Source organism: Alosa sapidissima, chromosome 17 (genome assembly GCF_018492685.1).
Source record: "Alosa sapidissima isolate fAloSap1 chromosome 17, fAloSap1.pri, whole genome shotgun sequence".
Taxonomy (NCBI): Eukaryota; Metazoa; Chordata; class Actinopteri; order Clupeiformes; family Clupeidae; genus Alosa; species Alosa sapidissima.
The window spans coordinates 17,406,683-17,476,823 of record NC_055973.1 but is presented as its reverse complement, the minus strand read 5'-3'; the positions used below and the strand labels follow the sequence as shown (position 1 = coordinate 17,476,823).

Below are 70,141 nucleotides of genomic sequence, written 5' to 3'. Positions count from 1 at the left end.
AAAAGAATATAAGGTACAAACAAACAGGCAAACCACGGATGGCCCTCTCACAGCCTGAACTAATACAAAAAACAAACTAGATGTACCGCATAGCGGTACAAAATATGACCGCCACTCAGTCCTGTACATCCGTTCCGCGAAAATAAATCACACTTCAATTTGTCTCCATATTTTACTCCATCCCCCACTCTTGAAACTTTTGTGTATGCTTGTTTGGCATGCCTGAGTGTGTGTGTGCGGCTGCACAGAAAGTAGCCTACTGGTGCTGAAAAGGTGAATAGATTGAAGAATAGTATTCTACAATTGTATTTGGGAAAAGCAAAAGGTATCAGCATAATGTTATTTATTTATTTATTTATTTTTATGTATTTATAAACAAAAACATCTCTGCCAGTTCCATGCCGTTTTCAACAGCTATCAAAAACAAAGGTCATTTTTGGATGGATGGATTTTTTGTGAATGTTTCTTCTTCTACATAAGATTTTAGTCATCTTTAGTTCATGTAATACTTTATTGTCAATGCACAAATTAATTTAAAAAATAAATAAATAAATAGCGGGCAGATCAGGCTGGGTTCACCCAGCCTAGTCCATAGGCACCCGATATTGTTTAATTTTCCGATTGAGATATACACGCTCTGGCTATTCTAAATGCAAAAATGCATCAGGGAGTTATGACAAAACGGTAACTAACAAACTAGATCCTAATAGAAAGCTGTTAGCTTCCCTACGCTACAGGTAGGATTATAAGGTAGGCCTATTTACAACATAAATTGTCAATAGGCTATGCTGGCGACACAAATAAAATCTCCTTTGGAAACCAATGGCTTACTCCTTACAGTATCAAGCGGACTTAAACTGCCATATCTTGGCGAAAAGTTGTAATAACATTCACGCAGCTCCATGAGTCAAGGAAAGCGCGAATGAAGTAGCCACTTCTAAATGGGACCCACTACACAGTAGCTTAAGATGTGTTGCTAAAGCAGCCATAATGAAATGAAGGTGTCATTGTTTGGATACGTCACACACACGTGCTTTTTAATTTCACAGACTACAACTACCAAGCTGGAATCAAAGCACATCGATTCCCCTCTCACACCCTCACGCACTTAAAACAAAATAAACAGGCGTCTCAGTCTCACACATGTATAGGCAAAACTGTATCAGACCGGTGTAACGTTGGTAAATCTTCCATTGCACAGAATGATTTTGTAGCACGTGCAATAAATGACAGTCGAAAGATACAAACAGTGCTGCTATCAATTTTCTTGGTATAACCGCATTTATAGTTTTCTACAAATGCAATCAGTCAAATGGGCCTCCATCACTCAACCAACGCTAATGGTAACATTACCTAGGTCCTTATTGATATTACAAGATTAACGTACCTGCAGTAAAAACCAAGCATGTCCGATAAACATCCTCAGATTTATTTCGGCTTCAAGAAGAAATGGGAATTACACTTCATGTGAACATCGTCCTATCCTTATTAGATGTTCGCTGCGGTAAATTACAGTCCTTGTAGGAAGCGTCCATTGTTTTTCCAACCCACGTTTAACTTCCAACAAAATTACGTCTCACTGCAACGATGCGCCATCTAGTGGACAAACAACTACTTATCGCCAATACTGAAAATGCAGCCATGATGATGATGATGATGAATATTTATTTTGGCTTTCTTTTAATCCTACTGAATTTGTAATTATGTATCGTCCGTTCTAATACCGATAGTATGTGGGTGCCTGTGTGTGTGCATGTGTATGTGTGCACCGCCATTTACAGGCCAATGAGTGTACAGTCACTAAATATACACATAACCTAATTTTTTTAGACCCCCCCATGGATGAAATTCTTCGAAACTTGGCATACCCCCAGAGAATGCCAGGTCAATCATACACATAAAATTTGGTGCAGTTCTGAACATCTTAACTGAAGATAGGGGCGATTAAAGCAGAATAATATTGCATTTTCATTTTTTACCGGGGGGGTGGGGGTGCAAATCACAAATGAGTGATTATGAGCCAGGTTGATGTGGGCCCTTGAGACCAACGAAATGAACATTTTCCGTAAAAGTCTAGTGGGGCTACATACCCACCAAATTTCATGTACCCCGGTGGTTCGGTGTCCCGGGTATCAATGACCAAAAATTCAGGAAGTAGATCAGTAGCAGTAACAGCAAAAAATGTCCTGTCCTGTTAGTACTGTCCTGAGTAGTGTCCCGAGACAGTTAGACACTGTCCCGAGACACCCAGACACTGTCCCGGGACAGTTAGCCACTGTCCTGTGACACCCATGACTGTCCTGCAACACTCAGACACTGTCCCGTGACACCCAGACACTGTCCTGTAACACCCAGACACTGTCCTGTGACACCTATGACTGTCCTGTGACACCCAGACACTGTCCCGGGACAGTTAGCCACTGTCCTGTAACACCCAGACACTGTCCCGAGACAGTTAGACACTGTCCCGTGACACCCATGACTGTCCTGTAACACCCAGACACTGTCCCGAGACACCTATGACTGTCCTGTGACACCTAGACACTGTCCCGTGACACCCATGACTGTCCTGTGACACCTAGACACTGTCCCGTGACACCTATGACTGTCCTGTGACACCTAGACACTGTCCCGTGACACCCATGACTGTCCTGTAACACTCAGACACTGTCCCGAGACACCCAGACACTGTCCCGAGACACCCAGACACTGTCCCGTGACACCCATGACTGTCCTGTAACACCCAGACACTGTCCTGTGACACCTATGACTGTCCTGTGACACCTAGACACTGTCCCGTGACACCCATGACTGTCCTGTAACACTCAGACACTGTCCCGAGACACCCAGACACTGTCCCGTGACACCCATGACTGTCCTGTAACACCCAGACACTGTCCCGTGACACCGATGACTGTCCTGTGACACCTAGACACTGTCCTGAGACAGTTTGCTACTGTCCTGTGACACCAAGCCACTGTCCCGTGACACCTATGACAAATGTTCCAAATGTGAATCACTTTGAGCTGCATTCTGTGAATGAAAGGTGCTATAATTAAGCATATCGTTATTGTTATTGTTATTATGATTATTATTATTATTATTATTATTATGTAGAATCATTTATGTCTTTGAATCATTGTACATGTATGTATGTATGTATCTTAGACCTTTTTATTTGTTTTGTTTTAGATAAAAGATGTAAATTGTTTTACATAAAATTGTACATGTAAAAATCCTTCTTTGCTTTATGATTTTTGAATTTTCAAAGTTGTTTGTTAGAATTTTTAATAAAGATGACTTGTGCTTTAAAGTAGTAGCTCTGGATTTGTGTTTTGTTATCAAGTAATGTTCAAGCACAGCTGACATTCAGCCAACACTCAGTCAGATCAGTTAGTGTGTGGGCCAGTGCATGCCCGGGGACCCAGGCAACCCCTTAGCCAACACTTTGATAAACAATAACACCCACACCTTGGGCCGACAGACAGATAGATAGATAGACAGATAGATAGATAGATAGATAGATAGATAGATAGATAGACACTTTATTTGTCATTTACACGACATGGGAGTATGAAGAGAACAGACCTTTTGATTGAAAGATACATCTTGCTGATGCGCTGGGACACATCATCAGTGATGTAACCTGGGGTCACTGGGTGTTTCGGGTCTTTCAACATCAGACACCCTCGCCCAGGCGACCCGACCAGAGTTGATCAGACTCCGGCCTGTGTCCCAGCAGCATTCTTCCACGGATCAGCCCTCTTGATCCAAAGCCATCTTGTGGCTCTTTCTGCGGCTTCAGTTGCAGATCTGATGGCCTTCCTCTTTGCCTCACCGGTGAGGCCCAGCATGGTGAGGACTTTGCAGAGGGACCGCCCTGCAAATCCTCGGCATCCCACCTCCAGGGGTTCACAGTAAGTCCTCCAGCCTTGGCTCCTACACTCCTCCACCAGCTCCTGGTACATGGCACGCTTCCGCTCATTAGCCTCCTCCATGCGTTCTTCCCAGGGCACTGTCAGTTCCAGAATGATCAATTGTTTGGTGGAATCAGAAACAATGATCATATCTGGTCGGAGCCGTGTTGTTGTTATTCTTGCTGGGATCTTCAGCTGTTTGCCCAGGTCCACTTCTAGCTGCCAGTCTGTGGCGGTAGTGAGGAGACCTGACCTGGCCCTCGCTTGGATAGTGGGCTTCTCTCCAGCTCTGTGGAATCTGATTGACTGAAGCTTGCTGTAGTTCTTGGTGGTAGTAATGGCCTTGGCTATACTCTCAGCAACCGCCTTCAGCACCTGGTCGTGGCGCCAGCGGTAGCGCCCCTCTCCAAGGGCTTTAGGGCAGCTACTGAGGAGGTGTTCCAGGGATCCCCCTCCTGGACACTGGAGGCAGGATGGTGTCTCTGCTTTGCCCCAGACATGGAGGTTGGATGGACTGGGCAGGACATCATAAACAGCTTGGACTAGTAACCTGATGTTAAGGGAGTCTGCTCTCCAGATGTTGGGCCAGGTGATCTTCCGTTGCAGAACATTCTCCCATTTAGTCCAAGCTCCCTGTTGTCCCATACCCACCATCCTGCTGGCTCGTTCTTCCTCCACGCCTGCCCGCACTTCCTGCTGGATGAGATGTTGCCGCTGTTTTCCCTGGGCCTTGTCCACCCTGGTTGATGGGAAATAGCCAATACCTGCGCGTCCTGAGGCTATGGACCCCACCAGTACCTTCTGCCTCAGTCGCGACTCTGCCACTTCCAGAGCCTCGACTGCCCTCCATTTCCGGCCTGTTCGCACCTGGATGCCAGCCGATGCCACCTTTTCATCCCTGGATTCCCTGTACTGCAGGGCTTCTCGAGTTCTAGTCACCATGAACTCTTCAGTGAGTCCACTGAATGGAAGCTTCAAGGTGTTGCTACTGCCGTACAGGGCAGCACTGCTCAGACTTCGGGGTAGGCCAAGCCATCTTCGCAAGTGGCTGCTGATCTTTCTCTCCATGGCCTCTACAGTTGTAATGGGTACTGCGTATACTAGCAGAGGCCACAGGATGCGGGGCAGGATGGAATGCTGGTAAATCCAGGCCTTGAACAGACCAAGTACTATAGTGAATAATAAATAAATACAATATAACATAACATAAGTGCTTGTTTATGGAAGTCCACAACAACCATCTCCTTGGTCTTGGTGAGTTTGTTTTCCTTGCATAACAAAACAATAAGTCATTTTACGGCGTATGGGCCACACTTGGGGCAGAGCAAATCTTTATGTCAGTTTCCACTGATTGGGCCATGGCTGGGCATGGGCAGGGATGGGCAGTATTTCTAATACATGTATTTAAAATATGTATTTAAAATACAAAATACTATTTTGTAATTTGTATTTTATTGAGATGATGAAAATGCCTTCGTATTTTGTATCAAAATACTTCAGTATTTTTGTATTTTCAAAATACTTTAAAAATACTTTCTGTGAAACACTGTGATGACATCTATCTAACTATCTATACTGTAAAGCACGAAATGTCTGTCTCTGTCTGTTTGTGGCACCCTTGCATGGTCAAGCTGGAATGATTAACAGGCCCCAAAACAACTATAAAATATAAAAAATATTTTATATATATATATATAAAAAATAGTCTGAATGCAACACTGTTTGAGAAGTTAGTTGTGCTCAAGGCATCAACTGAGGAGACACGACTAGCTAAGGTTACACACACTCCTTTGCTCACACAAGGACAGCACAAGGACTTAAATTCACAAGCTTATATTGCAACACTTGAGTTTGCTATTTTCCTTTCTTTTTTCTGTTTTACAGTTTAAATTTGTCTATGTTCTCTGACCTGTGAAATATTTCAGTGCTATGGTAACTTGATAAGATACCTCAAACAAGGACATTTCCAATTTTGCACATTTTAAATAACAAATGATTGATAATGTCATAATAATTGCCTTCTAATTGGCTCAACTGATTGGATGGTATTAATGTGACAACCTGATTTTTATTTTTACTTTTTCTTTGTATTTACATTGATAGAAGTTGTGCACACACACACACCCACACACATAAACATAAACTTGTACACGCACACATGCACACAATTCAAGATTTTTTTCCGTCATCTACTTGAGAGGCGGTTAGAGCCGAATCTGTACTGTACCGTACTTTTGTCCTGTCCTCTGTCTTGCGGATGTTGCGTAGTGTCTCGCGGCACCGTCTTGTGGAAGTTGCGTACTGTCTTGTGGCACTGTATTGCGGAAGTTGGCTAGTGGTATCAAAGATTCTAGACAGATCACGAACAAAGCTATTTTTGTCTTTATTTGTTTCGTTGGAAAATACTATATATACAGTCTATGGTAGCCTAGGCTACAAGTTAATAACAAACAGAACAATAAGAGGTAGAAGGTAGCCTATAGGCCTAGGTGGCATAACAAAACATTTCCAAAGCAACTGAGGTCGACAACGGATACTTGTGTTTTTATTTGCCGTTTTATCTAACTTTACACTTTCCACGAGACAACCATCATGACAGCGCTACACACCTAGCACACCTTTACACAAGACAGTTCTGCAAGGCACAACGTAACTTAAGCAAGACAATGCTGGATAAACAAAAACATGTTTTACAGCAGAATAATATTGACCAGACGTCGCAAGTTATGAACCCATTTTCTACAAGCCACATGTCTTCCTAACATCCCGACACTGAAATTGTATTTTGTATGTGCATGCATGCGTACATATGTCTACTGTGTGAGTATGTGTCATACGTATGATTACTGTAAATGTATGTGTGTGCGTGTGTATCTGTTTATGCACATGTGTGCACATGGAATGGGTTAACATGACCCCTGGAGGCAAACATACGGAAAAAATGTGTCATCCTAGGCCCTACAGTTCTCAAGATATTCACAGAGAACTGTGTCTGTCCTACCCACCTTTCGGGGGGTCCAGGGGCTACAGATCAAAACGAAAAATGACGGTTCCATGCTATCCATGTGGGGTTGCATGCCCACCAAGTTTCGTGTACCCCGGTCTTTCAGTGTCCCGGGAATCATTGACGGAAATTTGGGCATGCGAAAAAGAAATTTTTTTTTTTTTAAAAAAAACAAAGAAAAAAATAAAATAAAATCTGACTAAACCTATATGACCGCCGCTTCGCTGCGCGGCGGTCATAATAAAATCTGACTAAACCTATATGACCGCCGCTTCGCCGCCGCGCGGCGGTCATAATAACTCAAGGGAAAACATTGCTCAGACACTAAACCATGTGCATTTGCTCTCTTTAAAAGCAACGGGTTATCCACAGCCAACAGGCCGGGCGTGCGAGAGAAGCAATGAAGTCTTAGAATTAAGAATAAAGCCATGTTCTTCCAACAACCACAAGCACCCATGCGCCAAACAATTCAAATGACCGGCATTGTTCTCCCAGAGAGGAAGCTACGTATATGATCACCACCCACGTCCTGTCCTGTTAGTACTGTCCTGAGTAGTGTCCCGAGACAGTTAGACACTGTCCCGAGACACCCAGACACTGTCCCGGGACAGTTAGCCACTGTCCTGTGACACCCATGACTGTCCTGCAACACTCAGACACTGTCCCGTGACACCCAGACACTGTCCTGTAACACCCAGACACTGTCCTGTGACACCTATGACTGTCCTGTGACACCCAGACACTGTCCCGGGACAGTTAGCCACTGTCCTGTAACACCCAGACACTGTCCCGAGACAGTTAGACACTGTCCCGTGACACCCATGACTGTCCTGTAACACCCAGACACTGTCCCGAGACACCTATGACTGTCCTGTGACACCTAGACACTGTCCCGTGACACCCATGACTGTCCTGTGACACCTAGACACTGTCCCGTGACACCTATGACTGTCCTGTGACACCTAGACACTGTCCCGTGACACCCATGACTGTCCTGTAACACTCAGACACTGTCCCGAGACACCCAGACACTGTCCCGAGACACCCAGACACTGTCCCGTGACACCCATGACTGTCCTGTAACACCCAGACACTGTCCTGTGACACCTATGACTGTCCTGTGACACCTAGACACTGTCCCGTGACACCCATGACTGTCCTGTAACACTCAGACACTGTCCCGAGACACCCAGACACTGTCCCGTGACACCCATGACTGTCCTGTAACACCCAGACACTGTCCCGTGACACCGATGACTGTCCTGTGACACCTAGACACTGTCCTGAGACAGTTTGCTACTGTCCTGTGACACCAAGCCACTGTCCCGTGACACCTATGACAAATGTTCCAAATGTGAATCACTTTGAGCTGCATTCTGTGAATGAAAGGTGCTATAATTAAGCATATCGTTATTGTTATTGTTATTATGATTATTATTATTATTATTATTATTATGTAGAATCATTTATGTCTTTGAATCATTGTACATGTATGTATGTATGTATCTTAGACCTTTTTATTTGTTTTGTTTTAGATAAAAGATGTAAATTGTTTTACATAAAATTGTACATGTAAAAATCCTTCTTTGCTTTATGATTTTTGAATTTTCAAAGTTGTTTGTTAGGTCCCAAAAATGACGGTTCCATGCTATCCATGTGGGGTTGCATGCCCACCAAGTTTCGTGTACCCCGGTCTTTCAGTGTCCCGGGAATCATTGACGGAAATTTGGGCATGCGAAAAAGAATTTTTTTTTTTTTTAAAAAAAACAAAGAAAAAAATAAAATAAAATCTGACTAAACCTATATGACCGCCGCTTCGCTGCGCGGCGGTCATAATAAAATCTGACTAAACCTATATGACCGCCGCTTCGCCGCCGCGCGGCGGTCATAATAACTCAAGGGAAAACATTGCTCAGACACTAAACCATGTGCATTTGCTCTCTTTAAAAGCAACGGGTTATCCACAGCCAACAGGCCGGGCGTGCGAGAGAAGCAATGAAGTCTTAGAATTAAGAATAAAGCCATGTTCTTCCAACAACCACAAGCACCCATGCGCCAAACAATTCAAATGACCGGCATTGTTCTCCCAGAGAGGAAGCTACGTATATGATCACCACCCACGCTGCAGGTCAGCCTTTCCACATACACACCTGGCTTTAAAGTTCACCGTCCTGGTAGCATACAGTACCTATCTACTGCCAAGGCCTGAAGGGGACGGGGAGAATATTTACTTCTGCTACACTGGCAGAGAACTCATGTGAAACAGACTGGTGGAAGAGGTTTGAATGCTGTCCGGCAGTATTATGAGTGGAACGTCTTAAGGGGGCCCTCTTCCCCATACGGCCTGATCTTATAGTGTGTGCCAATTCCATTCCAGTGTGGACTGGTACATGGTGGTATTATAGGCGAACAGGAGCTGGGAGCAACTGGGGCCATATACACTTCTTTACAAGGGGTAAGGTCCTGAGCAAGTCATGAAGTGTCCTGTTGAAATGTTCACATTGACCGTTCCCCTCTGGATGATAAGTGGTGGTTCTAGTCTTTGTTATGCTGTAGGTGTCACACAGGTGCTTCAACAGCTCCCCCTCAAAGCTGCGCCCCTGATCAGAGTGGATTCTCCTTGGCACGCCATACACATAGAACCATCTCTCAGTTAGAATCTTAGCTACATTTGTGACTACCAGAACATTCTCTTGTCCTGTGCTAGCCCAATCCAAGAGAATAAAGTCAATGGAGATTATCTACAAAGGCTTAGTGGCTAACAGATTTCCCAAGAAGGTTCTGGCTTGGGTTGTCTTGCTTTAGCAAGTTAGCAACCACACAGTGCTCACACTCAGAACACCACTTTTACACCTCATGCCACATCTGGGGCCAGTAGCACCTCTGTATCAAATCTGTGGTACTGTCCACCCACAGATGGCCGCGGTTGTTGTGTAGGCTAGATAGCACTTCAACTCGCAACACCTTTGGCAGTAAAAGCTGCAGCACTGGATCCCTGGAAGGAGGAGCCTGGATCGCTCGGTACAAGGTCCCATCCACTTCCTGTATCTGGGACCACTGCTTTATCAACTGCGGACTTCCCTTGGTTCACTCCACTTGTCTTAACGGGTATATGGTCGTCCTGGTCACCAAAACCAGGTATCTGGAAATACAGGGATCAGTCCCTTGCATGACTTTCAGGATAAAGGGACGACAGAAATCGGCATAACCTAGGACTGGCGCTTGAACAAGCCTTTCTTTTAAGGCTCTGAATCCAGAAAAAGTTCTGAAGGCAAACCTGAACATGACTACATTCAATGTTAACTATCCAATATTCAGATGTTTTTAATTGAAATGTATGCAAATTAGTGCATAATTAATGAGATATTGTTAAATTACATCCATAAACATATATTTTCAAAAAACTTGTAATGTAAAAAAATATTGTCTCTACATAAATAATTAACTAGTAAAGTTTCATAAGAATATCAAGGAGTTACATTTTTTACCCTATTCACCCGTTCTGTGTTGCCTGCCAGTTTTAGGCCACAAATGCTAATTAGCAGGTTTAAAACAAAAAAAAACACAGCTAAATATGATATTCAGAATCAGCACCTAAACATTAGGCAAAATACCCTCTTTACCAACATTTTCTCACATCTGACCCCCAAGTGATGGTAGTCCCAGTCTTAATTATGCATTATATAAATGATGATGATGATATCAAGTGTGAAAATGGATAGTGAAAATTTGAAAATCCAGCAGGATTACACAGGACACCGTACTAAATGTAGATTACACTATCGCTCATAAATGTGGAAGTAATGTTTTTTTAATATAGGCGGTCTTGTGCGTCTCCACGTTTCACGATTGGCCAACGTCATCCCAACACCGAGAACGCGCACAGATCTGAGCTGAAAGCCTAGTTTGACAAATATCACATAACTGCTATCGTAGTATCACTTAACATATACCCCTGAGTCAAGGCTTTGTGAAGCCTCGATATGTCTACATAGCCTAGATATGTCTAACGTGCTTCATAGTATACCCCACAGGTGTCAACGGCTCTTTACACTGCTCAGATTTTTTAGTCGATGAAGGTTCTAATTTATGCCCATCATGTGTATAAATCCTGTGCATTTTAAATTGTTTGATATAGAGGGATTGAACGAAACTCACATCCCTGCTTGTGATAAATGTTTGTGTAATGAGAAGACCAAATCATAAACATTTCGCTGTACCAAGGCTGTTTTAATTGATTGAAATAGAGAACAACAAAAACTGTAGTCATGTTGGTATTGTAGTCAATGGTAATGCAAAAATCCCAGTTTAAACGAACAAAAATCAGTACATGGAGGGTTTCTCTTCTCCCTTTGGGTTGGTTACTTTCTCGAGGTTCTTGCTGATGATGTCATACAGTTCAGCCTAGGCAAAAATTTACAAATCATATCGTCAGGATGTTCATATTCATATTGTTATTTTCATTTAATAAACTCTTTAAAATGCAATACTAAGAAATAGCCTTACTTAGAAAGAAAAATAAATGTTACTTAAACATAATACATTGAAAGGGTTAGCAAAAAGCTACAGAAAAAAAATCTCATCGTATGAATAATGTAATGCCGGTCTTCAAAGTAATATGGCCTGCAAGATCTATGGTTTACTGTAACATTTCCAGTGTTCCTGTGCATTGTACTTCCATTTACTATATCATTCACTGTTGCTTCAGAATTACATAATGTCATCACTATATTTGACTGCCATACCAATCTGACTTTTGTCATTGTGGTCAAGCTGTAAATTGATGCCCTGTAGAGCTGGGTTTGAAGAGGTGCGATTGGTCCCTCTCTCTTTGCTCAATAGAATCACAGAAACAAACATATTTCAGCTTTGAACCCACCCAGCCTGATTACTTACATAGAAGCCACGAATGTCCAGGATAATCACTCGGATCTCAGAGTACACTGCTTCATCTTTCTCATGGACCAAAGCACGGTAGTCCATCTAGTGGTACATGTGTGAAGGGGAGAGATAGTCTAAGTAAAGCACATTATAATCATGCCGTATTCTACCCAGAACTACTTTTATTAGTAATGTGCAATTCCTTCACAGCAGCTGCACACCTAAAAGCTGCAGTACACATAAAATGTAACAAATGGTCATCTCACCACATGAGTATCTTTGGAGGCTTTGGCAACTGCATCCCCCCTTTCTGAAAAGTATCTAAAATCACCAGAAGAGATTAAAGGAATGTAGTTAGGCCAGTGGTTCTCAAACTTTTTCTGTCATTCCCCACTCAAGCCCCACCTGACCCCATCAACTCTGCAAAATGGTAATGTTAAAAAAATATTGCCATTCTTGCAAATGGTTCCACTTTGCATTTCCTGTCTGGGTCCGCTGGTTCAGATGCCATTTTAATTCATGTCGGTCTGTTTATGACTCATGTTTGTGTGTGGTTATTTTGTTTTGAATCTATAATCTTGTCAAAAATAAAGAAAGGCATAATTTAAAAAAAAAAAATTTTTATCCTGTTCATCACACCCCACCTGATATGTCTCTATTCTCCACTAGTGGGGCCCGCCCCACACTTTTCTTGCTAAAGCAATGTAAAAAGTAAAACATTTACACTTACTTGTTTATGTTAGTCTGAAATCCCTCCACTTTGGTCTTCACAGCAGCTATCCTTTCCACTATTTTTTCCTTGAGAAAGAGGAAAACAACAATATCAAAACAGGACATAAAATACAAGGACATGTAATGGATCGTTACAGCAATTAGTGATTAAAGTGGAAATATTCTTACTTGAATGGCAACCCCAAAGTCATTTCCATCTTCAATTTTGGGAATGAGATGCTGAATCCAACAGGATACCTAAGAGATATCAGGTCAGAGCATCTTTATGATGTACTTTTTATGTAGACAACACAATTTTGATTTGGATGTATTGAAATACAATTAAAATATTAAATAATCTGAAACAGTGTCTGTGTATGGCTGCTATATACTTTTAAAAGATTTGTTAAAACCAGAGATGCCAGCTCATGCTATTCATAACTGAGGAGAGACAGTTGTAGGTAGGTGAGCTCCAAAATGGAATGTGTTTGTTCTTACTGTGATACAGGTCTCCTTCAAAACCACAATCTCTGGTTTTACTATGTCCAGGAGCTTCACAATTTTCTCATTTCCCTTGATGAAGCCACACTTTGGAGCTGTAAGGTAATGTGTAATGAAATATAATGATTATGAAATATAACAAGAATGGCATTACCAAGTATCAAATGTAGATCATTTACCCTTTTTCTTCTTCTTTTCATCATCTTTATCAGTCTCCATCTCCTAAGAAAATAATTTGTGTTAATGAATTTAATCACCTTGGTAATATAATGTGAACCCTTATCTGATAACACCCCCTAACCCTAAATCCATAGGCCTACTCAAATAAATGTGTATAAAGTGCTGCTGACCTCCTCCTCTGGGACTGGGGGATCTGGGATGGGAATGTCCAAGGGGGCATGGATAGAGGAGAGGTCTGTGATGGAGAAGCGTTTGTCCTGAGAGTAAGCATGCGAAAAAGACATCGAAATAGGAGTTAGTGGAGGAAATTATTACATGGATTGAGTTATGGTCTTGCATGCATGCATACCTGGAGCAAGTCGTCCAGTTGTGCTATCTTCAGAGGGATGTGGTTTGAAAACAGATTCTCCGCCTGAACATAAACATGTAGATTCCAAGGTGTTATTTTAAAAATGTGTTATTAAAAAATGAACAGCACAGGCCTACAATTACAACGATTTCAGTAGTACAATTTAACCTGTCATGATCATAGCAACACAGCTGCTTGAAAACAGGTATGAATTCTGCTCCTACCTGTCGATAGAGTGACTGGCGAAAGTTCTCAACCTGGATGGTAGAAGGAAGAATCAGATAAAAGTTTCTGGATTAAATTGTGTCTGCTATCTTGCATTGGACAATGGCTACGTACAGCAGCCTACGTACAGCGACAATAGGGAAATACCAGCCCCATTTACACTTTCGATTTCAGTTGCTGCGCGATGACTAAGGAATTTATTGCAAAGAGCAAAACCATATATTGTGTATATAAGAAGTCTGTAAAAAAACATCACGTTATGGTCATGCATCATACGCTGGCCGATATTTTTCAAGTAATAATCAGTAGGCTATTTATTTTGTGCCCTCGGCATTCACTAGCATACAGCGTTGCCACACATTTGACGTTGATAGCACAAAGCCCAACGAAGTTTTTTTTAATCCAGCATTCATAAATAACTTTAATGAACAGTCAGCCCATTGACTGTACACAAACTGTTTTGTGAATAAACTGTGCTGCATAACTGCCCGTCATCTTACCTTAACTATATTCTCGCGACTTATCTTGAGTACAGAAGTTTTAGACATGTTGAGACTTAACTGTTAGTCTATTTAAAACTGAATCTACAACACTTATATCTAAAATAGGCTCAATATTTTTCACTTTTCAGAGACACAATCATAGACTATAAAAGAAGGTCGTAATCCGTGATGTCCTCAATTTCCTCTTGATACTTTCGATTTGGAGATAGTCTGCACCTGATGCCACCTCCTACTTAAGTATGCAGAGGCAGAATCATTTTTAAGGAAGTACAACTGAAATCTGAACTCCAGATTTGAATAGGCAATTCGCTTTAGTAAAGTATTTTTTTCTCAGCCAACGGGCTATAAGATTTTTATGTAATGAAAAATGTTTTCATGCTAACGTTCTAAAATTGAGATAATGTCGGTGTCTGTTCCCACAGAATGTATTTAATCATGACAATTATGTGCCCAGAAAGAGGTATGTCAGACAGACCACCTTAACTCTTCCTGTAACGCCGTAACATTTCGAAGTTCTAGAAATTATGCACTTCCGCATGTGTTCAGAGTTGTGTGAACATCCCGAATAGAGCTCACTGGAAGCGAGTAGACCTCCCAAGGTGACAAGACCATTGAAGAGAGTGGACATATTACCACGCTTTAAGTCTTCATGGTAATGCGTTACAATCTTTGAGTTTTAGAAAGAACGATAACGTTACCCAACATGAACATCTTGTAAACAAACTTTCGATATCAACACACTGTTAGCTAGCTAGGATAGCTAACCTATGCTTTGCAAGTTAACGCAGTTGTGGAATGTCGTAGCGATACGTTAATGTATGTTTTGTGTTTTAACGTACTGTTAGGATGCCATTGCCAACGTTGGCAATTGTTGTCAATTTGTTGCTGTACAAAGTCCGTGATGATAGTTGATGAGAGCATTAATATAAGAACTAGACGTCTTAGTACATGAATGTGCATCATGTTATCGTGTTATGTCGTTCGTTCGATTTTTGTGATTGGATTAGCCAGTGTTTTGACTTTTCCCATCCACAGACTTTGTGAGGTCCCCTCCCCTCTGTGCTTTTTGCTCAACCTTCTCTCACCTGTGTTTGTTTAGAAGCCCCATATGTAAGTCAGCGGTGTTATGGCACTTTCGAATCAGTTTGAAGAGCTCAGAAGGAGGGCAAAGTCTCAACTGGCTTTGTCAGGCTCCATCCCAGAAATAAGGGCAGATGTCACAGCAATGGCTGAGATGGCCCTACCCCTGTCTGAGCGGTACCAACACATCAACGCTGAAAAAATGGTTTCGGAGAATGCTGTTGGACAAAGTAAACATGAGGTGTGTGGATATATAAGAGCTGGCTTCTGATTTCTCTTTCACTTCCGTTTTTGCATTGTGTCCGTCTCCGTCTTTGTCTGCTCAATTCCCTTTCCTTTTGTGCTCTCTTCTTATCAATTATAGTATGTTCTCCCCTCTCCCTATAGGTGCTTGAGTGCTTTGCACGCTTACTCAAAGCAGTCAGTATTCTGGAGAAATATGGCTGTAATCTGACCAACCCCAACAGGCCCAAATACTGGCGCAGTGTCAAACACAATAACCCAGTCTTTAGGACCACTGTGGATGCTGTTAAGGTAGATGGGAACCCTCTGAGCCTACATACATATGTAATTGTCGAATTGTATATGTATGTGAGTCTAAGTGCTGACTTTATGACTGCAAGCAAGTCTTGTGCATTTGTGAAAGTCATAAAGATTGAGGTATTGTGCACAACACAAAATTGATCTTTGTTTTGTTTTGTTTTTCCACAGGGTGGTCGGGAAGTGCTTTCTCTCTATGGATATACTAGTCAGCTCCCAGATGGCCTTAGCTTTCCAGATGATGTCACAGAGCCTGATGTTAGAAGGGTGGCAGAGGTTACTGTGGAAGTCATGATGTTGCGCACAGAGTTGGACATGCTTGTCAAGGTCATCATTGTTTTTGTGATCTAGGGATCTCATACAAGCTTGTTAGGTGATGATACTGACCAAATATTTCCTTTTTTTCTGTAAGGAGGTGCATCCCCATCCTGAGTTCTTTGAGATTGTTATACCAGCTCTTCAGGGACAAAATAATCCTGAAGTATGTATGAGAACTATCCTTGTCTATACCATCTCTCTTGGTCTCTCGCTCTCTCAGCCCCCCCCCCCCACAAACACAAACACAAACACACACACACACACACTCACTCTCTTCTCTCTCAATCTCTCTCATTGTAGGAGGTCATGCCTGATGCCAGTGTTATTCTCGCTAAATCTCCACCACTTCAACCCAAGATCCCCACCCATACTCATGCCCCCATAGATATATCCTTGATTCCCACTCCACCAGCCCAGCTAGTAGTGCAGTCAGATCCTCCTCTAGAGCCCTCCTTCAGACCCCACCAAGTGTGTGACATGTGTGGCGGGGCATCCACACTCCTCTGTTCCTCTTGTAACTCAAGGCCCTTCTGTGATGCCTGTGATGCCTTATACCACCGCCACCCTGATAGGGCCAGTCACAGAAGAGATAGGGTTCAAGGTGAGCAAAACTGCACCAGTCAACTATGACTTGCATGAAATGCATGTTGTTTCGCTTTAGAGCAGACAATGACTGAACAGACAAACTACTAATTAGGGATGCACTGATACCAATTACAGACTGAATGCAAAAACGAAAATAATTGTACCGTATTTCTGTGGCACTAATTCGTGAGAAATTACTAAAAACTAATGTGTTCCTCTTTCAGAAAGCTGTTCCATTTGTGGAGTCTCCCCTGTGTCTGACCACTGTGCCTCCTGCAGCCAACATCTGTGCATTGAATGTGACCGGCTATACCATTCCCATCCAAGTCGCAGGGAACACAAGAGACAGAAAATCAATTACACACCACCGGTTAAAGCTTTGAGGTTAGAGACCGATAATGGTGAAAATATCTATTCAGAATGTACTTTCTTTTCCACTCATTGTAGTCATTGGTGTGTTGGGTTTGGAGCTGTACTAGTGAAGCAGAGTCACAGTTGGCTGCCTTTGATTCCGTGTTGTGACCAGTATACCACCATCTCCTATTGATTGAAAGCTTTGAAAATATAAACAGTTGCCCTTGTGTCCTTATACCTGAACGAATTATTAGCATCCAGGAGAGCCTGGGTGTTTCAGGGTATACAGCCTATTTTATCCAGTTGTAAAGTGCTTATAGTAGATGAGTTAAGCCACCAGCCACAGGAACAGCAAAGCTACCATTTCATATTATATTTAGTTATTTATTGCTCAATGTGACACCCTTACCCTGTATATTTGTATTTTAGAATCATCTTTTAATATAATCAGCATTCGGTATTGAGGAGGGTGTGTATGTTTGTTATTCCTGTACATTTCTTTACTAAACTGTTCTGTGTACACACAGTCATTCCTTGTCGACGTGGGAGTGTGTCCGGTGCACCACAGTGAATAATGTCCAGGCCGTGTTGTGTGCCAGCTGTGATTGCCCTCGCTTGGCCAGTGCTGTCCCAGTGGGCTCTGAAGAATCACTGCAGCCGTCCACCATCACAGGTTACCCAGGCACACCTGTCTGCTTGTGTTCATGCTCATACTTACCATGCATTTTCTTCACCTGTGCCATGATGTTTCCATCACATCTCCAATCTGCATTATTGTGTTTTCTTTATCTCCTGTCTTTGTTGTTTCTCTCTCTCTCGCTCTCTCTCTCTCTCTCTCTCTTTCTCTCTCTCTCTCTCTCTCTCTCTCTCTCTCTCTCTCTCTCTCAGAGTGGCAGTGCAGGAGTTGTACAGTGGTGAACCCTGGCAGCAGCGTGTTGTGTACGGTGTGTGAGCGTCCTCGTCTCGCCACGCGTCCATCTGTCAGCCCCAGCCGTCCTCTCCCAGCTCCACCCACACCACCCACACCACCAGTCCAGCTGGGCGAGAACCAGGTTAACTTCATGGCTCTGTTTGCTCATCTCTATACACTGGGAAATTAGTTTGCACAGGTACTCTTTGGTAACCTGACCCTAGCCAGATGAATTTCGCTCCGCCTAGCTCCACTCATCCATCTGGAACCGATCCATTGAAGTGTTGCTTCAGAAGGCTGGGCCTAATCAAAAAATGCTTGCATATGATTGAATAAGCCACTTGTCCGTCATCTATTGACGTGCTACTTCAACCACTCACATCGAAGCCAACCCGTGACGCTGATAACAGTCTCACAGTCGCTTCTACGCTATGTCACATCTATGAAACTCCCGCCCTGCGTCCTGATTGGCTGTACCATAAAATCGGTTGCAGAAATCACTCTCAATGGAAGAGGTCCCAGATGGATGTGACTGAAGCTAGGCGGAGCTAAGCGGAACGAAATTCATCTGGCTACGGTCAGGTTAACTCTTTGGTGTATGGGACAGAAATTTCTGACTGGTCGATATCCACACCAGACTTTATAATGGACTGACAGAAGCGTATGCTGATCCATCTTATCATTGTGTATGTTAAGTATCTACTGTAGTGTGCTAAGCATCTCAACAGTCAAGTTCTCCAGCTCCCTCCACATTCCTCTCTCTTAATTGGAATCTTTTTGTTTTTCTTTTCTCAGTGGATGTGTGAGCACTGCACGTTTGCCAACTCATCGCCCTCAGGGCTTTGTGAGATGTGCAACCTGCCACGCCAGGAGCCTCGAAAGAGCCATAAGCCCCTCCCTCTGTCGCCAACCAACACCAACACTACACCCTCAAAGCCTAAACCGAAGCCCAGGAACATGCAACTACAGGCGCAGAAGATGAAGGAGGAGGGCCAGAAACTTGTCAATCATATCAGGGTGGGTAGATCAATCGGCCAATAAACTACGGTTACACCTCGAGGACGGATGGGTGGATAGTTAGATTTCTTTTTTTCTTTAATACTCCTAAAGGGAAATTGAAATTTCCAGTCACTTTATACCACTACGATACAGCTATAACAGTAGGAAAGCACACCAGAACATAAATAGGTTAAAAAACCTGAAAATCTATAAAAAGATGGATAGCTATTGAATACATATGATGTATAAAGAGCCTATGTTGCCTCTTCTCTGTCGTTTAGCTCTGTAACACCTCCTTGTCTTTGTGATCCCTCTGGTGCCTTAGGAAGGGGAGAAGAGGGGAATGACCCCAGAGGAGGTGTACGCTGCCCTCTGCGTCTCCAGCAATAGCAACGTCAACCCGTGTGACTGGATCGCGTCTGAACTTCCCCACCTGTTGGACGAAATCTGCGCCATGGCCATGTCTGTGCAGCAAACGTACAGGAATGGGGACTCTGCAATGGAGCAGAGGGAGGGCGCATCAGACATGAGCACTGGCACGGCTCCAGGAGATCGGCGTGGGGAAGTGCAGCTGTCCAGAGCCGAGGCCAAACAGGCTTGGCTAACAGCAGGGGGCGACACTGAGAAGGCTGTGCGGCAGCTGTTGAGGAGTAGACAAGCCAAGGTAACTTGGACAAGCTCAACAGGATCTCTAAAGAGTCTGAACAATCCTCTTATCTCACTTTGGGTGGTGTGTTTTGTTTGTTACTGCATATTTACTTCTGTTACGTATGATTCTCAATTAGAAACAGATAGGTGTGTATGTACTTGTACAATGTACTTAGCCCTTTTCGTGTGTGTGTGTGTGTGTGTGTGTTAACATGTATGTATGTTGTAGATGCAGGAGCTGCATTCACTGGGCTTCCAGAACCGGGCCCAGTGTGAAGCAGCCCTGAGGCAGAGTGGCGGTGACATACGGGGGGCGCTCTCTGTTCTGCAGCGGCCCCTTCTCGAGCCCTTTCACCAGCGTGTGTGGAGCAGTCTGCCAGAGGCCCCCATTGATCTCGACAACCCAGACAAACAGGTCCTCACTTATGCTGACTGTGCTTTTTTGCAAATAACATTTTTAGCTATGTTTTTTTTTTTTTTTCAGTTCTAATGGCATTATTTATGGGCATTTATGTAAAGGTGTGATATGGCGACTCTGTCTCTCATTTCTCTATATTAGCATTAGCATTAGTACCGGTATGTTTCGTTTTTTAAAGAAAATGTTAAACTGCAAGTTAAAGCCAGTAAGCGTCTCTGTGGCTCTCTCCACTTCTCCCTGTAGAGGATGTGTCGCAGGCTGCTAGCGCTCTATGATCTGCCCAGCTGGGGGCGCTGTGAGCTGGTACTGTCTCTGCTGCAAGAGCCAGAGATGGACTACTCTCTGGAGGATGTGGTGCAGGCTGTCAAAGAGAGCCAAGATCGGGACTTTATCCGACGCATGCTGAACAACTCGTGCACTATGTGCTACAGCAATTTTCCTCTGAACAAGGTGTGTGTACATGTACGCACGCACACACACACACACACACACACACACACACACACACACACACACACACACACACACACATACATATATATATATATATATATATATATATATATATATATATATGAAGAGTTCAGATGCAAAACCCTCTAAATCCGTCTGACCACATTTCTTTTAAATGAGCATTTAAAATCCGGTTCCTATAGGTTTTTGCATAGAAATCGATATTTCAGACCAGGAAGAGAGTGTTATTTGGTGTGTTTTGAAGTTAAATTATTTGATTAACGTATACTATGTGAGGAGAGCATTCACTCACCATCTTTATCTCATTTTTGACGTAGGTGGCATTTAGAGGCTTTTGCATCTGAACCCTTCATATATATTACACATAAACACACACACAAACAAACACACCAGATGTGTAAATGGGTATGTCCTATGTGTTTGTGTGTGTGTGTGTGTGTGGGGTCTATCACTGTTGTCCTTCATCTTGCAGATGCAGTCCCTGACTTCATGTCAGTGTTTAATGTGCAGCGAGTGCTTTACCCGTCACTTCACTATTGCCATCAGAGACAAACATATCCGAGATATGGTGTGTCCAAACTGTGAGGAACCAGACATTAACGACCCAGAGCACCTTGACAACTACTTCTCCACTCTAGATATTCAGGTAGGAGGGAGCAGGGAGAAGGCACAGTGGTAAGGGGGTCAGTGGATAGGAAGAAAGGAGAATGGGATGGGATTGGGATGGGATTGGGATGGGAATGGGATGGGATTGGGATGGGAGTAACAACAAAAAATGACCAAACTTTGTTATATTGAGAATGCAAGAAAGGGACTTGTCCAGTTATTTGCTGTTTATGTACAGTATATATTAGTCAGATCTTTCATCCAAGTATGGAGTGTGAAGTGCACATTTGAGGAAGTTGGTACTATATGCATAGTGCTGTGGACTTGGTGGTGGGGTGGGCTCCAGGTGGGCTCAACTGAAATATGTGATTAGAGGGGGCCACAAAATTATGTTCTCTTTTAACTGAAGACATGTTCTTACTAAAAAGTCGAACACATTTAAAGATGTACTAATAATATTAGAAAGGATAATAAGTAGCCCTAGATGTAGGCAGTTGCAGTCAAAAAGTTTAAGAACCACTGGACTAGGCCACAGATTGCATGTTGCAACTCAACAGGTTCGGAGAGGATTGTAGTCTAGAAACACCAGTGACTGACTTTCTCATCCTCTAGCTGCGGGACTGCCTTGCGAGAGATGTTTTTGATCTCTTCCACAAGAAGCTGACGGAGCATGCCCTCATGCAGGACCCTAAGTTCCTGTGGTGCACTCATGTGAGTAACCGTTCACCTCTAGGTCCATGCATCTACAGAGTGCACTCAGATCAGCTAATTCAAGTTCAGGGCAGTGCCTGTTCATTGAAAGATGGCACCTCTCTAGTGATCACTGATGAAGCACAGAGACTTTCTCTATTATCTGCCATCACTAAAACATCTCTCCTTCTTCTCTTAGTGTACAAATGGCTTCATCTATGATGGTATCCAATTCAAGGTCACCTGTCAGAGCTGCAGAAAGAGCTTCTGTGCCCAGTGTAAGAAACCTGTGAGTATCTTTCAACAGCAAGATGCATTTTGGAAATAATAATAATTTACAAATCTCAAACCCTATATTTAGCTGAGAATAGTTCAAAGACAACATATCAACTGTTGAAGGAGAGAGATTTTTTTGAGGTTTTATTTAATGTCAGCAACTCATTTAAAAAAAGCTGTGTTGCTTCACCTCTTCTTTAACTACATTCTGTAAACCAGTTGCTAGAGTTTTGAGAATGAAATGTGGTCACATTGCCCGATATAGGACTTCAGCTGCTCAGCAGTCTGCAGTCTTCTTAATCTTGTTTTTCATTCAATGATGCTCTCAATTAGACAGGTCTGGACTGCAGACAGACCTTTTCAGCACCTAGACTCTTCGTCTTTGAAGAAATACTGTTTAAATATGTGCAGAATTAATTTAAGGATTTTCCCCCCCTGAAATATTCAAAAAGTTCCTTCCTGAATAGACATTGTCTGGATGGCCATTTGTGCTCTGTGCACTAGCTTACTTGAAGTCGGCAAACCAGTTTCCTGTTCATTGACATGGCTGTCAACAAGCACCTGAAGATGAGTGCTTTAGTTGTATCAAAATGTAAGATGCAATGTATGTAAGTCTTAATGTCTATGGGCGGCTCTAAAGAGCACTGATGTGTGCCACTGCTCGGCTTCAAGTCGTTATTAAAGCGATTATAGCTTCCACCTTTTTCCTAAAAACACAAGCCGTTCAGTGGCTGCACAAAATAAGGAGGGAAGGATTTTCGGTGAGCACACGTTTTCAGGTGCTTGTTGACAGCGATGTCAACGAACAGGAAACTGGCTTGCCGACTTCAAGCTAGTGCACAGAGCCCATACGGTCATCCAGACAATGTCTTTTCAATGTCTTACAATTAACTTACCAGAATCGCTACATGCATCCTTGTGGTGTCACTTATCAAATGAATGAGGGTAATCCTCTACACACTGTCACAGATTATTTTATATTTTTAAAAGGCACTAAACTTAAACTCTATGCACTTTGTACATTATTTCCATTCAGTTGTGACAGATACCGTGATGTATCATAGATAAATCTTTTGCAATGCATTGAGTTATCGTTATAGTGGCCAAACTGTTGTGACCATATCAATATGTGAGGTACTTTGCAATTCCCAATTGCCTTGTGTAAAAGTGACCAACTGATAATGCTTTTCAGTGGGAAGATCAGCATGAGGGTGTGTCCTGTGACGTGTTCCAAGCCTGGAAGCGAGAGAATGACCCAGAATACCAAAGACAAGGACTCGCCGGCTACCTGCGAGACAATGGAATCAGTGAGTCCCCAGGGGTCTATACCTGAAGTGCATGGTGTAATAGGGACATCATTTTGACACCACATTTAAAGCATGCACAGTACAATCATAACTAATAAACACACAATCCCTCCTTAGTCTGTCCCAACTGTAGGTACCAGTATGCTTTAACCAGAGGAGGATGCATGCATTTCACCTGCACCCAGTGTCGATATGAGTTCTGCAGTGGCTGTAACAATCCTTTCCACAAGGTAACTATGCTTGTGCTGTGTGAGTCTTCTTGAATTGCTTTCGATGGTAAGGGGTCATTTGTTCATACAGTTATTTACCCACATACATGAACAAAGTGTGTCTCCTTTGCAGACTGGCTGTACTGTGATACAGTGCTCTGTCACAGGGCTGCATGCCCACCACCCCAGGGACTGCTTGTTCTACCTGCGGGACTGGGAGCCAAAGAGACTGCAGGAGCTTCTCCAGGTAGGAAGAGGGAGAGCTGACGAAATGTTAAATGGCAGTAGTCCAGGGGGGCGCTAGGAGGCGCTATAGCCTGGCTCTGCTCACTTATTGCTTTTAGCTCAGTTCCCACTGAGATGGTAGTGTAGACACCCTCCTGCCCATATGAATCGCTCAGCCAATCAGCGAACAGCGGAGGTGGATAAGGGGGATGTTGAGCATTGAAACACTGTACTGAGAACATGCAAAGTGTTTGAGGATGGCTAAGCAATTACCGGTACATGTTTCCCCTTTTGAGGTTAGAGAATTGCACATTTGATTTTGAAACAGTATGTGACAAGCACCAACCTCAAACCTTTTAATGAGATTGTGTGATGTAGTCTATTGTAGGCTTTGAATGAAACCATGAATGTAATGGTTTCACTTTGATTTGCTTACGAGAGGTCATTTGAATTACTGAATCATGGGACCCTATTAAAGCTTAACCCTATTTCAACAGAGGAATGGAGTCGACTTCAACACAAACCCGCCGAATGGCACTCAGACTGGTATGGCAAGAATTGTTCTACAAACAATTGTACTCTTTTATTTTCACTTTTTCAGTCTTGCTTAATTCACACACTCTTTTTTTTCACTTGATAAGAGTGATCCCTCACACGCTTTCTTTCCCTTTTCTCAGGAACATGTGGAGTGATGGAACAGAAGGATGAGGGTGGGCAGCACATGGACTCTCCCTGTGGGATTCAGACCCAGCCTGGACAGGCAGGACTGTGCGAGTGAGTTGTAGTCTCCCCTCCCCACCAACACATTTCATATTCTCATAAATCAGTAGAGCCACTAATTGAAGTGATAAAGGCTGATTGAAGTTGTCAGATGGGACTTGTAAATATCCTAGATGGGACTTGTAAATGTCCTAAATGTAATTTATGTAAACAATGTAGAGTAAAAAGATGACTGATCATCAGTTTGAGCGGGGAGTTGTCTGTGTAAGTGGGAGGCTGGGAGCTCAACATTAGTAACATGACTATACCTTAGCTGTAACTGACTGTGTAGACATAACCCTGTTATGTTTTTAAAACAGTTTATAAACGCAGGGAACTGCAGCAATAGATCTGTTGATGATTAACCAAATGCCATGTAATGATGCTGTTTAACATGCTGTGTGTCCTCCTGAGAGACAGTGTCTTGAAGTTTCACTATAACCACCTCTCACATGTCAGAATTATTAGAGACATGACAATGTTTGGACTCTTTTATGTATTTTTTTTTATTTGTTTGTAGGAAACATTACCGTGAGTATCTGGTGAGTCTCATCAATAGTCACACCTTGGATCCAGCTCATCTGTTTGATGAGACAGAATTGAAGGCTGCCTGTAGGAGACACCAAATTGACCTAACGCAGGAGGCAGAGGACCAGAGAATGTACCATGCAAGGCTTTTGCAGGTGACTATTAAAGAGTCTTTGGGGGTTATTGTGTATTGCAGTATCCTGTGTGGGAATCTGATAGTTGAAATTATACTGATGTGAGTTTTGTGTGTGTTTCTTTTTCCATGTTAGAAAATATTGGAGATTCCACTTGGAGACAAGGTTCCTCGAAAGAAATAACTCCTGTTTATAAAGCAAATCTTTTTACTGTTTCTAAAAGATCCAGAACATGAATCCACAGACATGTGGGTTTTGATATTTTTAAACCACTAAAATATAATAATGTGATTAAATAAAAAAAAGGTGTCTTGTATAAAATATTAAAACAAAATATGTCTTCCACTTATTTTCTTTGGTTGAATAGTCTCATGATGCGACAAACTAGGCCTAATACAGAAATAAACATGTTTTCTCTTTTATAAATGTAACTCTTATAACCGTTAATATAATTAAAAATGTGAGAATGCAATCGCATAGCATAGTCACATTTATTTCGAAAGCATGGTCTCTTAGCGCAGGACACAATATAGCACACTTTTCTGCCGCAAACAGCTAAAGATGTGCAGTTGTTTGTTTATTTTGTTTACAACTGATCTCTCTCAAGAGAGGTCAAAACACCGCCATCTATCGATTTCAAAAGATACATGCCTGGGATTTCTTCGATGTCACGTGGTTTCTGGGAAACGGCTTAGTTGTTTTCTACACTAGCAGCTGAGATCTGGGAACCACAGGAACTTCCTCCACTGGCATAGTAGGATCGCCAGGTAGGCTACTAGCTTCTATCCGACGGAAGGCTTCACAGCTCTCTGGTAGGCTACGTTATGAAGTAAACTATACTGGCTATTTATATATTTAAGAAACATGTGTGCAGTAAATACCGTGAACTTTTAGAGTTTTAAGAGGTCTGAAATACGGGACGGTTGGTAATAGCTGACGTTCTTATACATGTTTTAGCCAGCATGGAATCTAACGTTAATTTTAACGTTTAAATTCAATTGAGTATGATGTTAAAATTGTTAAACAGATATTTAAAAACATTACGTGTCGTTCATCCAGCCACACTGGTCATCGGGGAGAACTGTGTTGACATGAAAACTGACGGCAACGGCAGTTACCAAAGGTTAACCAGAGAAATACGCCGTTTTTGTCATTACTGCAGATATGCCTTCGGGAATTCGGTCAACGCGCCGACTGCGCTCCTGGATGGTGGACCAGGTAAATTGTGTCTGTTGTTTCAAAGATGCGCTAGCTCAGTGGGTTTACCTCCGTGCGAGAGCTGAGGGCTGTAACGTCAAAAGTGAAAGTGGCTGGTAGCTGGGTGTAGCCTAATCCATTACATTACATTACATTACATTTGGCTGACGCTTTTTTAACCAAAGCGACTAACAACATGGTAAACAGTAAGTGTTAGAACAATTCTCACAATTTTAGGACAGTTTAAAAAAAACATTAGAGTACAGTAAGAATAAGTGCGTCGGTGAGTGCTGTTTTTAACAGTTACTTGTCAGTTTAAAACGGCTGGTGAGTGCTAGGATCAGTAAGACTTGTTGTAAGTGTTGCTATGAGAGTAGATGTTCTCTAAAGAGCTGGGTCTTCAGGAGTTTTTTGAAAGTGGAAAAGGATGTCCCTGCCCTTGTAGGAACTGGCAGTGTGTTCCACCAACGAGGAACAACAGATGAGAAAAGTTTGGATTGGCTTGAGCGTACCGGTGGTAGAGCTAGACGTCGTTCGTCAGAGGAGCGCAGCGGTCTGGAGGTAGTGTAAGTCTGTATGAGGGCATTCAAGTAGGTGGGAGCAGAACCGGAGACTACTTTGTAGGCAAGCGTTAGAGACTTGAATTTGATGCGGGCCGCCATAGGTAGCCAGTGTAGCTGGATGAGCAGCGGGGTAACATGTGCCCTTTTGGGTTGGTTGTAGACCAGGCGCGCCGCCGCGTTCTGGATCATCTGAAGTGGTTTCACTGCGCAGGCTGGGAGACCTGTCAGGAGGGCATTGCAGTAGTCGAGTCGTGAGGTGACTATTGCCTGAACCAGAAGTTGGGTAGCATCTTGAGTCAAGTAAGTCCTGATTTTCCGTATGTTGTAGAGTGCGAAACGGCATGACCGGGCGACTGAGGCAACATGATCTGAGAAGTTTAGTTGGTTGTCGAGAACAACTCCTAGATTTCTTGCAGTCCTGGTCGGTGAAACAGACAGGGAGTCAAATTTGATGTCGTGGTGTATGGTAGGTTTAGCTGGGATGACCAGCAGTTCAGTCTTTGAGAGGTTCAGCTGGAGGTGGTGTGCCTTCATCCATGCAGCTATGTCTGAGAGGCAATCCGAGATCCGTGCTGAAACCAGGGGGTCGTCAGGTGGAAAGGACAGATAGAGCTGTGTGTCGTCTGCATAGCAGTGGTATGAGAAGCCGTGCGAACGGATAATCTGTCCCAAGGAGGTGGTGTAGATAGCAAAGAGGAGGGGGCCCAGCACTGAGCCCTGGGGGACCCCTGTGGAGAGATGGTGAGGTGCAGATAGCTGACCAAGCCATGATGCGTTAAACGAGCGTCCTGTGAGGTAGGATTCAAACCAGGAGAGAGCAGAACCGGAGATTCCCATGTCAGCGAGTATAGAGAGAAGGATTACGGTGATTAACCGTGTCAAAGGCAGCCGATAAGTCAAGCAGAATGAGTACTGATGACCGAGCGGTCGCCCTGGCTTCTTTTAAGGCTTCTGTTACAGACAGCAGAGCCGTTTCGGTAGAGTGGCCGCTTTTGAACCCAGACTGATTTGGATCCAGAAGGTTGTTCTGTGAAAGGAAGTCAGAGACCTGTTTGGAGACTGCTCGTTCAATGCCTTTGGATAGGAAAGGCAGTAGTGAGACAGGGCGGTAGTTCTCGACTTGAGCAGGGTTGAGAGAAGCTTTCTTAAGTAACGGTGTTACCCGGGCCATTTTGAACGCTGTTGGAAATGTGCCGGAGGTTAGCGAGGCATTGATCACATGTGTGATAGCTGGAGCGATGGTCGGGCTGATGGACTGAAGTAGGCTCGTAGGTATAGGGTCCAGCGAGCATGTGGTAGGACGGCTGCATGTCAGGAGTCTGGACACTTCACTCTCGGAGAGAGGCGTGAATGCTGAAAAAGATGTTCCAGCAGTCCCTAGAGGTTGTAGGAGTGCGGTATCTGAGTCAGATGCGTTGAGTGGGCATGTAGAGAATAATCCAGTGGTTTTCAAAGTGGGGGCCGGGGCCCCGTGGCGCTAGCCAGGCTAGGGGCCCCAGCAAGTTGGAAGGAAAAATAAAAGCAGCAAATACATTTGAAGAATTTAAAATATACCTATTACTATGAGGGTTGTTATACAATGCCATTATAATAATTTGTCAAATATCTGTACATTATATTTTCCATGATAATGACTGGGAATAATAGTAGAGTGATAACTCTCATATAGCAGAAAGCTCCAAATGCAATTTTGTACACACTGTATGCTCCATCGCGAAGTGCTTGTGGCTAAAATAATTATTAGGATTAGCTTAATGTATTTTACATTTGCCGTAGTATTGTCGATGGGTTTAATAACACATCAAGGGGGTCCTTGGCCAGAACCTAGTGGTATTTGGGGGGCCTTGTTGTGGAAAAGTTTGGGAACCCCTGGCCTAATCCCTGATCACTAAAAGATCACTGCTGTTTTTTTTTTTTGTTTTAATGGCATGCCAGCGGTTACTCCTGAAGTTACCTGGGTAGGCCATGCCTTGTTTCTAGTATATCCTTCTGGGGGGACAGAGACCTACAACCCCATGTGTTTGTGAACTCAACAGGTGAGCAGTGGAAAGTATCCAGGACTGGTTTGGGATGACCAGAACAAGACTATGTTCCGCATCCCATGGAAACATGCAGGCAAACAAGATTTCCGCAGCGAAGAGGATGCTGCCATTTTTAAGGTAATTCCAACATAGCCACAGTGTGCACTCAGCTGGCCAAGGCAGTTTGAGAAGATTTTAGAAACGTATGCATTTCTGAAGAATAGGCAAAGTGATGTCTTCTTATGAAATTACAGCATTGTGGCCACAGATGCAGACACACCCATTGTTGAAACAAACTTCCCAATTTTGTTTTCTTGTTATTCGCTGGTGTGCTAAAACTGGTGTACGCTCCCTGCAGGCTTGGGCTGAGTTTAAGGGGAAGCTGACAGAGGCTGGGCGCACAGACCCTGCTTCCTGGAAGACTCGTCTTCGCTGTGCCCTCAACAAGAGCCCCGAATTCAGTGAGGTTACAGAAAGGTCACAGCTGGATATATCCGAGCCGTATAAAGTGTACCGTCTGGTTCCAATCTCTGAGCAAGGTAGTAACATATCTAACTACCTCTCTTTGCACACTATCCACACATTTAGGCTACAAGTTGTAGCACATCGAGTTTGGGATGCAATAGCTAGCGCTTTCCCTGTCATTCTCAGTGTCCACCAACAACCATTTATTTGGACTGAGAAGCTCCTGGTTTATGATACAAAAACATATGGTGTTTTCATGAAAACAACCATAGCTGCCTTCTGTGCTTCTTTAAGTAGAGTAAATCTACAGCGAACTTTATGGCACCTATATTTTTATATTGCTTAGGCTGAGGTGGCATGTTAACACTCCCAAAAAACAAAAGACTATTCATTATTCAGTGTAACAGACCTCATGAAACAGTATTGTATACAAAATAATGGATTTGATGTGGTCACATTATGTCTGTTTGAATGGATACAATTGTGTGGTAGATGTTACCATCAAACCATCAAACAGACAGTCAAGCAGACATTGTACTGCTAGGACATGTACTGTGAGCAGCAGTAGACTTCATGCTAACCACAAGAGGAAGTTTCGGAAAATGCAGTAGAGTAGATTAACTTTTTCATTACCACAGTCTTCTCTCTACTGCTTTTCTTAGTAGGTCGATGACAAAGAAACATTTTCTTTTTATTAAGTGTACAAATTAAACACATCCCTATGTTTGCTTTACTGAGAACTGATTTTGGGGACACCATCTCTTAAAAAAAAAAAAAAAAAAAAATACTTTCCCTTTGTTCTTCTGAATTTCTGTACAGAGAATAGTTAGGTGGTAAATATTACATTCTTCCCTGCACTGATTTCAACAGGTGTCTCATAGCATGTCACTTGTAGACATATTGTGTTTACATTAAGGGAAAAGTTTGGATGCTGGTAGAGGAAGCATGTTCAGCACAGCTGCTCTAAAAGGGGTTTATCAGCGTAGGCCAGTGAGTGCGGACATTGCCTGCACTTTAGATTGGAATGGAGACGTGCTATCAGACCAGTTACACAACTGTAATTTGTTCCCTGGAGACCAATGCCATCGTAAGCAACTCCCTTTTGCCCATGCAGGATGTGTGAATGTCAAACCAGACCCGTCGAAGGCACGCACTGATAGAAGGAGGAAGAGGAGGAGTCCATCAGAGAGCGAGGAGGAGCTCTCAGCCAAGATGATAAAGGAAGAACAGTCAGCAGTGCAGAAAATCAACATGGTGGGTTTTCTCACAGCAAAATTGTCATTATTCTCATAGCAATTGTCCTCATTAGAGCTGTTGCTTACAAGTTATAAATGTTTCAAAAGTGACCAAGGATTATATCACAATATAATACTATATCACAATATAATACATTACAACAATAACAACTTAACGGATAACACCAGTTGGTGTAAAAGTTGTGTGTTTATGCTGGTTTTATCACATTAGTTTTGGTTTCACTTTTTTGCTAAATAATACAGTATTTCCCAGGTTCAGTATATGTTCAGAACCAATTATTTCAGCATTTGTGGACATAATATTGAATTGAATTAAAAAGAATGTGGAAGCACAGTTCTTTATCTTGGATTAACTTGTTAGCGTAGGTAATTCCATGTGTGATTATGCAAATGTAATGCAGGAAATGGAAGCTGTCTCGGAGGTGAACACCCAGGTTGTAGAGGTCACTGAGCCCACAGTTACCTTGAAGAATGATGGCCGTAAGTTTTAGTTCTTCATATAACAACGCATTATCTTAACCTCATATTCTAGCATAGTACTGACCTGATGTAGAAAGGAGATGTGATTTAGTTGAGGCTCATGAAAATTCTATTTCTTGCAGCCAGAGAAATCCAGTTGAATGTTACATTCGAGACTTCACCGCTTCCCTCCACAGGTAACATATCATGTGTCAATCTTTAGACAGTTTTGCAGTTGTTTGCTTCTGTTAATCTTGATTAAAAACCCTGTAACATCAGGTCAGTCCAGGCTCACTGCTTTTCTTCTTTCCCAGCACCCCATTCCTTCCTGGTCTCTGTGCAGTTCCTGGGCAAGGAGGTGCTCAAACGCGAGGTTCGGGGAAGTGATGTCAAAATCACCTACATGCCTGTGGCTCCAGTCCCTCCCTCATCTCAGACCACTTTCCCCCGGATCCCCCTGCCAGATCCTCCCATCTCAATGGCCTCTGAACCAGCCATGCAGGCCATTTCCACCCTGCTGCCCTTCATGGAGAGGGGTGTGGTGCTGATGTCTACGGGAGCTGGGGTGTACGCAAAGCGCTACTGCCAAGGACGGGTCTTCTGGAGGGGGCCTCATACTGACACCCCCGATTTTGTCAACAAGATGGAACGTACTGCCGAGCCAGTGATGGTATTCAGCAGGGAGGCATTTAGAGAACGTGAGTGATTTCTGTCACTGATCTCAAGGTGCTGCCTACAGTACACAATAATCCCCATTTTTGTTTGCCTTGTTATTGTCGTTCACAATTGCATGTTGTGATTTGGACATAGAACTGCAAGACTATCAAACTAATGGGGGACCAGCTCCACAGACCAGCATCACCATGTGCTTTGGGGAGGAGCTCTTCAGTTCAGATGACCCTGCCACTAAACTCATCATTGTAAAGGTATGTAAACTAGACTTTAGCCAGAATCAGTTCCAGACTCTTCTGCAGTGATCAATGTATTGAACAGTAATTACAGACTCCTTGATCCAGTAATTACATTGGAATAATATGTTTGATAGTAATAAGTTTACAACTTTGGCTTTGGATTAAGCCAATGTTACTTCCTCCTCAATTTCACTCAACCATCCTTCCTCTGGATTCTTACTTTCTTTTTTTTATCAGATCTCCTTTCCCTGGGCAGAACAACAGATCATGGAGGTTGACACCCTCAAGGAGTCTGTGTCCATCCTCGAAAACCTTGGAGAAGTCACTCTCAATCTCATCCAGATACCCCAGTCTTAAAGGTATCCTGAGTGATAGCCCCTACCCTGGTGTACCCGTGGAAGCATTACCAATGGCAGAAGCACTACTTGCTCTACATGGAAAAATCCAAGTCTATCAATGCACTTTACACTGAAGGATTTGGTCCACAGGTGGTATTTTGACACTCTTCTGGGACAAAAAGTCGATGGAAATAACACTTAACTAGAAACTCCAACCTTCTTCCAACCCAAAACAGTTCAATTTACTGTTTTCATACTTGTGGTGTCCAACTCCCCAGAAGTATCAAACCTTGTTGAGTGAGGAATGAGAGAAAAAAATAGACATGATTTGACATGATGAAGTTAAATGACCGCCGTTATCCCTAGCCACACTTTCTTGATAAGCATTAAATTCAGAGCACTGACTATCTAGAATTGAGTTCATCAGTGTGTGTATTACTACTTGCCTCAAACACAGGAAGGGAGTAGGAATGCGAACCTTTGTTGTCTAACTATAATGTGCCACCTGAAATGTGTATTTCAGATCTAATACATCACTTAGTAACTGGACTACCTTCCTAAATGCATAATTCTTTGTGAAACTAGCTGTGGGTATGCCTGTTTATCATTAGGATTACTGTTGTTGATTGTAATGGGTCTATAGTGGCTTATAGTAAGGGTTTTGCACTCCCCATAGACATTAGTATTAATTGGACAAAATGATGATACAAGAGTTACACATGACACTGCATTGTAAATGAAAATCATGTTCGCCATTAGGTTTTCTAAATTGTGTCCATAAACTGTTGCTTCGTAATGAACCTGTCAGTAATGAGTTAAAAAGCAGATTACAGGCCAAAGTGTTGAATTCCTTGTGCTCTTAAATGTGTTTTACTGTACATATTCTACTGTTTGTGTCACTCACAGTGAGCTGAATACCTAAGTGCTCAGTCACATCCTCTAAAATAGTGAAAAATAATGTAATCCGAAAATTCCAGTATGTTTCAAAGAAGACAATGACACGCTATTAGTTGGTCAAAATGTAGATTAAAAGCATACTTTAACAGGTGTATGAATACAGCAACACAGACCACAAGAAGTAAATATTTGTTTTGTACTTTCTAATGTCCACTACAACAATTTCTTTTAGTAAAAGGCACAGAACTAGTAGTTTTTTTTTGTTTGTTGTATTTATCGAAAACATAATTGTTTGTCAAGGGTTCTGAAGTGTGTATGTTAAAAAATAAATACATATTTAACCTATTTCAGCGTCTGGTATAGTATGACACAATGTATAGTACATTACAACAAATCTAATCAATGCAAATCATTTTAAAAGTTGCCATTTTTTGGAACATTTCACATCAGTTTTTCATAAAGTTTATTTAATGTCCATTCCTACACCCATACATAAAATCACACATTCCCGTTGACAGGAGATGCCAATTCTGCTATTTTAGCATTCAGTTTTTGATTGGTCCAGTCCTTTGTTATGTCATCCAAATGGCTATCAAAATCCACCAAAAGTGTGTGATCTCCTGAGTCCAGTAGCTGGTTGGCTATTGAACGTGTCTCTTCCCACTGTCTTAGCATTACCCTGAAAGAAGAAACAATGTTAGCATGATCTGGGTTTTCATGTAATGAGTTAATGAATTACTCATACAATGCATGGACACTTGGGAAAATTAGCAAATAAATCTCTAGTCCCACAGAAAATTAAATTCAACTTTAAATTTCAATTCAACTTTAAAGCTGATAAAGTAATTTTTGAATATCAAGAATAACAAGTATCAAGTCTTTGGTTGTTTTACTTTTGGCATAATGTTTGTGCAAATTTTAGCAAATTACATTGGGGAACGAACATGATCTTGCCATGCTAGAGCTCACAGTAATGTTATCGTCTGTGCTTAACCGGTTGGCTTTTATTTGCACACCGGTCCAGGCTGATGCTGCTTGCACAGAAATCATAACGGAAGGGAAATGTAACAAAACTGACGGATGTACAGCATGTAGGTCAAGGGATGGGGCTATTTCTTCCGCATTTCCATTGTGAGGTTAGGGGTGGGACTGTCATTACCATTTTCAAAAAAACGCAAGGGTGGCATCTTGAAAAGTCTGGTAGCGTCAAATTAGTTGGCGCGTTCGACTTCATCTCGCTGCACAGATCTCACGGAATCTTACAATACAAACATGCATCATGTTCAGTCATATCTGCACATCGCTGGAAGAAGTTAAACGTGCCCACCATTTTGTTGCTAATGCAAACAACGCTTTAGCTCAAAACTCCTCAGATTAACAGAATTTTGCTCCCGAACGAAAGTTTGAACTCGTCATCCATAAATAGACCCCAGGTTGTTTTAACTCTGAATCTTTCCTTTAAAGACCTGAACCCATCAGGGTTGTTCATTCCACCACAATAAATGCATAGGAAGACATCCTGTATATTTCGTTCTTCCAAAAAGTGTGCAACCCCCCCCCCCCCCTTCATACATGTGCATGTGTATGTCTTACGTGTGTTTGTCTTTCAGTATCCAGCGGGAGTCTTTGCGCTCATACATCACTATTGGAGGCACCCTGTATCCTGGAGACATTTTGGCACCATCAATCTAAAAAAAAAAAAAAAAAAAAAAAACACCTCATGTCCCCGATAAAAATTCACATTTCAGCAAAACTTAACCATCTCTACTTAGTTATGATTGTTCAACACTGCATTTGATTAATTAATTATTGAACCCAATAAATAACAGTAGCTTGTACTACCAGTGTATTCAAATAAGACAGTCTTACCATAAGCAGCACCGCTCCATTACACTGTTCAGCAATCTTATCCGCAATCTTCAAGGCACAAGGTGTTGGACTGCAAGAGATGAAAACTAAAAGCTCAGACATTTGTACAATATTTTAGGGATAGAGATATATTCAATATTCAACATACTAATGCTGTAAGGGGAAACAAAATGTATTGATGGGAAACATGATGAAACACCTGCTATCTGATATGCACGCATTGGCTTGATAGTATCCCACAATCCTCTGCTGTGTCTGTGCACACCATACATCCACCTGAAGATAATGCATTGCATTGAAGAAGACATTGCAAGTGTCAATGTGACCATTTATTTATTCACATCCAAAGTCAACAGATTCCTATAAGCTCTTTCTGCAGCAATTGCATTCAAAATATATTCTATTCACAATATGGCCATCAGAATCAGATTTATTTGGCCAAGTGTCCACATAAGGACATTGTTTCTGGCCGATGGTGTGCTCCAGTAGTACAGACAATATACAATACAATTTATTGACAATATACAACACATACACATCAAAACACATAGCCTACATGATCGACAATAAACATGTTATTTTATGAGAAAGGATTAAACTGACATTTCTGTAGACAGCCTACTTAATCAAAGCATTGGCCTACCTGTGTGAGGGCAACCTGGGTGATGGGTGCTAGGGGCAGGTGAGAGTGGAGCAGAGGTACACAGTCTGTAACACACACGCCGCCCCCTGCTGGATTGGAAGATAACAGCAGGCCGTTCACGCTGCACCGTGGAAACAAGCAAGCGTGTAGATACATCTTCACATAGGCCAGGCAGGATAACTCCACCTCCCCCATCTCTGTCTCAATGCCAAGAGAGTTATCATTATGAGTTAGATGAAAGAAATAGTCAAAAAGATTGTAACAAATATTTATTAGAGCTCCAGAACAACCAGAGACCAAGACGCAAAAATGAATGGGCGGACTAGTCTCGAAACGAGCTAGTAAGCGAACCCTATTGTAGTTTGCACCAACACAACCATGACACATAATGTTTACTCTATGCAGTGAAGATTTTGTGGAGGAACTACCGCGCACAAACTGATAACATTTGTACCTTTACTGGCGAAATCTAACGATGATGAAGCAAACAAAAAACGGCTAACTAGCACACATCTCGTTCGATGGCATTATAGGCTATGCGCCCCGTCCTTACCGTCAGTGGTTATAGTCCTGTCGAACACAAAATGCGCAAAGGAAGTAATTAATCACTTGATGTTTAAAACTATATTTCGTAACACATGTCGATTACAGAAGCTGAAATGAATGCGACATAATAACCCGTTCAGAAAACTGATCAATTTCTGACTTCCTGTACAGACACCAGCTTGCACGCCCGTAAATGCAATGTGATTCGTTACAAACATCACAATCAGCCTGCCTACTGGAGCCTGACTGGAGCACATAGTTGACCACTTCCGGCATTGAATTCATCTGCAACCAATAGGCGACAGGCAGGTCTGTTTTCCATAATACATGAAATGAAAGCAGGGGTCTCAAACTCAAATGCGCTGGGGGCCACTTCTGCCAATGTCATCTGATTGGAGGGCCATGTCAGTGTTAAAGAATAATACAAAAAAAGAACGTCTATTTCCTAAAATGCAATGTTTTTTTGTTTTTTTTCAAATACTGTATTTTCAAACACAAGACTACAAACAGAACATGCAAGTCTTTTTATCTATTTTTAGACACCTGTGCTAGCAACCTTAGCTTATAAATAAAATAATGATAAAATAAATATCAATACAAATTATAAAAACAAACAAAAAAGCATAAAAACAGGTAGGCCTATGTGTGTGTTTCACACCAAATACAAATATTTTCCTCGCATAACTTTTTTAAACCTGGCAAACTAGGCCGTTTTTTTTGCCAGGTTTAAAAAAGTTTTTTTCGTCCGTCTGGTTCGAAGTAATTTCACCCTAGGGTCGTTTGCACCATAACCCCGAGCCAAACACCCTCCCAGAACCTTTTTTCCCTTGGTCGAACCCTGGTCGAGTAGCGCTGTCAGAAACTAATGACGTTCTGCAGTCGTAACGGAACCAACTTTTATCTTGTAAATTACCCCACTAATAATGCCCTGAATGGTACGAAACTTCTACAGTAGTACAACGCTGACTTTAGTCCAATAATGAGGCATTAGAAAGTTTGTAAGTGCACCAGGAGTTTTAAGGAGTTTATTTAAATAACACTTGCCTCTGCATCTGCTACTATACCACTGTGTCGACGTTTCTTCCGTGATTTGTGAAAAGCCCGTAAAAGTCCTGGCAGGAAACGATTACATCAACGTCGGCCCAAAATAGCCTACCATCAAGCCATATAATTCAGACGAATGGTCACCCAGACAAACAATGGCATTAGCTAATGCTATAATTGTGGCTAACTAAGTAGCTACAGCAGGGTTGCCAACTTTGGGTGTTTGGCTGGAGTGAGATTTTGTGAAGTCATAGTGCGTGTGCGTTACATTTTTCCCTAAAGCTAATTTAAAAAATGTCTGTTCCCTGACTCTTTTGCTATGTATAATCCCTGATTTAGGGATTTAGACAACCAGTGTTTTTACCCTGTGGCATGGGAGGATTATGAGCCTCTGCGCCCCTGGGCACAGACATGAAAAGGGCCGCCCTACCCACCTGAAAAAGGTAGTAGCTCAGTAATTCTAGGGGGTCCGGGGGCATGCCCCCCCGGTAGAAAAAAAATAAAAATAACCCCTGATGACCTCTGGCGAGTTTTGTGGAAAGAAATGGACAGATTGAGACTTACAAATATGAATGTGTGTATGAGTGTACGTATGTATCAGGGATGGAAATAAAATATTTTTTCCACCTACCATTGTGGCTGGAGGATTCCAAAATCTACCAGCCACTCAACTTTTTTACCAGCCACTAGAGATGTATGAACATTTGATGAAAAAACATGACCAAAATGATCACGGTTATTGGTATTATTGCGATATGATTAAAATGTGCTGACTTTTTTTTCTAAACCTACCATCAATGTTGGACAGAACTCATAATTCGCCTGTCCTTTTTTAAGACACTTAAATACAGTACATTTTGTGCATTTTGTGAAAATGAAAATTATGGCTACATAGACAAACTCTTAGCCATGAGCTGTATATCCTCTGATTTTAATATTTACAGATATATAGGTATTTAAGCACAGCTCAGTTTTAAGACACTTAAAGCCTAAAGTTGGAGACAATATAGAAATTTGCTAACATTTCATTAGGATTAGGCCTACTCTGCAATGTCTTATTGTAGGCCTACAGGGGATTGCATTACACCTTTGTGTTCGGTAAGCTCTGCTGTTTATTCTGGTTTACGGTTTGTAGTTGAATGGGCTTCTGAGCCTATATGGATGACACGACCATGCTGACAACAACCTGTCGTGGTAAGAGACAAGTTTTAATGATGGTGTGTGATTTATTCTATTATAGCCTAAGTATACACAAAACAGGCTCTGAATTAACCTAGGTTTGGGAATATTTAACATCATTGTTTCACTGTTTCATTTCAAATCACTTCCTGAAACACAATTAATGTATTTCACTGGAAGCATCTATTTTGTAGTGAGAAGGTAGGGCTGAGACCATTTGAGCCTTGAGAACTTTTGCTGTGACGAACCTTTGCTGCGAGTGACCTTTCAGCACTGATGCATTGGCAGAAAAAAAAAAGAAGGCAGTGTCAATGTGTGAAGGTTCATCTGCAGTGAAAGTATGGTGTTGAGGAACAGGGCACATTTACCCATGCATTAACCCAAAACACCATTAGCTCATTTTTAACACTGTAGATAATATTGGCCTGTTGTTGAAAATATGTCAAATATGCAGATCAATTGTTTGCATGCCCCTTTCACCATTTCATCACTATCAGCAGATAGGTTTATTTTAGGCTACTGGCACTATGTCTTTCAGGGGCAGTTGTTCACTGAGGAAGTGAGAGCGTCTTCCTGTCTCTGCTTCTCAACCAATCGAGTATGTCTAAAGAATTATGTTGTTTCCAGTCAGCATTGATATGCTTGTGCTGTTAAGTTTATTTTTGTCAGAATTTGTTTGACTGTACAGCTGTCAACAGATCAGGTAAGGAGACAATAGTCATGACTATAGTTTGATGCTGTAACTGGGTATTCAGGAAGTATACAAAAATGAACTCAACATACAATATAATTTGCTTTTCAAGGTGTTTCTATTGCAAACAATATCACTGAGATATGATTCTGGTCAGAGAACTTATTTTGTGTGGATGTTTTCTTTCATGTGAGTATGTCTTATGTTCACTATATAATTCTCAATTTGTTTCTTCATTGACATCACAATATTTTCATTGACCATTGACCATGAAAAATAAAAAGTATCAAGTAAATGCTGGTCTTACATCTTTTGGCTACAGCTGTTATATATTCAGAGTACTCTGTCAAAATGCCTCCAAACTTGGAAACAATCCATGGCTCCTGCATTTTGATCCCATGTTCCTTCACCACCAAGGAATCAGATGTGACAAGTCCCGCCACAGGGGTGTGGAGAAAAAGGTCCCAGTGGTTTCAAGGCGGTGTTGATGTGTTCAACTCTTCTAAAAGCCAAAACAAACTTCAGGGAGAGATACTCGGTGACCTTAACCAGCGGAACTGCACCTCAGTTTTATATGGTTTCACAAAAGATTATGAGGACAAATATTTCTTTCGACTGGAGAGCAATGTGAAAGTAACCTTTACTGAGTATGTTTCGATCAAAGTCAATGGTATGAAAAATTTAGTTTCCAGGAAGACTTTATTCTCTCTTTATTGTCTTTATTTGTGATGTGTACTTAAATGAAATGGACAAGCTTTATCAAATGTTTCTGAATATGTTTATAATACCTGTGTACTGTCTGTAATCTAATTTGCGATTCTGCAAATCTTGAGACTTTTCCCATAGCCTAATATTCTAAAAGGCAATATACTGTTCATGGAAAAATCTACCTGTACCAACAACAGAAATGCACGTAAGGTATAACTTCCACCTTTTCTTCCAGATGTGCTCCCTAAACCACACCTGACCTTGCCGCAGTCCATTCAGGAGTGCGTCCTGGTTAGTATGACCTGTACGATCTCTTCCCAGGCCCTGTGCCCCCAGGATCCCCCAACTCTGACATGGAGCCCACAGCTCAACCACAGCAGGGAAATCCTGCGGACAAAAGAAGATGGCACTCTGGAAGTCATCTCTGTGCTGAGTTTCATGCCCTCATGCTCGGACGATGGCCTGAATGTGAGCTGTGTGGTGACACACCATAAAGGCGTCACCCCCGTCCGGGAGACCGCGCTGCTTACTGTGTATTGTGAGGTTTTTCAGCTTCACACATGTGAAACCAATGTATGCTATTTCCATTATTTTCTGCAACCCTCTCAACTTCCATTTCCTCTTTCAGTCTTTCATATTGCCTTCTTTCAGATGGACCAAAGAATCTTTCTGTGTCACTGAACACCTCACAATTTGAAATCGGGAGTCCCGTCACATTATCCTGCCTTGGTGTATCCAAGCCCCCTATAGACAATTATAGATGGTTCCGGAACACAAGTGGTTATCTGGAGGAAATGGACTGGACATCCCAGAATTTCACTTTCAATGTAACTCACAGTGGCACTGTTGTGTACTACTGTGAGGGAAGAAATTCAGTTGGAGCAACCAACTCTTCAGGGCTGGAACTAGAGAGTGAGTATTAGACCAGTTAGGTTAATAGCCACTGTCATATCTGAATTTATTGGAGGAGTGTTGTTGATTAGTGTGTAATTTATCATTTTGTAGTGCCAGCCAGTGCACATTCGAAACCAGGATGGTGGCTGCTAATAGCTGGTGCTGGATTTATCCTATGTTTGCTTGTTGTTGTCTTATGCCACAGGTAAGATTCTATGTATTCATGAGTCTCATTATCGCTGCTGTCGGGTGGAAACCTTGTATCTCCAAATACATTAGTGTTCAGGAAATTGAAAAAAAAAAAACTGTGAAAATATTTCAACATTGTGTTGTCAAAAAAAACCCCAACAACAAATATGAAGTTACAAGGTTTCCATCCGACAGCAGCGACATGTTTTATTAGAGTTATTTTTAACATTGTCACTCGGACTCATTGCCAGATGTTTTAGTTTTTGCAATCCTATCAGAGTTTTGTTCCTACCATGGTTAGATTTAAAACATTAATTCATGTTCACTGAACACCCTATAGACATAAGAATCCACAGTCACAGCAGCCATGCAGAAGGGAGCTTGATCTTAAGGGGGTATGTACAGTGTCTCTTCATCTACAGCCTGTCAGATAAATATAAAATCTAATCTAGCCTGATTTTGTACAAAATGTTAACAATTCACAGACAATCATCACTTTGCCACTAAAGTTTTGCTTTGCTGTAAGGGTCATTAGTAGCTTTTCATAAATCTGGTCAATGTTCTATCTGTCAGAGAGTGGTGGACCCAGATATTTACATCAACGTGACAGAGGAGACCCTCCACAAAGCTGCAGGCCTCTCAGAGCCACATGACAGTGTGTATTGCAACCAGTTCCAAGCAAACAACAGTGATTTTTTGTCACAAACGGATAATGCCATTTATGCCAACCACTGATCATTGACACAAAATTGTTTGATGCATAGCATGCCTTTTTAGTGGTCTGCATAGCCTATAATGTAAGCTAAACCCACGGTAGTGTAAGTTGAGTATGTTGATCCAGCACCTGTATCTCAGAAACTATTCACAATTTTTCTCATGACCCTAAATTTAATTTGCATGTACTGAATCTTAATATTACTATAGCTAGGGTAGCTCTAGGCTGCTAGACTGAGCACTTTTCCCAATATGATGCATGGTTGTGGGGAAAGTTGAACCAGAGCCTTGGGGGTAAGTTGACATGGAGGTTTCAAATTTGTAGACACATCAGTTGTAGTATTTATTTTATGAATACCAATACAATCTCATGGTGAGACTTAATTACTAAATACTGACTAATAACATGGAAATAATGTTGGTAAAAATGTATTATTTATATTCACAATTTTTAATCGTAATTTAAATTTACTTAATTGTTTTCTCAGATGGGTCAACTTACCCCTTATGTGATGTAAGTTCAGCCACAAGACCCCCTAATATTGTTGTGTAGTTGAGTCAGACACACAAAGTTTCAAATTATGGCACATATACACAAACACATATATAAGGCACACACACACACACAAACTCAAGCACAAACACACACCACACACCACACACACACTCACCCATTTACTACTGTTTTGCATGTATCCACGCTGGGCTTGTCAACCAGATAGCCGTATATCGGGCTAATAAATATCTGGCCACTTGGTAACGTTTACGTCTTTCCCATTTTGCTTTCAGCTCAGGATCAGGCAGACAATCGCTAAGATTCGCGGTTTGCGGCCCTTGACAGTGACAGTGCATGCCTTGACAGCTCAACATGCTGGTTTATTAGCTGCACAATTTTTCTGACCCCATGCTGCGCGTACACCCAACCTAGGCTCTAGATGATTACAAACATTGAAGGGGTCTATACTTGCAATGCAAATACAGATGTATTGAGGTGTCACCAAAGAATGCTTTGTTCATTGTTGCAGGCTTGTCTTAGTGAGGTAGTGCACAAACGTTTGTGACTTTGTAGAGCAGGGGTGTCAAAGATACGGCACAGGGGCCAAATTCGGCCCGCCCGCAGATTTCATAGCCCCCCCTCAGATGTTTTGGGCAGGAAGGAAAATGATAATAGATATTCACATCCAGTTGTTATTGTGTAATATGCATTATCTCTATGATAAATAATAATAATAATAATATTAATATAGCACAAAGAAAAACATGGAGAAAAAGGAACAAATTTGCTGCACCAACAATGTTGGTAGCCATGTATATATGCTGGTAAAAAAGAAAGAGACAGAGACAAATCTGGCCAACATTTTTTGTTTAGAGGCTAGGTGGCATTTCTTTTAAGTTTATTTTCGGAGCCTTTGTCTTTAAATTAGGTGGCATATATTTATGTACATATATGGGGGAAGAGAGGGTGGGAAAAAATTAAATGTGTAAAATGCCTGTAGTAGCCATGACAGACCACGGGAGGGCAGTATCTTGAAATATAAAATCAATTTATTTGTCTTCAATGCAATGCAATTTTGGCCCATGGTTAATTAGGTTTACATATTTTATTAAGCTAGTAAGAGTTGACATTCATTTAGTTCAGTGGCAATGAGCACACAAATTCTAGACAATGTCAAAAGTTACAAGTATCCCGTTGCCCTTATGTTCTATCAAGTGCTCACTGTAAAAATAATGGCTCGTAAACATTTTCATCATTATTGTTTACAATCAATAAAAATATGACCATTCCACACCCACACCCAAAATGTGCTTCTTCTGAGAGCAATCCATTTGCCAGTGAATTCGCTTGCAGGGCTATTTGAAAACACATGAATGTGAAAACATACTGAAGTAGTGAAGTACAGTTAGCTAGTGATGCCACTAGTGGATCAAACAATTGTACATAGACATACCTGTCATTTCTGAAAGGCTGAATATCTACTTTGAAGTATGTTATCTGTGGTGATGAGATGAGAAGTTGCTTTCTTTTGTTTTTGGTTAGTTTTGAAATATTTTATTCTCTCAACTTCTATCAGTGGTTCATTTTAATATATGTTTAATTATCTTAAACCTTGGAAAGCACTTTGGTATATATCACAAGTTGTTCTTAAATGTGGTATAGAAATAAAGTGACTTGACTTGAATTAACCAACAGTATTCACCCACATTTTGTAAAGACATAAAGTAAAGATATGATATCTCCTGAGTAGTTCTTGAAATATGTTTATTTCATTTGCTGAATTAATGTAATTAAGTGAGTAACAGCGAGGAGACATCACTATAAATCAACTGAGCATTAGTGCACAAGCTCAGGTGATAAGTCAGAAGCCACACCATGACTGCTGTCTCCATACACCTTCACATCAAAGGTCCTCTCATTAATAACCCAGCAACTTTATACTGTTACATGTTAAGGTCATGAATGTCCCAGCAGGGATGTAGGAATCCAGGACACCTGAAATGGTCCCTATAGTGTAGAAGGATGGGTGTTTGTAAATTCATGTTTTGGATGACTTCACACAGTTACAATTGATCACTTGAACTATCCTTTCTAGTTTTAAGACACATCACTGGTTGAATACACCTCCACCTCACACAATGTGAGGAACTCTGACCATCCACGAATGACCACAACCCACAGTGACCATCCATCCTGTTACAGCTGCAGGTCTTAGAAAGCCCAGCAGGGATATAAGTGTGCCATGCACTTCCTTCTCTTCTATCACTTTCTCCTCCTATCACACTTTGACATGTCGGCACTCTTATCCAGTAATAGTATTATATAATAATTCTAAGGTCTCCTCTGCACTGTAGCTTGAATGTTATTCTCCTTCTGTAAGTCGCTTTGGATAAAAGCATCTGCTAAATGAATAAAGGTAAATGTATCATGCACACCTGAAAAGAGTTGCTTTCTGCTGAGCAGTATGTTGTTCTTATCAGAAGTAAAAACATGTGATGTGGTACACCACTCACACTGGATCTCCATAATTTCCATGGAAGTTACCAATATTAGTTCAGCTCCATTCAGTCTCTCTGAGCAGCAGTCTCCTCTGTCGGTAATGATCACAGAGGCTTTGTATTTCTTAAGCAAATCGACTTTCCACTATGGGTTAGGATGATGAACAGTGTGCGCAAGGGTCTTGGTCATTGGAGTTTTTCAGTTACCATCAATGGCATTGAGGCGTGTCCCTGAACCTCTACTTGGGTCACCAACCAGCTCCAACAGGGTTGCTTTTCCACAAAGAGCAACATTATTAACTATTCAAATTAAAAGAGTGACATGTTTACCACACATTGTCTTTTTATGGTTGTGGTGTGTTTTGTGATACAGAGAGAGTGTGTTTTGAAATTATAACCTATTCAATCCAAAGCCAAGCTAATTACACACAACATAACACACAACATAAATAAACACAACATAGTACACATTACTTTACCCAATATTACCTGTAATGACCATGGCAGTTGTAAAAAACAATGGAACCAAGTCTTTGTCATTTGTCCTATAAACCTATTCTGAGTAAGTAATTTCCTGAAATCATTTCCTTTCCTCAATTCCATTAAGAATGACAAATTCCATGCGATTTGTGATTTATAATCTGAGGCTTATGTGCAATTACTTTGCACATATAGATGATATAGATTCAAGCTATGTGTAATTCCTTTTAGTAGATCCTAGGGTTAACCAATGAAGAAATGTAAAAAGCACCGATAATGTGGAACATTTTAAAAATAATAAATGGTCAATTTTCTGTTCAATTTTCTTTTTTACCTTTCTTTGATGGTGCCGCCAAGTAGTGCCAAAAGCCAGATTAAACTGAATTAATTAGATATAATGGCGACAAAACAATTTAACCATATATAGATATATAATGTTTCTTATATTCATATTTCACCAAATAAGATGTATTGCACAGGTATATCACCCCTTTTATTCCGCACCTTTTTGGACCGTTCTACTGCTCTGTTTTATTATGGATGTCTGTGCACATAAATAGACACTCTTATCTCTCTTGCTAACATTTGTGAGTCCAGTACTTATGACAGAAGGCTATGACCGCTCAAGTATACCAACACCTGACATCAAATCACCAATTGAACAAGATTGCATTGTTCAAAACAATTGTCAATTAGATAAGATAGTACATCCTCTGATCAGATCAATCTAAAATATCTGCAGTCTTTCAACATATATTTTTGTGAAACCTACTGTCTGTGATAAAAAAAAATGCAGTCAGAATCTAGAAAATAATAAGCGCGTCTGGTGACAAGCTTTTCTACATTTACTTACAGGACAGAGTGAAATTGCTGACACCACCAGTAATGAAACGTTCCATTTCTCATTGTATACCTACATAGCATACATTACTATAAGCAAACACACAAGAAAACATTTTCATCTGGGAATCATTTTGTATCACTCAACACCACTGGGGGTGTGGTTAGGACGAGTAACAACCACCCCCCCCCCCCCGCCCCCGCCCCCAAGAGCATTATAGTACTATATATTCGACCTATATTAAAACTATTGCCTGTCATAGGGCCCAAATTTTAGCAGCGCCCCTGCTCGGCACTCAGGACGAAAAACTAAACATGTGCCAACCCAACCACAAATGGTCTACTCTAGTGCCCTCTGGTGGCCATTGCTGTCCTGGGCCAACTGTGTTGTGAACATTTCACATCATTATTTCTTGATGAGCCTATTACAGATCCATACATAGCCCCTATAAGGGGACATGAGCAAAAAAAAATCTAAAGTTTAGTTTCATGTGCTCGTGAAACTTTCATGTGCTCACCTGAAAGTTTCACGTGCGCACATGAAACTAAACTTTAGATTTTGTTTTGCTCATGTCCCCTTAGGGGCTCCGTAGCTTCACCCGTTGTTGTAAGGGAGATTTTTTGTGATTTATTACGGAATAATACTCTTGATGTTTATATGATACTCTTAGTCTTGTTTATGTGATACATTTGAGCATTATTAATGAATAATATTCTCAACTGATGTGAACACAATGACAAACACTAGAAGTAATTTCAATACTGACATACCCAGTATGTGGAGAATGAACAGAGGAGACAGTGACTAATAGATGAGTGTGAATGGCTTTCTTAAGAGTGTGTGTCAGTCCATTCACAAGCAGCACACAACACCCATCACAATGCTTTCATAAAGAATAAAGCATGCTATCTTTGCAAGATATATGATTAAATGGCTAATGGTAATGGGGGTCATTTGTGTCCTGTACACATTTAAAATAGTCTACGTCTGTGTCTAGTTGAAGTCTCTGCTGTGTGTCTGTATTAAATATATTTATTCATATGCATCACATAGTATATAATGCAATGTGTGCCTGAAAGAGTTAATTTCCCCAGAAATGCGTGACACATTATCCATATTTCTTTGTATCCTTTCCATTTTTTCTCTTTAAAAGGTGTGAAACCGTATTTCTCATCATAAGCAATACTATCTGAATATGTTTGTGGTGATAAATAGGAGATCTTTCACTCTTGCTATTAACTGGTAAGAACATCCTTTCTTTAAAAGCATGGACGATATGTTTGAGAAAGTTAGTCAAAACGTGAAATATTTTCAATTGTTTCGCAATAGGATATGATGATGTGTACTTTGATCAAAAGTGGTAATTTGAAGATATGAAATGATTGATGACGATTAGATGATTATTTGTCATACTATTTATAGGATATGTGGATGTTTGAGATTAAATCTCACTTCATATGCAGGACTACCCCATAACCTCAAAAAAACAAGTAGACACCAATTTCTCTGTCATATGTTGGATTAAGTATGAAATTGTTTTCATACCAATGCAATTGTATTGTTAACAATTTAACAAGTTGTTTAGCAAGCTAAAGTCCTTTGCAGATTGATGGTTTAAACAGTGAGAAAACATAAAAACAAAAAACCTAGATATTAAAAAAGCATTGCACAATCAGATCATAAAAGGTAATAAAATATATATATATATATATATTTGAAGTAAATTATTGGATCAGTGTTTGACCTGAAAAGACACACACACACACACACACACACACACACACTCAAAAAACATTAAACAAAAAAATGTGAAACTTCTATGTCAGACAAGCCTAAAGTGGTGAAGACCATACCACACCTTACTACCTAGTAGCCTAGTCTGAACAGTAGTGTTAACAAGTCATCTGACCTTGGGGATAGGTTCTGGTCCATGAAAGGGAATTTTGATAGCCCTATAGGCTGTATACATCAGCAGTTAGGATATGCCCCATAATTCTAATTGAATGTTAATTTCTGGAGGACTGTCTGGGGAGAAACAACTCACATCTCTTCTACATAATACAAACGTCATGTTCTGAAAGTGTTTGGAATAATGGATACTGCCACTGAACACTTTGGTGTACTTACCACTAGGGTGCACTGTTTACATATTTTTGAAATGATGGTCCGGCCGAGACAAAGTCCAATACCTGAGACATCCAACGGGACCATTTTGGGATGAAGATGGCCTCTCCTCAGTTGCAGGTCAGGTACAATGTATGTTCGACCAGTTGCAGTGACATAGTATGTATTGATATGCGTTATGCAATAAATAACAGCTTTGCTTCGGCAAAACAGTTTGCAAATGCGTTTATGGGTCTAAAAATAGTCTGTTTTGACGAACATAAATGTTTAAGACACAAGATTGTCAAATTTATCAAAGCAAGTAAGGGATCATGGTAGACTGCAAAAACAAGGATTCAAAACCATGCAAGTCCACTCACAACATGGTATGATTATACCTTTTCGGACTCAGAAATACTTTTGGCACTTCAGTGTTTTCAACACGTTCTTTTCGCAATCCGCAAAAGTCCAAAGCCATTTTGACCTGGCACCCTGTAGGCAGTGTGCCATGTTATGGAGATTAATGTTACATAAGACGGCCAGTTCACGCTGATAATTACAAAATTGAGCAGATTATTCACTGTCAATTTTCTATCGAAGTTGATCCTTTTAACTATTTTGGGATTATATAGCCCTATAGTGTTCGTGTTTCCCTTGTGTCTTAGTCCAATTGAGTTCTAGACAGTTGTGTACTAATGTTGACAAGGCCTATGTGAAGTAAACAAAACTAAATTTGGAATGCACAGGGACAGATGTAGGCTAACGAGTAGGCCCTACATGTGATTGGCATTTTCCATGACAATGTAACTTAAATAAATAATACACTTTGTTGTTTTTTACCTGGCTGTGCAAAAAAAAAAAGAAAAAAAAAAGTTAATTGTTGACCGTGATGAGAGTATAGGTTATATTGATGAACTTCTACAGATAAAACGAATGCATTGATGTAGCCAAAATGTTAGGAGAAAGTTTTCTAATTAATGTGTTCACCACAGCAGTTCTGCAGGGATAATTAAGTAGACCACCTGTGGACAGCCATTCAATTTAGTCTTAACCTGTAGGTCTATCATTCATATAAGACAACTGCTGCTGAAAAGACATTGATGCAATGCTCCCAAAATTCTTCTCGTGCTTGTAACAGTAAGTGAGGCCCCCCAAGACCTAAAATTCAGCAACGTCCATCAAAGCACAACGGTTGAGAATTGGACACTAGGAAAAAAAAAAAAACGAAAAACGTTTTTATCTTCATGTCACCTTTATTCTTGGCTCGAAAAGAAAGATCAAAGTTTCCGCAGATGAAAAGAGCCCGTTCTCTGCATTTAAACCCCATTCATTTGGCCCTCTTTTAGTAAATTAAGTAGCAAGCCACTAGGCAAGCACGTTAAGAGTTCAACAATTATGGAGATTCTCCAACGCAAGCTCGCTGCCTTTAATTACGCGTCGGATAGTTAAAAAGGGTTCCTTTTTAGAGAGCATCACAAAAGCATCCTTTGCAAGCATCCTCAACACGGTGACCGCAAGGAACCACAGAGTACTCATTATTAGCCTACTACTGAATAGCCTATGGTTGTGAGGGGGGGGGGGGGGGGGGTGTTGAGGTGTCGGCAGACTTAAGAAGAATTCAGATATACAATATTTTTTGGAATAGTTTTATTGACAAAATAAAGGTCATATTGGCTTTCAAAGTGACATCTACATTTGTACAAATTTACAATATTTTATAAATCTCCTTTTGTACAGAATTTACACATTTGTACATTACATAAATACACTTTATCCTTTAAAAACATTAATAACCCGTATTATATTTGGGCGCTATGACATTAAGGCTTATTTTGAAACCATCTTTGATATTCGAAGTTGTTGTGAAAGGTACTCTGAACTACCTGACACCGTGGTACAACTTTAACATTACAAAAGTTTCACTTTGCAGTATGCACTTTTGGAGAGCAAACCATTCTGAATGATTTGCAGCGAGGCGGTTAGCCTACTCTCAGTTCAGTTGACCAGAAACTGATTGTAGCCTGTCAGGGATGTTAGTGGATTGGAATTAAGTAGTGGTCATGCCAGGTAGCATCCATCTGTAAAACCAGTCCCCCAAACGCGTTCTTATGGAAAACCAGCAATAGTTAATTTGTATGCAAATGTCAGAGACAGGCGAATGGGCTATCTCCACAACAATTAGCAGCCCGTTATGTTAAACCTGCGACAATGGCATCTGCTTGGGGCAAGACACTGAGCTTGCAGTGCCCGACCTCCAAGTTAATCCTGTGCTTACGTCGCTGTACATTGAGCCACTGGTTCCTTTGCTCCCCCAGCAGCAGCGCGTACAAAAAGTCCGCCAGGACTCCAGCGTCTTTCCAGACCAAATCCATACGCCAGACGTGATACCCACTAAAAGGCACATAAAGTACTTCAGCATAAAGACGGCATAGTCCGGCTTTTTAAGGTCCTGCTCCATTAAGCAACAATTGTGGCTGATTTCCCAACTCTGTCGGTTGTGCTGCTCATAAAAATAGCACGCAACTATAATGGTGGCAGGTACAGTGTAGAGCACTGTAAAGATGCCTATTCGGATCATCAGCTTCTCCAGTTTGTCCGTTTTTGTGCCACCTTGTTTGATGACACTGCGGATTCTGAACAGTGACACAAACCCTGCCAAAAGGAACATTGTGCCAATAAATAAATAAATGACCAAGGGTGCCAAAACAAAGCCCCTGAGATTGTCTAAATTCTGATTGCCCACATAGCATATCCCTGCTACTGGGTCACCGTCCACTGAACTAAGAGCCAAAACTGCAATGGATTTCATGCTGGGGATTAACCAAGCAGCCAGGTGAAAATACTGTGAGTAACTTGCAATGGCCTCATTCCCCCACTTCATGCCGGCCGCCAGGAACCATGTGAGCGACAATATCACCCACCAGATTGAACTGGCCATCCCGAAAAAGTATATCAAAAGAAACACAACAGTGCAAAGCGCAGGGCCAGTTGTCTCGTAATGTATGTGTTCCACGTCATACTCCCGGTTGCACGCCACCTTTTCATGTCCTGCGATTAGTCGAACAATGTAACCGATGGAGACAAACATGTAGCAGGCAGAGAGAAATATGATTGGCCTCTCCGGATACTTAAATCTTTCCATGTCGATTAAAAAAGTGGCTACTGTTGCAAACGTGGATATGAAACACAACACAGACCACAGTCCAATCCAGAACGCCGTGAACGTTCTCTCGTCTTGGGTGAAATAGGGGTTGTGGCAGGGCATTGCGCAGTTCAGTGTCTGTCCAGTCTTGACACGATTGTAAAGCGGATGTCGATCGCTAATAACCGGCACCATGGGTGTACGGCACTGGCAGCCCGGTTCGCAGGGTGATCCCGGGGGTTTGGGCTTGCTGGGTCGGCGACTATTGTTTTTGTTAGGATTATACGTCTTACCTGGATAATTGGTAGGCTTTGAAAGAACTGGAGAAACAGTGGTGGAGTCAGTTCTGTTATAGTCCATACAAAGAGTGTCTGGAGTCCCTTGCACCGGTAGCAGGTCGCATCTCATGCGGTCTGGCCACGGGAAGCCGTACTGCCTCATCAGCGGCGCGCAGCCTGCCCTTGCCCTCTCGCAGACACTCCGGCAAGGCGGTAGCGGTTTCTTGTAGTCCTCTAGGCAAATAGGAGTGTACATGCTGCAGAGGAAGAATTTGAGATCCGGTGAACACTGTATTTCTACGAGAGGCCAAAACTGGTGGACCTCCAAGCCCGCTTCGTCTTGAGTGTCATGGTTGAACTGGTTTGGCATATACGTGTAGTTATATCCTATTCCTTTACACAAAGGTACAGATATTTCTTGACACGTAATCTCCTTTGCAGTGGTACCACTCGAGCTTTGCAAAATACCGAAAGCAAGTAGCAGGTAAATTCCCAACAGGTAGCACGCCATCCTTATTCAGATAATAAGGTCTCTCCTCTGTTGACAAAACAACTGCGTTCAAGTCCTCCACGTCTGGCCGCTTGTCTCGGTATAACGCTGTCCAATTAAATATTGAAAAGCGAATCCATCTCACCGCACTTATTTGGCACGGAGTTGCAACCAATTTGCAAACCGTGTACACGTACAGAGGAGGAGCGGAGAAGAAAAATAGCCCTTAGGCGTGCAGTCAAAATGGCTGAGGATATGAGAATGAATCCGAGCACCGGCTATTCTCCTTGTTCGCGGCGTAATCCACAGCACCCAGGAAACAGCTGCCTTGCCTCACGCTTTAAGGGGATTCACTCGTTTGCTGTCTTTGAAAACGGGTGGAAGTTTTGAAGTTAACTGCCTCTCCCGCTAAAATACGCAATCTACATTTGTTGCGTGTATTAACTACGCGTCTTCCCATACAAATCCGTGCGGCTGATGGGGCGCTTTGCATATTTATACGGCAGGCTGCAGAGTCACACCCCCGCGCTGGATGGTCTAATCAGTGAACAGCAGGGGCGGAACATTGGGACAAGTCAATCAAGTTTCCTTATGGTACTCTATTTCGGTCTTTGTCAGCGTTGCTCAGGGACTTGTTAAACTAAATAACAATCGTTTATCAGTAATTATCCTGTGCAAATATGTGTTTTTAAACTCAGTCGGCATATAGGCCTACAACAATTGCCTACCCCAATCTTGAATTTTCTCAGATTTGTAAAATAGGTATCTTGTTTTGGAATCAGTTTTATGAAATTAAGTTAACCAATTGCACGAATAAGGCTATATCAGTTCGCTTGACATGTGGTGTTAAAATGGCTACATTCTACTTTTCCTACATAATTTGTTACGAGCGCTTCCTATTTTGCCGGTTAATTTGCGTTTGATAGGACTTCCAGGGGGTTGTCTTCCACGCCGAATGGAGTGTTTATTTTTTTAATTGAGGTGCTGATGTTTCGTTTAGCACCTCTGCATAGGTCTCACGCAGGGGGCGTAATTACTTGAGTACTCAGAACAAGCCCAGCAGTTTGTAAAACAGGGCCACTGTGACAACCTACCTCCACCCCCAACAGTGTCCTCCATGGTCAGTGGAAAATACAGATTTTGCTTTTCTGAAATACCACTGGATAAACAGTGTCAACGTTAGGAAACCTAGTGATAACTACATTTGACACTTAATTGTGCAACTCAGCATAACATTGTAATTTTTGCATTAATTACACATCTTAGCCTGTAAACAAGTTGTGTTATTTATTCCTATATGTTTTAAAAAGAGGACATATTTGTTTAGAAACCAATCCAAATCTTTTGTCATACTCAAAGCCAGATTCTCGGGGGAACCAGCCAAGGACAAACAGGTGTCCAGACTGAAGCTTGTAATAAAATCAGCAGATAAATATCAGCATAGCTCATACTGGTCATCTCTGTTACCGCTCCCCATATTGATTAACACAGAGATAGGCCTTAGCCTCAGAGTCCAACTGTTGAATTGTTGAGCCATTCACCCCCAGCTCCCTCAGTCTGCTTTTCAACCCCAGTAAAACCTCCACAAGCCTCCCTCCAAAGGAGGGTTGAATTACACATCATCCCTACATTCCTGTTCTAAGAGCCTAGAAATGGAATTAGTGCATCTGTTCCAAAGTTAATTTTCAAATTACCACGGACTGTGTATGTGGCAAGGAAAACATATACAGGCAGCATTTGAGGTCGAGTATTCAGTGGTGTTATGTTTTTTTTAATTATTTTTTAAGACTAATTGCAATTTTTTAAAGTAGGCCTATACCTATATTTTGTATTCGTTGTAAATCTGGATGTTTGTTTCAGCTGGTCAGTGGGTCGATCATGAGCAATATATCTCACATAGTTTACAAGTCTAGGTCTACAACTAATAGCATTTCTAATAAAACTGAGGCAATTAATGAAAAAAGCAAATAATAAACCTCTATAAATGTGTAATGGAGGAACAAACAGTTTGTTTAGGAGAGCACATCTTCTGTAATGACCTCCCCACAAAGTAAACTAATGTAACAATACAGAATAGCTAATGAACCTTCTAGTTTGTATGCGAACCATTCAAATTGTGTTTATTGAGAGGGCACACAATGCAATTGGATTGAATGGTATGAGGTCTGACATTACATATGTGTGCCTTTCAATTAAGGCAAGTTTGGCTAGTCAGAGCAATACCTTGTGCCAATTAGTGTTTGTGATAGTATCTTTGCTTTTGTTCTTTAGTTAATATTCGGTGTCTCGCTCATACCCACACACAAACACACACACACACACACACACACACACACACACACACACACACACACACACACACACACACATACACACAAACACAGTGAGAGGGGGAGAGAGAGAGAGAGAGGGGATGTAAAATATAAATAGTCCACCACACTGACTCCCTTAGTCTGAGAGACAGGTAATGATTCACAGCAAACTCATGCACTTACTCCTGATTTATGCCTCAGGGTGGGGTTACTGAGTGACAGGGGAGCATGTGAAGAAAGACTGCCAGGGCAGGTCTGTCGATACACTATTTACCTACGGTCAAATGTGTAGTTTAACCTCCATGAGCTGTGAGTTGTTGCTTGTCAGTGGTTTTGTATTTTGCTGTTACTCTGTCAGCATTGCCAAACAATCAAAACGATCAAAATCAAATCAAAAAGACAACCACCACCATGGTAAATTTCAGAGAGGGGGTTGGCTGTTTCTCCCTTGAGCCGGCAACTAAGTCAATTAACAGACTGGTGGCAGATACGTGTTGTGTTTACGAGTTAATTTACCATGTTTGTTCTCTACACAAGCTCTTCTTAGGGGAGGAGGGGGGAGGGCAAGTTCCCAATCCCCTCTTCAACTCAGCCACCCCTCCACCTTCTCTCGGTCCATCTGGGTCTGTTTGCTTTGGGCTTGGCTACTAATCAGTTTCATGTTGGGGGGCTGGGCTACAGTTCAGGCACCCCCATCTCCCAGTGGATACCCTGTGCCAGGCCCTCCCCTGTGGTACCCTGAGGTGACAGAGCACGCACCCCATGAATTACCTCACCTTCGCCTCATTACCTTGACAAACAGTGCCGGCCCCTCTACTCAGTCCACTGCTGGGGAGTGACAGGCCAAGGAAATGGAGTGTTGGTTTCTCTTCCTCCCTTCCATTCCACCATCTTTCCCTCCCTCTCTCTCTCTCTCTCTCTCTCTCTCTCTCTCTCTCTGTTGTTCTTTCTTTCGTTAGACAGAACATGACATAGTCTTAAAATGTTATGGACTGTTACTGCACTACAGACTCTGAGAGTTTTCAGCATTAAAGCAGGTGTATGAGAATTAAAGCTTTTCTTTTCCGTTCAGGAAGAGCTTTGTAAAAGATCATATTTCTGTGAACACAAAATTATTAAGGTTGGGTTCCAACCCCCAGCGAGTCCAGCCCCCGATGTTTTGTCCTGAACCTGTTGACATTTGACGCCACTGACAGGTGTAATGCTGCTGTTCATCACCTTTCTTAAGCACTTGAGTCATATGCTCACCACACACGGCCGGCGATGTGACAGTCAAACACGACAGTGGAATTCTGTTAATTGCTTTTACACACACTACTGGCGACGTGATCACCCATTGATTCAGTGGAGATACACTGACCAGACAGCTGTTTACTATTATGACGTATCAAAATCACCCTGAAAAATAGAAAGGGGCCGATTAGAGCAATGTGACGGCCGTCATTCCACTTGCCGTATGCGTTGCCCCATTCACTTTAATAGATTCTATTCAATATTGCCAGTCGCCAGGCATAAATCGCTGTTGTGTTGCCGGCCGTGTGTGTAGGCCTTTAGTTTAGCACTAGACTGTGTCTGTCTGCTAACTGAGGGCACAGTCAGTAGGCTCCTAAGATATGGGAGGGACATTTCACCATACTATACAAGATTAATATGACTGAGCAGCTAGGGTATAGACAAAATTGGATTAAACAAACCTTGTACCCATTCTAATTGTTTTTCTGCAGATAAAAAAAACCACATAGAGCAGAGTTAACTGGGTGATCTAGAGCCCCTGTATTTTTGTAATGTCTAACAAAACATTTCAAAACGTCAGAATGTGGAGTTAATGGTTTTGTATTGAAATATTATTGACTGATTGATTGATTATTTGATTGAGTTTATTTAATGATTTTCAAACTGACTCCACAGTACAGAGATTATACACATTAAAAATCACTGAGGATGAAAACATAATTTAGCCTTGAGGCTTATTTTCATTGTGGTCCTCGAGAATATTTGTTATATTTTAAATTCACTACATTAGTAGTTTTTTAAAAAAATTTAAACCGTTTAAAGTTTTCAGACTGAAATGTAAAAAAAGAAACTTGTAACAAATCTTGTAACCTTGTTAACAAAATCTTGTAATAAGGTAAAAAAAATTCCCCTCAAGGTGTATTCCTCTTACAATATTCTACTCACTTTACCAAGTAGCCTACTGCTGACATAAAGGCCAACAGCCAATTCCACACAGGAGCTGTGGGACCCCTCTCTTCATCCCAGCCATCTTCTGAGCTTCTGAGCGTGTCAGAGGTCACTGAGATGCCTGCCCTGGGCTAGGCTGAGTTAGATGCTTATTTAGATGTCATGTCTTTCAGCGTCACACTGATGTGCATGGGGAACAGCAACACAGTCTAACAACTCAAGACTTTTTCAGTTGAGGTTCATTCTATACTATGGCCATGCCCATGCTATACCCATACCATGTCTCTCTCTCAACGGATTCTCAGAGAGAGAGAGAGAGAGAGAGAGAGAGAGAGAGAGAGAGAGAGAGAGAGAGAGCATGTAAAAATGGCAGCACAGGACAGTTGGAAGGCTACATCATCATGATAGAATTCTGACATTTTGGATGTTCCAGGCAGGGAGTTGGGCGGGCAGCCATCCTGTCAAACTCTTGCGCTGCCATACCGTGTCTCCTCCAGCATGCCACCCTGTGCACCTCCTGAGCTTGTTAGCAGCCGGATTAAGACATGTTTATTTATATGGGGGGGTGAGTGTGTAAAAGTGGGTAAGAGCAGCTTACTTATTCATTTCCATTGCAGGTTCATGGAGGATGACAGGCTGCGTGGTGTATGACGTGGCACTGATGCCGATTCGGAGCGCGCTCTGTTTGAAGTCGGCCGAGAGAACATCTGAAGAGAAACTGACACTGCTGTGGGCATGCAGACCTATGAAGGAGAACTGGGCTGCCCTCTCCATGCTTATAGTATGAGGACCTTTGGGTTGACCTGTGACTCAGCTGAGGTAGCAGAAGTGACTTCTCCACACACACACACACACACCACAAACACACACACACACACACACACACACACACACACACACAAACACACACACACAAACACATTTTCTACCCCCCACCCTTGCCTTTTTTCCTTATTCCTGTGGGCATCAACATTTCTTTACTGGTGTTTCTAATCATTCCGCCACGTCTTTGTATAAAGATTGGCAGGCTTGTGGATGGTTCCTGACACCAGCTGAATTATACACACAGCTCACTGGATAACGAATGGCACATTTACCTACATTACATGGATATGTGTACGTAACTGTGTCGCAGACTTAATACTGCAGGGGATTTGTGAATTGCCAGACTCTGATGAAGCAATTCCACTTAGTCTACTGGGACAGAGGAACTGCAATAGTCTGATATGAATGAATTGGTTTTAGTTTAGTTACTGCCAGAGATTTTAGAATGACTTTAACCGTGGGAAAGCCAAGAGTTTCCGTTTGAAAAAAATGGTGCCGGTCAAAGGTTTTCCGGACCTTTTGTAGCCGAGAAATCTAGACAAATAAAATTTGCTGCCAGGGCTAGTCTAGCAACTCTCCGTTGGCTTGTGAGCTCGAAAAATTAAACTTCTATCAGGCCAATCAAATCTGTATAGAGTCGTTAGTAATGATTGATGGCAGAGTTGCAACGGTTTGGCTTGAATTCCCTGCTACTTGAAAACAAATAAGATAATGTTGCTGTTGGCGAACAGTGTGACACGAGTTAAGCTTTTATTAAGTTGGCAAAAGTTTGAACTAGCAAACTAGCTCCGCTGGTGGGAAACGCATGGGACTCATAGCGCTGTCCTATTGCGTGCAGAGAGAAATTGAAAGATAACCGATTATCCCGCCCCTCGGACTGAGCACTGCGAACGGTGAGTGCCCAGACCCTACATTTTAATGTGGGTCTGGCTCGTCAGGCTAGACCTTTTGATGATATGCCGGTCAAATATCCTATTATCGCTTCTTAATGAGTCAAGTTGAGGAAAACTGGAGACAGGCTATGTAGCTTAAAGAATGACATAATCAGGCTGCAGAATGCAACATGTTCATTAGCCTGACTTAAACATGCTAAGATCTAGCCAGTCTCTATGCTGTTTTCATGGACAGCAACAATAGACCTCCGTATCCATCCAACTTCCGGTCGTCAAATGTCTATGGGAAATAACATGGCGTTTCGAAAGATCGTAACTGTCAAACTCTGTAGGTGACAAAGTAGAAAAAGCTGGTGGGCCGATTGGCCTACACACTTCTGCCATCTAGTTTCCACTGGATTTTTTGATTGTCGGTGCCGTTTAAGTAGTAAACGATTATTAATGCTAACTGGGAGCTAGTTCCGATGTACGCGGGCGGAGGAGGGCGTTAGATCTTGCTCACAACCCAGTCACAACCTAACGTGATGGTCATTTTCATGTGTGATTCATGCGTGGTTTCAGTGGTCTATAAATGTAAATCGTTTGCAAGGTTCAGCCTCTTTTCAACATGACTTAACTTTGGTTTGACTGTGCGAGTTTGTTGGCTGTTATTGAGATATTTGAAAAAGAAAGAAATTGCCGACGAAGACACTAAAGACATGACGAGATTAGATTTTTTTTCACAAATAACAGATAATGATATGCAGACTAGGAATCAGAGGCTGAATTGTATTGAGTCGATAGATTTATTTTGCATGACCTTGATCAGAACAGTAACGTTTTCAGAATGTATTAACAACCTATCAAACATGATGATTTCACGCAGGGTTAGTGCCATCTCCGTAGACAGGCTCTGGTGTCACGAACTCCATTTCGGTGAAGACAAACTATGAAACATTGCCGTTGCTATGCAACCTTGACTGGGGGAGTCGCGGCGTCTGAAGCGTGCGACTCCCCCACTTTACTTTAACGGCACCGACAATCAAAAAACCCAGTGGAAACTAGATGGCAGAAGTGTGTAGGCCAATCGGCCCACCATTTTTTTCTACTTCGCCACCTACAGATGTTTTACCGGTATGATATTTCGAAACGCCATGCTATTTCCCATAGACATTCGACGCCCGGAAGTTGGATGGATACGGAAGTTACGGAGGCGGGACTTATTCCGGAGAGGTCTATTCGCTTTGTTCGTTGTTTTAAATAGGCTACGTTTTTTGTTGCTGCTACCCACGTTATCTCCAGTGGTTAAACAGTATCACTCGCTCAGATGCGCACACATATTGAATGAGCGCTCACACCACTAACCAATGCTATGCCTCTTTATTTGATAACAAAATTAAGAAATATTTCCTATTCTGGAAAATATTTAGTTTCTTTTTCTTTCAGTCCGCAGTTCAATGATACCATTTGATTGTGCCGCAAATTATCCGTGGACCAGCAATCTCCTCATCGAGGAAGCCCTAACCCTGCAGATCATAGACAGAGAAAGCATTCTTTGGGAACAAAACACAGTTACATGTCCAGTGTAGCCATGGGTCTGTCTACACGGAGAATGACAAGTGTCTTGGTGCGGCCGCACCCCATGCAACTCCACTTCCAACATCACTGAATCCGACAGATACGCCCGACACATCTGAGGCTTCAGGCGTTACCAATTTATCATCATCCATCGCGTCTGGCCTCTGAAAAAAACTTTTAAGGCTACTCTGCCTGGGCCTGGCCATGTTTGAACCGTCTCACTCATTCGCTTATTGTTTATTAGATGTTTTAAGCGTGCGCTTCCTATTTGAAACGCAGCATGCGCATGTTGTTTAATAACTTTCAAACCCACTTTCAGAGCCTGTTCCTTTAAAACATAGCCAAAGAACGTATTCTTGCTTTAGTATAGGCCTACATTTTATGCTTATTCTCTAATTAAAATTGTGTTAGGAGGACTGGATTATTAGCCTATTTCAATCGGCCAATTTGACCGGAGAGATTTAATTTTATTGGACATTACATTTTTTTTTTCGGCCAATGTCCGGCAATTACCGGACAACGGAAACCCTGACTGTGTCTCTACCCTCTGTATGGATCTGCCATGCCCCAGTAAACTTTCACATTTGAGTTTGAACAAGCTCCTGTATTCGTGGATAATAACAGGAAAAGGATATATTTCCCCCTAATCCACAATGTCAAACCAGCGTAGTTTAACTCAAAATACCAGCTAAGGTGCACATGTTGCAGTGTGAATCAGTATGCACATGTGTATGTTGTATCCGGTGCACTGCAGCAATGCACACAGCAATGTGTGTATGTGAAGTATCTTTTTTGGCCATTTTACCTTTACAAGTAGTTGTTCAAGTTTCAGCATGCAATAGTGGCCTACTCAAAAGGAGTTTATATAGCACATTGTATTGCAAGAAATATATTGTGTGATGTGAGTAATGGGGGCTTTGCCTCAGGTCTGTGTCTAGCAATGCCTCTGGGCTCAGTGTACCTGCAATTGTTTGTGTACAGAGGGAGAGAGAGGGAGAAAGAGAGAGAGAGAGACAGAGAGAGAGAGAGAGAGAGAGAGAGAGAGAGAGAGAGAGAGAGAGAGAAAGAGAGATTCCTGAAATCAGGACTGCTAAAACCTCAGCAGTTTTACGGCCTCTGAACGCTGTTACTGACCTTTGGTCCCAAGCACATAAACATAAACCTTGACTTTGGGATAACACCATCTCAGTCCAAAGGTGCAGTGTGTTCATGATGGTTAACTACATTAACCTGATTTCACAAGAAAAGAAATGCACTACACACTTGAGTTTTCTTATTTATGCACCGAGAATTATTCATATATATTCAGGAACACACAAAGCATCTTTAATATTTAAAATAGTTTATTAGACATGTCAAATATGTTTCTCAAAATAATCTAAATTACAGCAAATATATGCAAATCTAATAATAATATGGTAATGATAGTAATATGATGGCATGTCTCTGTGTAGTACTGCATGTATGAGTGGGCCAGGGTATTGTTTGTATTTGTGTATGTCATGTAGGGTGAAGTAATGATGTTCTGTCGGTCTCTATCCATGAGTGGTAAGTGTGCTTGTTGCCTGGACTTGGAGAGCTGCGCTGACTCATTGTCCTGGAGAGTACACATATTTTTCTGCAGTTTTTAATGCTCTCTGTGCAACTTGAGGATGGGGGTTTGTTTTTTAAATTATTTTTTAAATGATTAAATATTTATAGTCTAAATATCTACAATTCAAATATCAAGAGTGCACTCCTGTCCCAACCTCACTCGCTTTGTCTTATTCATGTAGAATTATATCCAGTGATGTCTCTTTGGTGCTGAAAACAGAGGAGGGATTGATCCCAAACCATGGAACTGAGGTCAGTGTTCTCTCTGAGCTCTGAGTGTGTTCTCTCGCTTTTTAGAATGTCAAAAGAATGAAGGAATAAAAAGGCCCAGGTTCTACAACAGCTCCAGGGGATGAAAGCCATTCTCGTGACAGACCTCTCTTTAATTTGGCAAATGATAATTGGACCAATTGAATTTGCATAACGGTGTGGGGCGTTGCATGTTTACGCACTGTGTGGCATTAGCAAAATGAGATTGGGTGGTGAGAGCTGTGTGGGGCTCTTTGTTTTATTTGGGGGCTGATTGTATCAATGGAGGTTTCACTCTCAGCATATGGCAGATCTTATCTGGCCAAAGGAGGTAAAGAGTAGACTAAATGGCAAACACCAATTAGATGGCTATCTGCACTCACAGGTGATTTGCTGAGGTACTGCACTGCATAATCTGCAGATGTTCCAGGGTGTTATCTCTGTGCTGACACAGAGGACCGTCGTGTCAATCATTTAACCAATCAATGGCTACATATTCAGAAACTATCATGTGTTCCACAGCCTTCCAATGCAATGATGAAAAACAGAATATTAATAATGAGAATGGATAAGTGACTAGTGCTTTTCTTAGCTCACAAATCAGAAAAGTTGAATGAATATAAATACAATATATCATTTTACGGACTGTATCTATAGGAACAAGCTATTCAGTAAATGTGTTTGGTAAGTGCTGGCTTTGTGTTGTCTACAGTTTTAGGTGCCTATTACAGTGTCATTAATCAAGCCTAAAAATGTCTTTTTAACAGAGTGATGTCATATAATCTCATGCAGTGCCAACATAAATACATGAGGGGATTTTTGTAATGCTCTCCAAGCTTGTAATTTATATGCCACTTTAAAATTAGATATAGTCCCTGCCAGGATCAACACAGTGCTGGAGTATTTGTGGTCATGCAAACACACAGCCCCTCCACTGTCCCCTCCCAAATCAGTTTTGAAAGTTTTCTCATTTAAAACATATGTATTGCAAACATAATATATTTACACATGGTATCATCTCTATCTCTAATCTTTGCGAGGTACCATACATTGAATTATGGTACCATACAAGGACCAATGACAGTAGTAGAGAAGACAGCAGGATACACAATCTCAGTTGAATTCAACACAGAGCTTGCCTGTTGATTGTGTACTTTGAGTTGTGTAGCCACCCCTCTCATTGTATTGTATTTGCATCTCGTCATTTCCTCACAGCTATGCAAAGGTACAAAGGTAAAGCTACACACCCAAACCACGAATGTGCTCACTCTCTCTCTCCCACACACCCACCACCCTTGCTTGTTCACAGGGGCGTAGTAGTGCAGAACTAAGCTAAAAACGTATAGGCAGGGGCATATACACTTCTGAAGTGACTGACATGTGATTGATTAGAACACAACACGTACATCTAAACCCTACCATGTTTTTCTCTCTATCTCTCTCACTCCTTCTTTCGCTCTGTAACCTGATGATGGGACAAATCCAGAGAGGAATGGCTTGAGGCAGAGGCTTGTGCAGGAGAGGGTCAGTAGGAACAAAGGCCATTCAGGTAGAGAGCCTCTCACACAGACTCTCAGGCTGATAAGAGAGGGCCAGAAGGCTAATGTACAAGCACTCACATTGTGGCTGCACGTTAGACAGACCTGAATGCTGTTTTTTCCCTCGTAGGAAGAGTAGGAAGTGATTGGCAGGTGAGTAAACATGCTAAAACCCCAGAATGGACATTCCAGAAATGACTACTGGTGTTTAAAATGAACATTCCCCACACAAGGGTGGCCAAATGTGTTGTCTCAGAGATGAGCTATGAATAACAGGGCTACTGTAGACAAAAATAGTTCATTTTGTTTACCCTTGACCATCTTGTAAAAGGTGGTAGTGTGAGTGCTGTCCTGTGAGAAAGTGTGGCTTTCTCTGTTTGTGCAAAGACCTTCATTTGTCAGCAGTTGCATCCGGACAACATATCACTTTCAGCCCTCACTGCGGCAGGTAACTGGAGATGCATGAATACAATGAAATATGGACTTCCTTCCGGAAGTTACTTCTGTCACCAAATGCAATTGTATCTCAAACACTTCCAATGACCTCATAGATATCCAGTATCATGGCAGTTGTTTTGTCAAACAGAAACATGACTTTCTGTGTATCCTCACCACAACCGTCTGTTTCCCTCGATGTTATCTTTTGTTCTTCTGTTTCAGACCTTTAAAATATGTGACTCACTATTTACTATAATGAACTAAAATGAACACCGTTCACCACAAGAAGAGTGACTGAATAATATTTCAGGTTATGTAGGTTCTAGGTTTTAAACAACAATCTTGTTTTCATCATCTCTCTTGCACATTCATGAATTGAATTCATGTTCAGTACTTTTAGCTATTAGTTAATTAAAACATATTATTAACAAACAACAAACAAAAACACATTTTCAGTCAGTATAATACTCTTTGTCTCTCAAATTGTCATTCTCTTCTAAGCAGTATTTACCATTTTTGTGGCATCTAAAATAAATAGCAAAATGTAAAATATATTTGTAGAAATGGAGGGTAATCTGTGTCTGTTTGTGGATTCTCTTTCAGTCATCCCTGAAGCTTGAGTGTCTCCTTTTTGGCCTCTCCTAGCTACAAGCAATAACACACCGTTCCCTTGGTGATCCTTTTTGCCAGGGTAGCCAAGCTCTCTCTCTCGCTCGCTCTCAGCACATCACCTATTCTTCTCGTTCACCTGCAGCCACTTCATGTTCTCTCACACACGTTGTGTGTGTGTGTGGGCGCGAGTGTGTGAGAGAGAAAGTGTGTGTGTGGGAGGGAGGGGGGTTGGGTGTGTGTGCGTGCATATGGGGAGGGGGGGGGGGGGTAGGAGCAGGCAGTATAACTGGTATATATATGTATGTATGTATGTATGTATGTATGTATGTATGTATGTATACACAGGCATTTGCATTTGCGTATATTTAGTGATGTAATAGATGCTACAGAACAGTTTTGTATATAGTAGGCTATAGTATATAATATTTTTGGTATGAATTGTCTTTCACTATTTGTAACTATGTTCATGTCATTTGTTAGATTCACATTATGAGGAGATGTAATTGGCAGCCAATTTCAGTAACCCCTCCTCCATCTTTCCTCCTTTGCTTCACCCTTCTGTGTGGGTTTCAGTCTTATATCAGAAATGTCATTCTCTCCTTTGTATCTGGAGGCCTTTTGGTATTGAATGAAGCTTTCTAGATTCCTTTCCCTCCTCATGGCCACTCCAGCCCTATGCTTCTCTCTCTCTCTCTCTCTCTCTCTCTCTCGCTCTCTCTCTTTCTCTCTCTCTATCTCACTCTCTCTCTACCTCTCTATCTTTCTCCCCCCCTCTTTCTCCCTCCCTCACACACACTCACGCACACTCACACTCACTCTCTCTAGTGCCTAATTATGAAGCAGCCTCAAATAAATACATTTATTTTACAAGAGGAAAAAACCCCACATACTCTTTTTGACAATAGACAGAATTCTATTCTCAGCCACTGCGCATTGAGTGTGGGCACTTAGGGATTGGACAGGCCAGAGATTTTCTGGGTGCAGCAATTGTGTCTCATTATTCTTACAGTAAAGCAGGGGAGCTATACAGGCTATGCAATTAGCAGGCTGAGCTTTGAATAGGCCAGTTAATCAGATGACAAAGACTAGGGCAGAGCCCCCATTAGGCCCAAAGGAAGTAAGGCCATTGTCAGGGACACAAGGAATGCTTGCCGAGATGCCTTCATTTAGGACAAATTGGGCTGAGGTATAAAAAAGAGCCCTTTCTTTGCCTTCTTTCCCCTTTTTTCACTAACTTCCTGCTTCTCGGGCATTTCAAAAAACAACACTTTGGGAAAAAGCCAGAGGCTCTCACTCAAATGGACATGGCAGGGAATAAATGATAAAAGAATGAAAGGTTTGTTGTAGGTTTAATTCAGAACTTTGGTGTCTAATTTAAGTTTAGTCTTTAAAAATGATCACCTTTTTTCATCGTAACAATTTAGGCAGTTGATTAATGATCTTCACTGTAAGAAGTTACAATTATTGTGAAGCAAGGCATTACACTGTGTTTATGTTTTTTTTCATCTTTGATTTTAGAATAAGAAATGGACAGAGGCTGTTAGTGCCTCTGTGTGTGTGTGTGTGAGAGAGAGAGAGAGACAGAGAAAGAGAGAGAGAGAGAGAGAGAGAGAGGGGGCGGGGGTTATGCCCATCTAGTCTAGATCTGAAAACTGCACAATGAAGAATCTGTAAGACCTTTTAACACATTGGAGAGGGTTAGACAAGCAGAGCAAAAGCATTCAATAAAGCATTAAGCCTTTAATTATTGACATGTAATTAGCCTGTTTTTTTATTGTCATGAAAGAGGACACTCAAAACTTTCCCAGTGTTTATTCCCAGTCTTCAGTTTGCTGTATAATGGCAGTTCATTAAGTAGCCTATAATGTGTTCTTGTTGTATTAATTATGAAAAGAAAGTGTTAATGTTTATTTAAACAAGTTCATGTTTATTTATTTACACATGTTAGTTAGCATAGTATAATCCCTATGCTTGTTCACATCTTGACACTGTTTTCCATATGAATATGGATGCCCAGAGACGTGACACCTGAGGATGTCTCAAGAACACTGAACACTATTGATAGTAGTATAAACCCCTCTACAAAAAAGTTGGTCTGCTGTGTAAAATGTAAATAAAAACAGAATATGATAAATCTGCAAATCTCGTAAACCTACAGTATAGTTGCAAAAAGGAGTAGTGTAAAAAGGAGTCTGGTGTAGGCCTATAGCTTCCCTATAAGAGTCATGTTCCTCATGTTGGTCTCTAAAAACTGTACCATGCAAAGAAAACACCATATTTAGACATGCAGATCCACACACAACTGTCTTATATGGGCCCCACACAACACAACTGTCTTATATGGGCCCTGAGGCAAAGTGGAAAACTGTCCTGTAGTTATGTGTGTCAAAATGTCTCATTCTTTTCGGAAATCATGGACTCTGCATCTTCCAGGTTGAACAGGAGAAGGACCATCTAACTTGTTGCGCAGTTCAACAGCCAGCATCTGATGGTATGGAGGTGCATTAGTGTCAATCAAATGGACAGTTTACACAAACCTGAAAGGCACAGTTAGGTTTTGAGCGACTTTTTGAGGTTTTTGATGCTGACATCCAGGTAATGTCTGTCAGGGAAGACCTTGAATAGAAAAACAGTGGCAAACTGCATGCAGCAAGGGCGTAGGTTTGGTCTGAGCTTTGGTGGGGACACTACCCACTAATCCCCCCGAAAAAAAAAAGGAAAAGCCACTCAACTCTTTCACCAGCCACTATAGATATATAAAATGATTAAAATGTGCTACTGTCCAACTACCCATGATTAAAATGTGCTACTGTCCAACTTGATCTATACTGTGTAGCACATAATCTGATTTTAATATGTATACATATGTAGGCTATATTTAACATTTATTTTCTATTTGGTCTGTTATGAAATCATGCATTGACCCATTTAAGCACAGCTCAGTTTTAAGAAACTTAAATACATGCATGCTTAGCATTTTGTGAAAAGAATCATTAAGGCTACATTGACAACTCTTAACCATAAGCTGCCTGTATATTCTCTGACTCTAATATTTACAGATATCTAGGCGATGTAAGCACAGCTCAGTTTTAAGAAATGCTTAAAGCCGAAAGACCATGTTGAATTTTTCTACAATTTATTTCAAAACCGGATTACTCTGGTACTCTGCTGCTCTTATTTCTTCATTGTATGTGCCTTCTTATTTACTTTTTATATTGTTTACTTGAATATTATGTTTGTCTGTGGACCTAATTGGTTCAAATATGTCTTGTCTCCACCGTGGGATAGTGGGAAACGTAATTTCGATCTCTTTGTATGTCTTGACATGTGAAGAAATGGACAATAAAGCAGACTTTGACTTTGACTTTGACTTTGAACAGCTAACTATACACGGGAATGCATTACACCTTTGTGTTCGGTAAGGTCTGCTGTTTATTCTGATATATGGGTTGTCATGTGTTGCGTGAAGAGTGTGTAGGCCTACGATATTCCACCGAGACGAATGGATGTGGAGATGGGCACAGAGAATAATTATTAAATCTCTTGAAGTTAATTTTTCTCGCTAACTGTTTATCACAGCAAATAGTGGCTATAACACCGTTTAAAGGCTGAGAAAAGGCTCTTTCATGTGACACATGTGTGATGAGTAGCCTACTCGAGGAGTTCAACAGAGAAGAATGGATGAATTTGGACGCACTTCATATGCCTTGTAGTGAAGTGAAGCTGAAGCGCACCGCAGGAGACTGCGGCTCACTGGTAGTTATTATAGGTAACTTCAAATCAGCGCGATTTACCCTTATACTGCACATTACACGATCTGTACGAGATGATCCGCAGCAAAGTGAGAAAGTAGGCTATTTAACTCTTTGTAGCGCATGTGAGCGCTTTCCCCCCCCATTTCAACCTGAATATTGGTGGGGACATTTCAGTCGTAATCTGACATTGGTGTGGACACGTCCTTCGTTCCCCACGCAAATCAACGCCCCTGGCATGCAGCATATATTAGAATTCAGATGCTAAAGTAGCCTGCGGTCTGCGGTCAAGACCTGTCACATTGGTTGCATCATGGAACGACAAACACGATTACGAAGAGCCTGTTGAGCCGCTGAAATCTTATCAGGCAAGAATGCAACAGCATTTCACTTTCAAAACATTTACAGTTTGTTGTTAAAAAATAGGTAATGCAACATTAATAAACATCAACAAACTTTAATAACAAGTTGGCATAGATCAAATCTTGCTAGTATATTTCAGTAATATAATTGATGGACACCTGGATGGCTAATGGGAATGACAGGTGTCTATCCTTCACAGATTAATTTGATACAAAAAATAGTTGCGCTCAAAACTTTTACTTCTAAAGTGTCTATATCAGAAGTAGAAAATCCTTTTAACAACTATTGACCAAGGCTATTTCTCTTTCTATAGCAAGTAGATGATCATAGCCTGTGTTAAAATATTTCAGAGCTCAATGCATGTATGACCACACTAACACACAATGAACAGTGGTGGATCCTCCAAAACTTTGAATAACTGACAATGTGGACCTATCATGCTATTTCTCTGCTTCAGACAATGGCAGCTAATGAGTTTTCCATTGCCCAGCCCTGTATGCCTCATTAGACAGAGGCGACGCTAACCTAACTGACAGACCACCAATCTCACACTTCTGGAAACCTCCATTCCTCTAAAATGAAGGCAAAGTGTCTTACTGTTATCTTACACAACAACTGCTCTTACCCACAATCTGTATAGTGAGATTATCTGAAACACAAACTCCACATAAAAAATAAAGGCTTGAAATGAGCCCATGCAGACTTCACTAGACAATAATATTTGCTATAATTATCTGAGAAAATGTTATCTTAATGTCATTAAAACAAACAGACATGAGTTGTCGTTATTGTCCAAGCATTGCTTTGTCACACCCAAAAACATTAAGCGCAAAACAGACGTGTATTGCAGTCTATTAACTAATAGAGTGATGAAAAGAACTTTGTGTGTTTAGTTTAAAAAGGAAGACATTCTATAAACTAATCTTCTTTATGTTCCTAGCCAGTCTTAAAAGCGGTTCCTCCCAATTTGCAGGTGCTAATGATTATTTTGCCTACAAAGTACACAAGTGATTACTCTAAGCACTCCCCCCCTCTCCCCATTGCCCTATTTGATGGTATGGGAAGCCATGTCATTGTCTTGTAAATGGCAACTTGCTGTGAGCAAACTGACTGTCGCATTTTCACTTACTCTGGACAATCAGTTCCAATTCAACTGAGCAAATACTGTTTTTCCAGCCAGGGCCCAGCTTTGTTGAAGCCACCTGGTTTCAGCATTGAGTGGAGATGTATGGGGGCCTCTTGCCTAAGCCAGTGGAAATGTCTCTCAGCACCTATTGGTCTATCTTTTTTGTTTTTCCATTTAGTATGCCATTTCATTGTGTGTAGAAATTTGTTTTCCTTTGCTTTTATTTTTTCAGTGTTCATTTTAACAGCATTCAGGGAGAAGCCTTGTTCTCCCTGTGGTTTCTGTTGGATTCCTATAATCATTTCTGGTGATCAGACTCACAGTACCAATACACATAGACATACACGTGCACATAATACAAGGAATTTGTGAAGCCTTTCTGTGACTCATCGTGAGATGATATGAAATCAAAACCCACGGCAGAAGGAGGTTATGATAGTTGAAATAGTCAAATCAAGT

The 70,141-nt window shown here is 41.5% G+C and overlaps 6 protein-coding genes across 12 annotated transcripts; 3 read left to right on the top strand and 3 right to left on the bottom strand.

The window, feature by feature from the left end:
* Positions 1–11,130: 11,130 nt before the first annotated feature.
* psme2 (proteasome activator subunit 2) lies at positions 11,131–14,479 on the bottom strand. Of its 2 annotated transcripts, XM_042068943.1 has the most exons (11): positions 14,269–14,479; positions 13,768–13,800; positions 13,544–13,606; positions 13,365–13,451; positions 13,194–13,236; positions 13,012–13,109; positions 12,703–12,771; positions 12,533–12,600; positions 12,069–12,123; positions 11,818–11,904; positions 11,131–11,325 (listed from the first exon to the last, which is right to left on the bottom strand). In XM_042068943.1, exons 1-11 carry the CDS (start codon positions 14,314–14,316, stop codon positions 11,245–11,247), a joined length of 732 nt encoding a protein of 243 aa, XP_041924877.1. In that variant the 5' UTR covers positions 14,317–14,479; the 3' UTR covers positions 11,131–11,244. The 2 variants fall into 2 exon arrangements, with proteins under 2 accessions (XP_041924877.1, XP_041924878.1); XM_042068944.1 differs by lacking the exon at positions 14,269–14,479 and having other exon boundaries at positions 13,544–13,607; positions 13,714–13,793.
* Positions 14,480–14,767: 288 nt separating this feature from the next.
* On the top strand, positions 14,768–25,665 carry LOC121688991 (E3 ubiquitin-protein ligase RNF31-like). The gene is made up of 23 exons (XM_042068935.1): positions 14,768–14,923; positions 15,371–15,592; positions 15,739–15,885; positions 16,063–16,218; positions 16,304–16,372; positions 16,510–16,810; positions 17,019–17,178; positions 17,676–17,821; positions 18,037–18,200; positions 18,854–19,075; positions 19,383–19,721; positions 19,935–20,120; positions 20,367–20,573; positions 21,070–21,243; positions 21,816–21,914; positions 22,093–22,182; positions 23,362–23,476; positions 23,594–23,706; positions 23,819–23,932; positions 24,408–24,456; positions 24,588–24,684; positions 25,190–25,352; positions 25,467–25,665. The coding sequence occupies exons 2-23, from the start codon at positions 15,398–15,400 to the stop codon at positions 25,512–25,514; spliced, it is 3,354 nt and encodes a 1,117-aa protein (XP_041924869.1). The 5' UTR covers positions 14,768–14,923; positions 15,371–15,397; the 3' UTR covers positions 25,515–25,665.
* Positions 25,666–25,767: 102 nt separating this feature from the next.
* Positions 25,768–33,783, top strand: irf9 (interferon regulatory factor 9). 4 transcript variants are annotated; one of them, XM_042068939.1, is made up of 10 exons: positions 25,768–26,098; positions 26,494–26,549; positions 29,128–29,250; positions 29,471–29,651; positions 30,692–30,831; positions 31,235–31,313; positions 31,436–31,489; positions 31,607–31,990; positions 32,103–32,218; positions 32,441–33,783. In XM_042068939.1, exons 2-10 carry the CDS (start codon positions 26,496–26,498, stop codon positions 32,558–32,560), a joined length of 1,251 nt encoding a protein of 416 aa, XP_041924873.1. In that variant the 5' UTR covers positions 25,768–26,098; positions 26,494–26,495; the 3' UTR covers positions 32,561–33,783. The 4 variants fall into 4 exon arrangements, with proteins under 4 accessions (XP_041924873.1, XP_041924872.1, XP_041924874.1 ...); XM_042068938.1 differs by having other exon boundaries at positions 25,768–26,143; XM_042068940.1 differs by having other exon boundaries at positions 25,768–26,143; positions 26,391–26,549.
* Positions 33,548–36,703, bottom strand: emc9 (ER membrane protein complex subunit 9). Of its 2 annotated transcripts, none has more exons than XM_042068945.1 (6): positions 36,504–36,703; positions 35,951–36,153; positions 35,507–35,583; positions 35,308–35,377; positions 35,032–35,126; positions 33,548–34,117 (listed from the first exon to the last, which is right to left on the bottom strand). In XM_042068945.1, exons 2-6 carry the CDS (start codon positions 36,143–36,145, stop codon positions 33,937–33,939), a joined length of 618 nt encoding a protein of 205 aa, XP_041924879.1. In that variant the 5' UTR covers positions 36,146–36,153; positions 36,504–36,703; the 3' UTR covers positions 33,548–33,936. The 2 variants fall into 2 exon arrangements, with proteins under 2 accessions (XP_041924879.1, XP_041924880.1); XM_042068946.1 differs by having other exon boundaries at positions 35,951–36,147; positions 36,504–36,702.
* Positions 36,704–39,283: 2,580 nt separating this feature from the next.
* LOC121688993 (myelin-associated glycoprotein-like) lies at positions 39,284–62,320 on the top strand. 2 transcript variants are annotated; one of them, XR_006024745.1, is made up of 9 exons: positions 39,284–39,422; positions 39,523–39,599; positions 39,733–40,080; positions 40,354–40,656; positions 40,770–41,030; positions 41,124–41,217; positions 41,542–41,596; positions 41,775–43,928; positions 62,310–62,320. XR_006024745.1 is itself a non-coding variant. In XM_042068937.1 (8 exons), the coding sequence occupies exons 2-8, from the start codon at positions 39,554–39,556 to the stop codon at positions 41,934–41,936; spliced, it is 1,269 nt and encodes a 422-aa protein (XP_041924871.1). In that variant the 5' UTR covers positions 39,284–39,422; positions 39,523–39,553; the 3' UTR covers positions 41,937–44,771. The 2 variants fall into 2 exon arrangements, 1 of the variants encoding a protein (XP_041924871.1); XM_042068937.1 differs by lacking the exon at positions 62,310–62,320 and having other exon boundaries at positions 41,775–44,771.
* fzd8a (frizzled class receptor 8a) lies at positions 49,974–52,698 on the bottom strand. The gene has a single exon (XM_042068936.1). The coding sequence runs from the start codon at positions 52,262–52,264 to the stop codon at positions 50,528–50,530; it is 1,737 nt and encodes a 578-aa protein (XP_041924870.1). The 5' UTR covers positions 52,265–52,698; the 3' UTR covers positions 49,974–50,527.
* Positions 62,321–70,141: the final 7,821 nt, after the last annotated feature.

Coding starts and splice junctions, on each gene's coding strand:
- LOC121688991 (XM_042068935.1), top strand. CDS start 15,398: ATGGCACTTTCGAATCAGTTTGAAGAGCTCAGAAGGAGGGCAAAGTCT. Junction 18,201..18,853: donor TCCAGCTGGGCGAGAACCAG/GTTAACTTCATG, acceptor TTCTTTTCTCAG/TGGATGTGTGAGCACTGCAC. Junction 21,915..22,092: donor AGTTCCTGTGGTGCACTCAT/GTGAGTAACCGT, acceptor TTCTTCTCTTAG/TGTACAAATGGCTTCATCTA.
- emc9 (XM_042068945.1), bottom strand. CDS start 36,145: ATGGGGGAGGTGGAGTTATCCTGCCTGGCCTATGTGAAGATGTATCTA. Junction 35,584..35,950: donor CCCAGGTTGCCCTCACACAG/GTAGGCCAATGC, acceptor CATTATCTTCAG/GTGGATGTATGGTGTGCACA. Junction 34,118..35,031: donor ATACTGAAAGACAAACACAC/GTAAGACATACA, acceptor TTCTTCTTTCAG/GGTAATGCTAAGACAGTGGG.
- irf9 (XM_042068939.1), top strand. CDS start 26,496: ATGCCTTCGGGAATTCGGTCAACGCGCCGACTGCGCTCCTGGATGGTG. Junction 26,550..29,127: donor GCTCCTGGATGGTGGACCAG/GTAAATTGTGTC, acceptor TGAACTCAACAG/GTGAGCAGTGGAAAGTATCC. Junction 29,251..29,470: donor AGGATGCTGCCATTTTTAAG/GTAATTCCAACA, acceptor CGCTCCCTGCAG/GCTTGGGCTGAGTTTAAGGG.
- psme2 (XM_042068943.1), bottom strand. CDS start 14,316: ATGTCTAAAACTTCTGTACTCAAGATAAGTCGCGAGAATATAGTTAAG. Junction 13,607..13,767: donor GCCAGTCACTCTATCGACAG/GTAGGAGCAGAA, acceptor GTTTATGTTCAG/GCGGAGAATCTGTTTTCAAA. Junction 11,326..11,817: donor TGGACATTCGTGGCTTCTAT/GTAAGTAATCAG, acceptor ATTTTTGCCTAG/GCTGAACTGTATGACATCAT.
- LOC121688993 (XM_042068937.1), top strand. CDS start 39,554: ATGATTCTGGTCAGAGAACTTATTTTGTGTGGATGTTTTCTTTCAT. Junction 40,657..40,769: donor CGCGCTGCTTACTGTGTATT/GTGAGGTTTTTC, acceptor GCCTTCTTTCAG/ATGGACCAAAGAATCTTTCT. Junction 41,597..41,774: donor GGGAGCTTGATCTTAAGGGG/GTATGTACAGTG, acceptor TCTATCTGTCAG/AGAGTGGTGGACCCAGATAT.
- fzd8a (XM_042068936.1), bottom strand. CDS start 52,264: ATGGCGTGCTACCTGTTGGGAATTTACCTGCTACTTGCTTTCGGTATT.